General features: G+C 52.6%; 2 protein-coding genes across 4 annotated transcripts in view; one reads left to right on the top strand and one right to left on the bottom strand.

Annotated features, from left to right (window-relative positions):
- Window positions 1-15,753: 15,753 nt before the first annotated feature.
- ENTPD4 (ectonucleoside triphosphate diphosphohydrolase 4) lies at window positions 15,754-42,908 on the bottom strand. Of its 2 annotated transcripts, none has more exons than XM_084221738.1 (13): window positions 42,864-42,908; window positions 41,373-41,479; window positions 40,435-40,626; window positions 38,848-39,053; window positions 36,209-36,359; window positions 34,283-34,386; window positions 32,581-32,640; window positions 30,202-30,332; window positions 26,661-26,827; window positions 23,327-23,639; window positions 20,347-20,432; window positions 17,912-18,073; window positions 15,754-16,064 (listed from the first exon to the last, which is right to left on the bottom strand). In XM_084221738.1, exons 2-13 carry the CDS (start codon window positions 41,378-41,380, stop codon window positions 15,866-15,868), a joined length of 1,779 nt encoding a protein of 592 aa, XP_084077864.1. In that variant the 5' UTR covers window positions 41,381-41,479; window positions 42,864-42,908; the 3' UTR covers window positions 15,754-15,865. The 2 variants fall into 2 exon arrangements, 1 of the variants encoding a protein (XP_084077864.1); XR_014616748.1 differs by having other exon boundaries at window positions 15,931-16,064; window positions 23,346-23,639.
- Window positions 42,909-57,481: 14,573 nt separating this feature from the next.
- The window catches only part of SLC25A37 (solute carrier family 25 member 37), a 19,421-nt gene continuing 7,176 nt past the window's right edge, over window positions 57,482-69,726 (top strand). For both annotated transcript variants that reach the window (XR_014616773.1, XM_084221960.1), the window contains exons 1-2: window positions 57,482-57,709; window positions 68,076-68,304. Coding sequence is in view for 1 of the 2 variants with exons in the window: in XM_084221960.1 (XP_084078086.1) it covers window positions 57,509-57,709; window positions 68,076-68,304 (430 nt within the window). In the remaining variant the exon portion in view is untranslated. The remainder of the gene's footprint in view (window positions 57,710-68,075; window positions 68,305-69,726) is intronic.

The raw sequence follows: 69,726 nt of genomic DNA, 5'->3' as shown, positions 1-69,726 counted from the left end.
GAATGTTTGCCAGCCAAGGAGGGGAAAGTGCAGCAGGCAGAGAGCAAAGAGGGACGGGAAAATCCCTGTGGGAATTCCCTGATTGAGGCCCTTTTCATCCCTGTTTGATTAAACCTGAAAATCCTGGAATGGTTTGGGTTGGAAGAGACCTGAAATTGATCCCATCCCAGTGGGAAATTGATCCCATCCCAGTGGGAAATTGATCCCATCCCAGGGCAGGGACAGCTCCCACTGTCCCAGGGGGTTCCAGCCTGGCCTTGGGCACTGCCAGGGCTCCAGGGGCAGCCCCAGCTCCCTGGGAATTCCATCCCAGCCAGGAATTCCTTCCCCATCTCCCATCCAGCCCTGCCCTCGTGCTGTGGGAGCCATTCCCTGTCCCTCCAGGCCCAGCCAATTCCCAGTGTCCAGGGCTGCTCCTGCAGCATCCACAGAGGGATGGGGAAGTAAAATCAAAGAATCCTGGAATGTTTTGGGCTGGAAGGGACCCTAAAGCCCATCCCATCCCACCCCTGCCAGGGCAGGGAACCTTCCACCATCCCAGGGGCTCCAGCCTGGCCTTGGGCACTGCCAGGGCTCCAGGGCAGCCTCAGCTCCCTGGGAATTCCATCCCAACCCCTCCCCACCCTCCCAGCCAGGAATTCCTGAATTTCCCCCCTTTCCCCAGCACTGCAGTTCATGCACTGGGAATTCCTGGCTCCTATTTCCAGGAATTTCCTGGAGCAGTCAGGACAGGGCTGGCCCTGGGAGTGTCAGGATCCACTGGGAGCAGAGCAGGACATCAGGGAGCTGCAGGTGGAACAGCTGGATTCCAGCTGTGCCACGGACAGAAGATGCTCCACACATCCCTCCCTTGCCAGGAGAGCTTTTGGTGCCTCCTGGGATGCACTGAGGGGCTAAAATGGAAATCAGATGGGAATTGGAGGAGATCTGGGAAGAGGATTTGGGATCTGCCCCTTCAGGAAAAGGGGGCTGGCCACGGATCTGGGTGATGTTCCCTGGAAAAATTCCCCTGTCCTTGCAAATTTTAGGGCGTTTATCTTTATAAACATCAATATATCCTCATAAATATCCTCATAAATACATATATCCTTATAAATACATCTTTATATAAATAAATATGGAGACAAATATCTCTTTATAGCAATAAATTTCTCCTGACAGAGATGAGGAAAACTTTTCCTGCTACATTCCCAGATTTCTAAACCAGGCTCTCTGTCATGCTCTAAGCTCTCCTGGTCTTTTGGTCTCTTTATTTTTATTTTTTTTTTTAATCTCCACAGAGCAGAAACCACTTCAATTCAACAGCAAAAATTCATCTGAAGGGAAAAACTGACCCCAGAGAAGGATCTGAAGGAGCAGAGCTCAGCCCAGATTTCCAGGATTTCCCGGTGGATCTGGAATCCTCCAAGGAGGAGGGGATCACTCCTCACCCCCTGGGTGATGCTGTTTTAATTAATCCCCCTAATCCAGCAGGGGACAGCCAGGCTCCAAACCAGGCTCTTGTTATTGCTGGGAAATCCCCCTTGGAATAACAAATTTCCATCCTGGATTAGGAGTGGAACTTTTCCTCCTCCCAGGGAGGAGAACTGGGGTTGGGAAGGGGAAATGTGGGGCAGAAAGTGGCAAAAAGGGGCTCTGAGTGTCTGGAAAGGTGTCAAAAGAAGGGGCTCTGAGTGTCAGAAAAGGGCCCTGGAAGTGTCAGAAAAAGGGTTCAAAGAGGGTCTAAAAATGGCCCTGAAGTGTCCAAAAAAAGGGCTTGGAAGGGGCCAAAAAAGGGCCTGGAAAGTGCCAGAAAGAGCCCTGGGGGTGTCCAAAAAGGACCCTGAGGGTGGCAAAAAAAGGGCCATGAAGGAGTGCAAAAAAGGGTCCTGAAAGTGGCAAAAAAGGGCTCTGGAAGTGTCCAAAAAGGGCTCTGAGAGTGCCCAGAATGGGCCCTGAAAGGTGTCAAGAAAGGGCTCAGGAAGTGCCAAAAAAGGGCCCAGAGAGGGTCTAAAAATGGTCCTGAAGTGTCAAAAAAAGGGCTCTGAAGGGGCCAAAAAAGGGCCTGGAAAGTGCCAGAAAGAGCCCTGAGGGTGTCCAAAAAGGACCCTGAGGGTGGCAAAAAAAGGGCCCTGGAAGTGTCAAAGAAAGGGCTCTGAAAGTGGCAAAAAAGGCTCAGAAAGCATCAAAAAAGGGCTCTGAGTGTCAATAAAGGGCCCTGGAAGTGTCAGAAAAGGGCCCTGAGAGCGTCCAAAGGGCTCTGAAGGTGTCCAAAACAGGGCTCTGTCTGTCTGTCCGTCTGTCTGTCTGTCGGACACTGACCCCCAGGAGAACTCTGCATTTGACCTGAGGCCGTGGGGAAGCTTCCAGAATGGAATGACAGAACTGGGATTGTGGGTGTGGAGTTGGGATAGAAGTGTGTGACATCACAGGGTGGGAAATCTAGAGTTTAAGGTTTTAGAATATAGCAAAATATTCTATTTATCTATATAAATACTAAATACAAATGTGACTATAAATATGACTAAAAATATAAATATTACTATGACTATAAATATAAACATATAGATTAAAATATAGATTAAAATATAGATTAAAATATAAATATAAATATAAATATAAATATAAATATAAATATAAATATAAATATAAATATAAATATAAATATAAATATAAATATAAATATAAATATAAATATTTTAGGGCAGAGGCTGGTCCTTTTTCACCTTCTTCACGAGTTTAAGTGGTATTGTCTAAATGGATAAAAAAGTCCACACTGCACACAAGTTAAAAGTAAAAATAACTTCGATGTCATTTTTAATTAGAGAATTTATGCTTAATGAGCCTTGGAGAGAGACAGGGCTCCATTTTTTAGTTTGTGGAGTGCTGTAAAACTCACATGTAACGTAAATAAGAACTAAATAAACACCTAAGTGAGTATAATATAAATAAGAAGTAATAAAAATCTAAGTAAATATCAATAAGGACTAATAAACATCCAAGTAAATATAAATAAGGACTAATAAACATCTAAGTAAATATAAATAAGGACTAATAAACATCTAATTCCAGATAAGAAATAATGTCTCATGCATTTAATCCCAACCCTGGCAAAATCTGGGATCATCCCAGTGCCCAAACTGGGAGCTCTGGTTTGAAACCTCACCAGGAATGGCCTGGAAGTGCTCAGGAGGGGAAGGAATAAAAGGGGAAAATGAATATAAATTCTATTCATTCATGAATAGAAATGAATTCATTAATGTATAGAAGTTATATTAATTATTCTATTAATTAATATAATTAAATTAACAGAAAGGAAAGCAGAATGGAGCACGGGGACAGCAAAGAGCCGAATTATGGGTGTAAAACCCGGAGCTCATTCCCCGCTCCATTCTGGGGTCCCAGCAGAGGGAATTCCCAGGGAATTCCCAGCGGAGCTCCCGGATTTCCAGGAAATCCCCCAGGAGCTCCATCCCAGCACCTCGGGCTTTGCTGACGCTTCCCTGGAGATTTTCCCCCCAACATTCTCATTTCTGCCCCCCAAGGCTCCGCTGGCCCGGAGTGCAGGGGGATTCTGAGCCCCAGCACCGCCGGATTTCGGGATTATTTACGGATTAAATTTCCTTTAACAACGCGGTTTTGGGGAGGGTTCCCAACATCCTCCCGCCCTCGGGGCCGGGATGATCGGAATTCCCTCCCGGAGCATCCAGCCCCGCTCCCAGGTGAGCGCTCGGATATTCCAGCAATTCACGCTTTCATTTCATTTAATTTCATTTTTTCTGCTCCCCACTCCCCAGCCGAGGAAATTCCACCACCGTGGGTGGCTCCGTGCGGTGAAAACTGGGAAGGAGGAGCCCTAAATCCGCGATTTTCAGGCTTTGTCCAGGAAAAACTGGGAGCACTGTGCCGTCACCTTTGTGAGCTGATTGCGGAGATGATGAATTACTTGATGAATTATTTTCCTGCTGCACTCCCAGATATCCAAACTTGGACCTTCCTCTCTAATATTCTGAATTATTTGGGCTTAGATCTTTTATCCGCAGCTGTTTAATTAACAGCAAAAACTCATCGGGAGGGAAATATTAATTACAATTATTGGTGAGCTCAGCCCGGCTCGGGTTGAACATCCCACGTTTCTCCGGGGCAGTTTTCCAGCTGGATATCCCCAAGTAATCCTAAAAATCTCCAGGATAAAAACACTTTTCAAGGAGCTGCTGGTAGGCTCAGAGAATCCCCAGCATTGACAACAGGAAAAAAAAATAAATCCCTAATTAAGGACATATTTTGCACCTTCTGCCAAACATCTGCCCCTGAGTTTTCCCTCTGAAAAAACGGGAATTATCCAGAGAGGAGAACTCCAAATCCCCCCCGGTTTGCCCAGCGCTGATGGCACCAGCCGGGGTTTTCTGCTCGAAATTCGGGATATTTGACCAAAATCCCAGCTCAGGCATTGCCCGAGCTTGCAACTCCTCTTTTATTCCAGCCGGGAATGGCTGGGAGCAAAAAAGGGATAAAATCTCCAGCCCGGCCAGGACTTCTTTAAAGTGACAGCGAAACTCTTCGGCACCGCAGCCCGGCCAAACCCGGGCTCAAGGATCCCCCCAAAACTCCGAATTAGGAGAATTCCCTCAGAATTAGGAGAAATATCAAATTTTTTTCCCCCCTCAAGTCTTTTACCACGGTGGGAGAGGGAGAAAAACACATTCAGAGAGAAGAAGGGAAATGAAACTTTCAGCGGGGAAGAAGGAAAAGTTTAGAAATGCTGAAATTAATGAATTTTTTGGGGCAATAAAAGCCCAAACCCGGCTCGCAGCCCCGGATTTACCTCAATCGGCGGCGCCTGTGCTGGGGGGCGGCTCAGCCCAGCTTCATCCAGGTTTTCCTCCCGCTGTAAAAATCCTGCTGCAGGCAGGGAAATGTGCGGCGAGGAGCTGCTGCTTCCTGCCAAATTTCACTGGATTCGCTCGGCAAACCCCTCCCCGAGCCGTGAGCTCAGCGCTCCTCCCGCGCGGGGGGAGCGGCCGCGCCGCCCCAAAAATAAATAAATAAATCAAAAAGGATGAGGAGCAGGGATTTGGAATCCCGGGAACAAATCCTGGAAGTGATCCCGGCCCCCGGGGTGGAATTTGAATCGTTGAGGACTCGGAGATGATTCGGTCCCTGCGATTCCAGGGGCAGAATCCTGGAATTCCCAGCGCTGGCATCTCCAGGGATTCACCCACCCTTAACCTTCCAGCATCCCCTTTTCCAGCTGCTCCCTGGACTGAGGGATATTTGGAATGAGACATCTCTGGGATGTGGGATCTCTGGGATGTGGGACCTTTGGAATTTGTGATTCTGGGATGTGAGATTTTTGGAATGAGGGATCTCTGGGATTTGGGATCTCTGAGGTGATTCAGTCCCTGTGATTCCAGGGGGTTCTGGCGCAGAATCCTGGAATTCCCAGCGCTGGCATCTCCAGGGATTCACCCACCCTTAACCCTGCAGCATCCCCTTTTCCAGCTGCTCCACATTCCCTGGAATTCCTGCATTCCCTCACCTTCAGCCCTTTTCCAGCTGCTCCCTGGATTGAGGGATCTTTGGAATGAGTGATCTCTGGGATTTGGGATCTCTGGGATGAGGCATCCTTGGGATTTGTGATCTCTGGGATGTGGCATCTTTGGAATGAGGGAATTCTGGACCATGGGATCTCTGAGGTGATTCAATTCCTGCGATTCCAGGGAGTTCTGGGGCAGAATCCTGGAATTCCCAGCACTGGCATCTCCCAGGGTTCACCCACCCTTAACCCTTTTCCAGCTGTTCCACATTCCCTGGAATTCCTGGATTCCCTCACCCTTAACCCTTTCCCAGCTGCTCCACATTCCCTGGAATTCCCAGCCTTCTCATCTCCCTGGATTCCCCCCTCTTCATCAGCATCCACCTTTTCCAGCTGCTGGATGTTCCTTCAGCTCGCTCCTACAGCAGCTCAAGGCAAAGCAGGGAATTTTTGTGATTAACCCAGCTCGTCCTGCAGTTACTCCTGGGAGGCCCAAGGATTAAAAACAATTTCTCATGGAAAAATAACCAATCCCAGATTGGAGAATTCCCAGGTGGGAATTCCTCTTTTCCCAAAATCAGAGCTGGATCAGTCCCACGTCATTCTGAACCTCTGTCAGTGGATTCTGGTTTTAAAGTCATTCAGGGCTTTAATTTATCCCCAAAATTCTCTTTATTCCCTTTGCTTCAGGTGTGAAATAACAGAAAGCTGAGTGGGTTTTAAATCTCGGGAAAGAGCCTGGAATTCTGTCTCCTGACCCAACTGGGGCAGCAGTGTCAGCATTTCCCAAATTCCAAAACGTTCCCGGGTATTTTCTCCCCAGCTTGGCCCGGGGGGTTCCGATCTCTCTTGTGTGGGATCGTCACACAAACCAGCAGGAACCGCTGGACACGGAACGGGAACATTCCCAAAGGAAACTCCGGGAGGAACAGCCCCTGATCCAGGGCAGGCCTGTTCAGAGGGATCGCCAGCAGGCCCAGGGAGGGATCCGGGGGTGGGATCTGGGAATGGGATCTGGGGATGGGATCTGGGGATGGGATCCGGGGATGGGATCCAGGGGTGGGATCCGGGAATGGGATCTGGGAATGGGATCCGGGGATGGGACAGGGATGGGATTCAGGGATGGGATTCAGGAGTGGAATCTGGGGGTGGGATCCGGGGATGGGATCCGGGAATGGGATTCAGGGGTGGAATCTGGGGATGGGATTCAGGGATGGGATCGGGGGGTGGGATCCAGGGATGGATCCAGGGATGGGATCCAGGGATGGATTCAGGAATGGGATTCAGGGATGGGATCCAGGGATGGGATCCAGGGATGGGATCCGGGAATGGGATCTGGGGATGGGATCCAGGAATGAGATCTAGGGGTGGGAGTCAGGGTTGGGATCCAGGGATGGGATCCGGGGATGGGATCCAGGAATGGGATCCAGGGATGGGATCCGGGGATGGGATCCAGGGATGGGATCCGGGGATGGGATCCAGGAATGGGATCCGGGGATGGGATTCAAGGATGGATTCAGGGATGGGATCCAGGGATGGGATCCAGGGATGGGATCCAGGGATGGGATTCAGGGATGGGATCCAGGGATGGGATCCTAGCACAGGGTTGCTGTCCATGGGTTTTCCTCTGGGATCCTCCTGCACAACAATTCCAATTCTAATTCTGTTCATCAGGATTCCAAATTCCAGCTTTAATCCCAATTCCAGAGGCATTTCCATCCGGGCAGCACAGGAACATTCCCTTCTGGAGACTTCTCCCTTTTTCCAGCTTTTCCATCCCTCCCAAACTGGATTTATCCATGCCAGGTAATTCCAGCCTCAGGGCCCAGCTCCATCTTCTGGGAAAGCTGAGTTTGTTCCCATTCCAGCTGCTCCAGAAGCAAATCCCATGGGAATTGGGAAGGGAAATTGCACTGGAATGGACACCAGCATGAAAGGAAATCAATGGGATTTGGGGAAAAATTCCTCCCTGGGAGGGTGAGGAGGGGCTGGGATGGAATTCCCAGAGGAGCTGGGGCAGCTCCATCCCTGGAGGTGTCCAAGTCACTTCCAGAGAGAAGGGATCCCTGGGATGTGGGATCTGTGGGATTTGGGATCTGTGGGATCTTTGGGATCCCTGGGATATGGGATCTTTGGGATGAGGGATCTTTGGAAAGAGGGATCTCTGGGCTATGGGATCTCTGGGATGTGGGATCTGTGGGATTTGGGATCTTTGGAATGAGGGATGTCTTGGATGTGGGATCCCTGGGCTGTGGGATCTGTGGGATTTGGGATCTTTGGAATGAGTAAACTCTGGGCTATGGGATCCCTGGGATTTGTGATTCTGGGTTGTGAGATCCCTGGGATGTGGGATCTTTGGAATGAGGGATCCCTGGGCTATGGGATCCCTGGGATTTGGGATCTCTGGGATTTGGGATCCTTGGAATGTGGGATCCCTGGGATTTAGGATCTCTGGGATTTGGGATCCTTGGAATGTGGGATCCCTGGGATTTGGGATCTCTGGGATTTGGGATCTTTGGAATGAGGGATCTCTGGGATGTGGGACCTCTGGGATTTGTCATTCTGGGTTGTGGGATCCCTGGGATGTGGGATCTTTGGAATGAAGAATCTCTGGGATTTGGGATCCCTGGGCTATGGGATCCCTGGGATTTGGGATCCCTGGGATTTGGGATCCCTGGGATTTGGAGCACCCTGGGATAGGGGAAGAGGCTGTGACTGGATGAGCTCTCAGGTCCTTTCCCTGCAGCAGGAATTCTCAGGGAAGAGGACAAACCCTGGGAATTGGATCTGACCCTCAGCAGAGCCGCCTCCCCCAGCCTGGGGACATCTCCTGTCCCGGGAGAAGCTGCAGGAGCAATTCCAGCCTGGAACGAGGGATGTGGACACAGGAAGGTGTCAGAGCCTGCCCGGCCCAGCACGGCTCAGGCCGGGATTGTTTATCCATGAAAAATCCCAGCCGGTGGAAGGGAGAGCTTGGGATGAGACATCCAGCAGGAATCCAGCAGAGCTCCTGGAGGCTCCCTGGATTCAGGGAATTTGCTGCCCCCTCTGTGCTGCAGCAGGGGAAGAGGGAGGGAAAAGCACCCGGGGGGAAAAAGGGACTTGAAAACAGCCTGGAATCACACAGGGAAAACAGGCTGCTCCAGTGGAGCTGGAAACTGGCAAGGCTCTTCCTGGATCCCGATTTTCAGGACTTTGCTCGTGGGTTTTCCACCCCAAACCCCGCACAAATCCCAGTTCCAGCCGAATCCCTTCCCCGGCCTCACTCCCAGCCCCCATTCCCGGTCCCATCCCTCCCTCCGGGGTTTTTCCCTGCCCTGGGGACACGCCTGGCTTTGACCGAGCAGTTCCAGTCACGCTCCCTGCTCCAGGACGGGAACGGGCCGGGAACGGGCCGCTGGCTGCTCTAATTCCCCTCATTTGCTCTAATTTCCCCCATTTGCTGTAATTTCCCCCATTTGCAGTTCCTTGGGAAGCCTCATTGCCTCCCCATCCGGCTCCGCGGGGCAACTCGACCTCTCCAGCTCCGGGAGCAGCTCCCTAAAAGCTTTTCCCGGCAGAGATGATCCTGGAGATCCCAAAATCCTGCAGGAATTTTGGGGCCACGTGGCCGTTTTCATACCCAAGGGGAAGTTCCTGCAATGGGGGATTGAAGAGCCAGATCCCAACGGCTCAGAAACCCCAAAATTCTGGAGACATGAATCAATATCTCCCCCCAAAAAATCTCTTTCTGTTATTGAAGCTCCCTAAAAGATTTTCCCTGCAGAGATGATCCTGGAGATCCCAAAAACCTGCAGGAATTTTAGGGCCACGTGGCCGTTTTCACACCCAAGGGATCAAGTGGGAAATTCCTGCAATGGAACTGCAAATAACAAACCCTAGACTGGAGAATTCCCAGGTTCTTTTCCCAAAAATCAGAGCTGGATCAATCCCACATCGTTCTGAACCTTGGCCAGGGCTTTTAAAGCCATCCAGGGCCTTAATTTATCCCCTCCAGGGGAAGGGTTGAAGAGCCAGATCCCAATGGCTCAGAAACCCCAAAATTCTGGATAAATGAATCAATATCTCCCCCCAAAAATCTCTGTCTGTATTTGAAGCTCCCTAAAAGCTTTTCCCTGCAGAGATGATCCTGGAGATCCCAAAACCTGCAGGAATTTTGGGGCCACGTGGCCGTTTTCACACCCAAGGGGAAGTTCCTGCAATGGGGGATTGGAGAGCCAGATCCCAACGGCTCAGAAACCCCAAAAATTCTGGAGAAATGAATCAATATCTCCCCCCAAAAAGCTATTTTCCATTTTTAATCCCTGTGGGAATTTCTCCAGCTTGGAATCATGGAATGGTTTGGGTGGCAAAGGACAGGAAATCGTCTCATTCCACCCTTCCACTACCCCAGGTCATTCCAAGCTGGCCTGGGACTGATCCAGCCCCCCATTATCCAAACCCCTGGGAGGTTTCAAAGCCAAGGTGAGAAAACCCCAAATTCCAGGGAAATCCTCCCAGCAGGAGCATTTCCCTGCAGGCTCTGGGGCTTGGGGATGGCTCCAGGAAGCAAATCTTCCTTTATTTCCCTCTTTTTTCTCTTTTTTAAAATATAATTCCTTTATTTCCTTTAAATAATTCCTTTATTTCCACCCTTTTCCTATCAGTGCTGGGGTCTGCCATGGAATGGGAGCTCCTGGATCTCCTGGAAGAAGGAAAATCCCAGCACAAGGCGCTGAACCTTTTGGCCTGTCTGGGATTCTCGGGGATGAGCAGGGAGGGAAGGAATCCGGAAGGGGAATTCCCCCCAGGAAGCTCCAGACAAAACGCAGGAGGCACAAAGGATCCCCCACATCCAGATTCCCACCTGCAGCTCCCCGGGAGATGAGGATGGAACTGCGAAAATGAAATTTTTCCCCAAAAAAGTCAGGAAGAGAGGGAATTTCTAGCGAGGAAAAGGAGGAGAAGCGCAGCTGGAGGCGGGGGCAGCCCAGGAAAATCTGGGAATGAGGAACGGGCGGCTGTGCCCATTCCTGAGGGATCCCAGCCCCGGGAGATTCCCGGCCCTTCCCAGCAGAGGGCGAAGGGCCCGGCCCAGAGCCCAGAGCTCCGGAGGGAGCCGGGAACGGGAGCAGGGAGTGGGATCCAGGAGTGGGATCCGGGAATGGGATCGAGGAGCGGGATCCATGAGCAAGATCTAGGAGTGGGATCTGGGAATGGGATCCAGGGACAGGATCCAGGGATCAGATCTGGGGGTGGGAGCCTGGGATCAGATCCAGGGATGGAATCCAGGGATCAGATCCAGAGATGGGATCCAGGGATGGAATCCAGGGATCAGATCCAGGGACAGGATCTATGAGTGAGATCTGGGAGTGGGATCTGGGAATGGGATCCAGGAATGGGATCCAGGGACGGGATCCAGGGATCAGATCTGGGGGTGGGAGCCTGGGATCAGATCCAGGGACAGGATCCAGGGATGGAATCCAGGGATGGAATCCAGGGATGGAATGCAGGGATGGAATGCAGGGGTCAGATCCAGGGATGGAATGCAGGGGTCAGATCCAGGGATGGAATCCAGGGATCAGATCCAGGGATGGAATCCAGGGATGGAATGCAGGGATGGAATGCAGGGGTCAGATCCAGGGATGGAATGCAGGGGTCAGATCCAGGGAAGTCACCTCAGGACCCCCCCAGTCCCTCAGGCCTTGGGAAAGGAGGAGGCAGGAACCGAACGGGGAAGGGGAGGATGCTCAGGAACACTCCCAGGAAATCCCAAATCCAGGAAATCCCAAATCCCAAATCCCTCCTCAGCCTTTAGGGCAAACCTGGGAGCGCTGATTCCCTGTGCCAGGCAGGGAACGGTCCCGACAGGGACACAGGGAAGGGATGGGGACACAGGGAGGGGACACAGGGACAGGACACAGGGACAGAGGGAAGGGACAGGGATGCAGGGAGGGGACAGAGACACGGGGAAGGGACAGAGGGAAGGGACACCTGGGGACACAGGGAAGGGATCCAGGGAAGGGACACAGGGTAAGGACACAGGGATGCAGGGAAGGGACAGGGACACGGGGAAAGAACACAGAGATGCAGGGAAGGGACAGGGACACGGGGAAGGGACAGAGGGACAGGGACATCAAGACCCGGGGACACAGGGAAGGGATCCAGGGAAGGGACAGGGACACGGGGAAAGGACACGGGGATGCAGGGAAGGGACAGGGACACGGGGAGGGAACACGGGGAAGGGACAGGGACACGGGGACAGGGACATGGGGAAAGGACACAGAGACGCAGGGAAGGGACAGGGACATGGGGACATGGGACAGGGACACAGGGAAAGGACACGGGGATGCAGGGAAGGGACAGGGACACGGGGACAGGGACATGGGGAAGGGACATGGGAACAGGGACACAGGGAAGGGACAGGGACATGGGGAGGGGACACGGGGGCAGGGACACGGGGACAGGACAGGGACACGGGATAGGGACACGGGGACAGGGACACGGAACAGGGACACGGGGACAGGACAGGGACACGGGGAGTCCTGCAGGCCCTTCCCGGCTCTCAGGAGCTTCACGCGTTATTTGGTGCCAACAATGGGGCTTGGGGACAACAATGGGGACTTTGGGAACAACAATGGGGCTTGGGGACAATAGCGGGACCGTGGGGACAACAATGGCCCTCGGGAGGGACGAGGTGCCCCGGCCGGTGTCCCGCTGTCCCTCCGGGTCCCCAGGGGAGGAGCTCCGGGATCCCGCCCCGCCCCGCAGGAGGGAAATGGATTTTATGGGAATCCCAGCGCGGTTTGGGAATTCCAGGCTGAGATCCCAAAGGAATCCCCCAGGGCTGGCAGGGAAAATCCCTTTGGGGGTTCTGCTTCTCCTGGAGGCACGGAAAGATCTGGGGTTAATCTGGGGTTTATTTGGGGTTTATTTGGGGTTAATCTGAGGTTTATTTGGGGTTAATCTGGGGTTAATCTGGGGTTTATTTGGGGCTAATTTGGGGTTTATTTGGGGTTTATCTGGGGTTGATTTCCCCCCCCAGGAGGCAGCACCAAGTTTTGCCTCCTCTGGCTGAGCCCACCCTGCAAATCCTTGGGATCCCTGGGATTTGGGATCCCTGGGATTTGGGATCCCTGGGATTTGGGATCTCCTGGATTTGGGATCTCCAGGATTTGGGATCCCTGGGATTTGGGATCCCTGGTATTTGGGATCTCTGGGATTTGGGATCTCCAGGATTTAGGATCTCCTGGATTTAGGGTCTCTGGGATCTCTGAAATGTGGGATCCTGGATTTTAGGATCTCTGAAATGTGGGATCTCTAGAATGTGGAATCTGTGGGATCTGGGATCCCTGGGATGTGGGATCTCCAGGATGGGGGATCCATGGGATTTGGGATGTGTGGGATTTGGGATCTCTGAAATGTGGGATCTCCAGGATGTGGGATCTCTGGGATCTCTAGGATGGGGATTTTGGATTGCAGGGATTTGGGATCCCTGGGATGGGGCATCCATGGGATTTAGGATCTCTATAATGTGGGATCTCCAGGATGTGGGATCTCTGGGATCTGGGATCTCTGGGATCTCTAGGATGGGAAATCTCTGGGATTTTGGATCTCAGGGATTTGGGATCCCTGGGATGTGGGATCTGTGGAATGTAGGATCTGTGGGATTTGGGATCTCCAAGATTTGGGATCTCTAGAATGTGGAATCTGTGGGATCTGGGATTTCTGGGATTTGGGATCCCTGGGATGTGGGATCCCCAGGATTTAGAATCTCTGGGATTTGGGATCTCTAGAATGTGGGATCTCTGGGACCTCTGGGATTTGGGATCTCTGGGATCTCAGGGATTTGGGATCTCTGGGATTTGGGATCTCTGGGATGTGGGTGGGATGGAGGAGGGAGACAGACAAAGCAAAAGGAGCCTCCAGAATCCCAAATCTCGGCTCCATCCCAGCAGAATTCCAAGAGGGACGAGCTGGAGCAACCTGGCTCAGCAGGGATGGCCTGGCCACGGATGGGATCCAATCGGGATTTTAAATCTGGATTTTAAATCTGGATTTTGGGTCCCCTTCCCACCCAAACCAGCCTGGAATTCTCTGATCCTCCCTCCACTGAAAGGAAATTTTAATTAATAAAAAATTGCCCCTTCAACTTTTTAAAAGCTCTTTTATTTTTTTCCTTGATTGTATTTTCTTCCTATTTTTTCATGATTTTAATTTTTCCTGTTTTTTCCCCCGATTTTATTTTTTCCCAATTTTTTGTCCTGATTTTAATTTTTTTCCTGATTTTTCCCCCTGATTTTATTTTTTCCCAATTTTTTATCCTGATTTTAATTTTTTCCTGATTTTTTCCCCAATTTTATTTTTTCCATTTTTGTCCTAATTTTAATTTTTCCTGATTTTTTCCCTGATTTTTTTCCATTTTGTCCTGATTTTAATTTCTTCCTGATTTTTTCCCTGATTTTACTTTTTCCCAATTTTTTGTCCTAATTTTAATTTTTTCCTGATCTTTTCCCAATTTTTTGTCCTGATTTTAATTTTTCCTGATTTTTTTCCATTTTTTGTCCTGATTTTAATTTTTTTCCCTTGATTTTACCTTTTTCCCAATTTTTTCTCTGATTTTATTTTCCCTGACTTTATTTTTCCTAATTTTCCCCAATTTTTTTTCTTTTTTCCCCAATTTTATTTTTTCCAATTTTTTCCCTGATTTCTTTTTTTTTCTGAATTCAGCAGCTCCGGCCTAAATTCTGCATCCAAAGGTGAAAAACCATCAAAACCAGACCACAAAACAATTTCAATTATCCAGATTTTTAGATTAATTATGATTAAAAATGTCTCCAGCTCTCCAATAATAATAAAAACCAATTTTCCTACATTTTCCCCACCTTTTGGAAGTTTTCCAGCTGGAGAATCAACAAATAAAATCAACAAATAAAATCAACAAATCAAATCAACAAATCAAATTAACAAATCAAATTAACAAATAAAACACCCACAGCCCCAAAGGTTCATAAAAATCCCATTTTTAATCATGGAACAAATCGACTTTCAAGTAAAATCAACAGTTTTAAATAAAATATAAATTACCAGAGGACTTGGAAAGACCCTGTGCACGTTCTCTCCTCTGCTTTTCCAGTTCTTTTGACATTCCTGGAGTTTCTGGGAGGTCTCTCCACGATGATGGAACAGAAATTTGGGATCAGAAGCAGCGACTGGGAGGGTGAAAAAGGAGGAAATCCTTTTCCCTTTTCCAAGGAAAAAGAAGAGGGAGCAGAAGTGATGGAAGCAGTTTTTTATGGAAGCACAGCCTTGGATGTGAGGGATTTTCCTTCTCCATCCCAGAAGGGAAAATTCACAGAAAATGTCCTAAAAGGGATTTTTTGGGGGTTTTTTTGTTTATATTTTTCTTGGTTTTGGAATTTCCCATTCTTTGAGACTCCAAAGGGAGAGCAGGGATGACAATGCTGGAATCTCAACTCCTCCTCTCCTGCACAACATTCCCTGCAAAGTCTTCTTTTTTGTTGTTTTTTTAATATTTTTCTTGTTTTTGGAATTTCCCATTCTTTGAAACTCCAAAGGGAGAGCAGGGATGACAATGCTGGAATCCAGCAAGGAAAATCCAAGCTCATTCTGGGATTTCAGCCTCTCCCAAAGGTGGGAACTCAACTCCTCCTCTGCTGCACACCCCAAGTGCAACATTCCCAGCAAAGTCTTCTTTATTTGTTGTTTTTTTAATATTTTTCTTGTTTTTGGAATTTCCCATTCTTTAAACTCCAAAGGAGAGCAGGGATGACAATGCTGGAATCTCAACTCCTCCTCTCCTGCACAACATTCCCTGCAAAGTCTTCTTTTTTTGTTGTTTTTCTTACTTGTTTTTGGAATTTCCCATTCTTTAAACTCCAAAGGAGAGCAGGGATGGCAAAGCTGGAACCCAGCAAGCAAAATCCAAGCTCATTCTGGGATCTCAGCCTCTCCCAAAGGTGGGAACTCAACTCTTCTCCTGCACACCCCCAAGTGCAACATTCCCAGCGAAGTCTTCTTTATTTGTTGTTTTTTTAACTTGTTTTTGGAATTTCCCATTCTTTAAACTCCAAAGGAGAGCAGGAATGGCAAAGCTGGAATCCAGCAAGGAAAATCCAAGCTCATTCTGGGATCTCAACTCTTCTGCACACCCCCAAGTGCAACATTCCCAGCAAAGTCTTTTTGATTTTTCTTTTTTTTGGCATTTTTCCCTCACCCCACCCCATTCCCCTGGAACTCCCAAGCCTGCCTGGAATTCCCAAACTCAAAAGGGAGCAAAAAAAGGAGGAACCCTGAGGCAAAAATGGCTTTTTTCTGCGTGTGTGTGGGGATGATCCCTCAGCCTGGAGCCTATCCCGGGATTTTCTGCGCGGGCAGCCCCTCCTGGAGCCGCAGCAGCCGGCGGTGGATGCGGCGCAGGCGGAGCAGGTAGAGCAGGATGGAGAGCAGCACCACCAGGAAGCAGGCCAGGAACAGGTAGTGGTTGTAGACAAAGGAGAAGCTCCTCCAGTGAGAGTGAATCCCACGGAAATTCTCCTGCTGGATGTCCCTGGAAAGGAGCAGAGGGACAACGGGCACGGCTTGGAGGCAAAAATTCCACTGCCAGCTTGGTGGGAATCAGGGCTTGTTGGGTGGAATAAGATCTAAAAACCACAAGTTGAGGCTCTAAAAAGCACAAATTCCCATCCCCTAAATCCTCTCCCAAAGGCTTTTCCCAGATTTTTGAGAGGAAAAGTGCAGAGGGACAATGGGCACGGCTCGGAGGCAAAGTTCTGCTTCCAGCTTGGTGGGAATCAGAGCTCATTGGGTGGAATAAGGTCTAAAAAGCTCAAGCTGAGGCTCTAAAAAGCACAAATTCCCATCCTCAAAATCCTCTCCTAAAGGCTTTTCCCAGATTTTTGAGAGGATGTCCCTGGAAAAGAGCTGGGGGACAGCAGCCACGTGTTGGAGGCAAAATTCTGCTTCCAACCGGGCTCAGGGCAGGAATCTGAGCTCGTTTTGGGGAACAGGATCTATAAAGCTCAAGTTGAGGTTCTAAAAAGCACAAATTCCCATCCCCCAAATCCCCTCCCAAAGGCTTTTCCCAGATTTTTGAGAGGATGTCCCTGGAAAAGAGCAGAGGGACAACGGGCACGGCTTGGAGGCAAAGTTCTGCTTCCAGCTTGGTGGGAATCAGAGCTCGTTTGGTGGAATAAGGTCTAAAAAGCTCAAGTTGAGGCTCTAAAAAGCACAAATTCCCATCCCAAAATTCCCCTCCCAAAGGCTTTTCCCACATTTTTGAGAGGAAAAGAGCAGAGGGACAATGGCCATGTCTTAGAGGCAAAGCTCCACTGCCAGCTTGGTGGGAAGCAGGGCTTGTTGGTGGAATAAGCTCTAAAAAAACCACAAGCTGAGGCTCTAAAAGCACAAATTCCCATCCTCAAAATCCTCTCCCAAAGGCTTTTCCCAGATTTTTGAGAGGATGTCCCTGGAAAAGAGCAGGGGGACCATGGCCATGTCTTAGAGGCAAAGTTCTGCTTCCAGCTTGGTGGGAATCAGAGCTCATTGGGTGGAATAAGGTCTAAAAAGCACAAGTTGAGGCTAAAAAGGACAAATTCCCATCCCAAAATTCCCCTCCCAAAGGCTTTTCCCAGATTTTTGAGAGGATGTCCCTGGAAAAGAGCAGGGGGACCATGGCCATGTCTTAGAGGCAAAGTTCTGCTTCCAGCTTGGCGGGAATCAGAGCTCATTGGGTGGAATAAGCTCTAAAAAGCACAAGTTGAGGCTAAAAAGGACAAATTCCCATCCCAAAATTCCCCTCCCAAAGGCTTTTCCCACATTTTTGAGAGGAAAAGAGCAGAAGGACCATGGCCACGTCTTAGAGGCAAAGCTCCACTGCCAGCTTGGTGGGAATCAGAGCTCGTTTGGTGGAATAAGCTCTAAAAAAAGCTCAAGCTGAGGCTCTAAAAACCACAAGCTGAAGCTCTAAAAAGCATAAATTCCCATCCTCTCCCAAAGGCTTTTCCCAGATTTTTGAGAGGATGTCCCTGCAAAAGAGCAGGGAGACAACAGCCACGCTTTGGAGGCAAAATTTCACTTCCAACCTGGCTCAGGGCAGGAATCCGAGCCCGTTTTGGGGAACAGGATCTAAAAAGCTCAAGCTGAGGCTCTAAAAAGCACAAATTCCCATCCCCCAAATCCTCTCCCAAAGGCTTTTCCCAGATTTTTGAGAGGATGTCCCCAGAAAAAAGCACAGGGATAACAGCCACGCTTTGGAGGCAAAATTCCACCTCCAACTGTGCTCAGGGCGGGAATCCGAGCCCGTTTTGGGGCCGAGGCTCTGAAAACCCCAATTTGAGGGATGTGCACCCCTTCCCACCCCAGACTCCCCTCCCAGAGCCCCCCTGGCTCGGGTACCTGAGGGGCAGGAAGCGGGTGCGGTAGAGGATGGCCCCCAGCGTCCACTGCACCTCCTTGTCGTAGACCTGCAGCGCCGTCTTCAGGCTCCCGTAGCTCTCCGGGAAGGAAAAGCCCCGGTGGAAAACCTCGAACATCCAGGCGGACTTAAAGCACTGGAACCTGGGGAGAGAGTGGGGTCAGCCAGGAAATGGGATCAGGGACAGTGGGGTCAGCCAGGAACAGTGGGATCAGCCAGGAAATGGGATCAGGGACAGTGGGGTCAGCCAGGACATGGGATCAGCCAGGAAATGTGGGGTCAGCCAGGAAATGTGGGGTCAGCCAGGAAATGGGATCAGGGACAGGGGGGTCAGCCAGGAAATGGGATCAGGGACAGGGGGGTCAGCCAGGAACAGTGGGATCAGCCAGGAAATGGGGTCAGCCAGGAGAAATGGGATCAGGGACAGTGGGGTCAGCCAGGAAATGGGATCAGGGACAGTCAGGAAACGTGGGATGAGTCAAGGACAGTGGGATCAGCCAGGAACAGTGGGATCAGCCAGGAGAACTGGGATCAGGGACAGTGGGATCAGCCAGGAAATGGGATTAGGGACAGTGGGGTCAGCCAGGAAATGGGATCAGGGACTATGGGATCAGCCAGGAGAAATGGGATCAGCCAGGAAATGTGGGGTTAGCCAGGAGAAATGGGATCAGCAAGGAGAAATGGGATCAGGGACAGGGGGGTCAGCCAGGAAATGGGATTAGGGACAGTGGGATCAGACAGGAAATGTGGGGTCAGCCAGGAGAAATGGGATCAGCCAGGAGAAATGGGATCAGGGACAGTGGGGTCAGCCAGGAAATGTGGGGTCAGGGACAGTGGGATCAAGCAGGAAATGTGGGATCAGCCAGGAGAAATGGGATTAGGGACAGTGGGATCAAGCAGGAAATGTGGGATCAGGCAGGAAACGTGGGATCAGCCAGGAAATGGGATCAGGGACAGGGGGGGTCAGCCAGGAAATGTGGGGTCATCCAGGAGAAATGGGATCAGCCAGGAAATGTGAGGTTAGCCAGGAGAAATGGGATCAGCCAGGAAATGTGGGGTTAGCCAGGAGAAATGGGATCAGGGACAGGGGGGTCAGCCAGGAGAAATGGGATCAGGGAAAGTGGGGTCAGCCAGGAGAAATGGGATTAGGGACAGTGGGATCAACCGGGAAATGTGGGATCAGCCAGGAAATGGGGGGTCAGCCAGGAGAAATGGGATCAGGGATAACAGGATCAGGCAGGAAAAGTGGGATCAGTCAGGAGAAATGGGATCAGGGACAGTGGGGTCAGCCAGGGAAATGGGATCAGGGACAGTGGGGTCAGCCAGGAAACGTGGGATCAGTCAAGGACAGTGGGATCAGGCAGGAACAGTGGGATCAGTCAGAACACTGGGATCAGTCAGGGAGAGCGGGTTAAGCTCAGCTCAGCATTCCAGCGACCGTGGGACACAATTAAATCTGGATTTCTCAGCCTTTTCCAAGGGATTTTTTCACAATTTTTGGGTCTTTCCCAAGTTTTTTTCCCACTTCCAGTGATCCCATGAAATGGAAAGGCCTTGGGAATTCTGGGTGGGATCAGTCAGGAACACTGGGATCACTTAAGGACACTGGCATCAGTCAGAGACATTGGGATCAGCCAATAGTGGGACCAGGAACATTGGGATCAGTCAGGGAGAATGGGATAAGCTCAGCTCAGATAAGCCCAGCATTACAACAACTATGGGGCAGAATTAAACATGGAATTCTCAGCTTTTCCACATTTTTTTCCCACTTCCAGTGACCCCCTGAAGGCCCTGGCAGTTCTGGGTGGGATCAGTCAGGAACACTGGGATCAGTCAGGGAGAGCGGGTTAAGCTCAGCTCAGCATTCCAGCACCCAGGGTGCACAACTAAATCTGGAATTCTCAGCTTTTCCAAGGGATTTTTTCACAATTTTTTGGTCATTTCCAATTTTTTTTCCCACTTCCAGTGATCCCATGAAATGGAAAGGCCATGGAATTCTGGGTGGGATCAGTCAGGAACACTGGGATCAGTCAGGGAGAATGGGATAAGCTCAGCTGAGATAAGCTCAGCATTACAACAACTATGGGGCAGAATTAAACATGGAATTCTCAGCTTTTCCACGTTTTTTTTTCCACTTCCAGTGATCCCATGAAGGCCCTGGTAGCTCTGGGTGAGATCAGTCAGGGAGAATGGGATAAGCTCAGCTCAGATAGGCTCAGCATTATAACTATGGGACACAATTAAATCTGGAATTCTCAGCTTTTCCAAGGGATTTTTTCACAATTTTCGGGTCTTTCCAAGTTTTTTCCCACTTCCAGCGATGCACCAAACGGACAGGCCCTGGCAGGAGGAAGTTCTGGACAAATCCCAAGCCTAAGCCAAGCCTAAGCCAAGCCTAAGCCCCAGCCCCGCTCACTTGAGCCGGTGCAGATCGGCGTGGGGCGCGTAGAGGCCGCGCTCGAAGCGCTCCCGCAGCACCGCCCACCTGGTGGCACAGTAATCCTGCAAAAACAGGGAAAAGGGAATGAGCAGCACTGCTCCTGCCTGGAGAGGGAAAATCCCACCAGGGGAAAAACATCTGGAACGTCAGAAAGCAAAAATAACAGCAGCTTGTACTGCCAGGAAGGGAAATCCCAGATTGTGTGGGAGGGTTTTGATCCAGACTTGGAATTTGGGGTGGAATCAAAGCTCAACTCTTGGAATCTGGGGTGGGATTAACGTTAAACTCTCTGGGAATATTCAGGATCCCAAATTTCATGGGAATATTTTGATTCACACTTGGAATTTGGGATGGAATCAAAGCTCAACTCTTGGAGTCTGGGGTGGAATTAACGTTAAACTCCTGGAATTTGGGGTGGAATTAACGTTAAACTCTCTGGGAATATCCAGCAAGGAAAACCCCAAATTTCATGGGAATATTTTAATCCACATTTGGAATTTGGGGTGGAATCAAAGTTAAACTCCTGGAATTTGGGGTGGAATTAATGTTAAACTCTTTGGGAATATCCAATACGGAAAGTCCCAAATTTAATGGGAATATTTTAATCCACAGTTGGAATTTGGGGTGGAATTAATGTTCATCTCTCTGGGAATATCCAGGAAGGAAAATCCCAAATTTTGTGGGAGTATTTTGATCCACACTTGGAATTTGGGGTGGAATCAAACTTCAACTCTTGGAATCTGGGGGGGAATTAATGTTAAACTCTTTGGGAATATCCAGTAAGGAAAACCCCAAATTTCATGGGAATATTTTAATCCACATTTGGAATTTGGGGTGGAATCAAAGTTAAACTCCTGGAATTTGGGGTGGAATTAATGTTAAACTCTTTGGGAATATCCAATAAGGAAAGTCCCAAATTTAATGGGAATATTTTAATCCACAGTTGGAATTTGGGGTGGAATTAATGTTCATCTCTCTGGGAATATCCAGGAAAGAAAATCCCAAATTTTGTGGGAGTATTTTGATTCACACTTGGAATTTGGGGTGGAATCAAACTTCAACTCTTGGAATCTGGGGTGGAATTAATGTTAAACTCTTTGGGAATATCCAATAAGGAAAATCCCAAATTTAATGGGAATATTTTAATCCACACTTGGAATTTGGGGTGGAATTAATGTTAAACTCTTTGGGAATATACAACAAGGGAAGTCCCAAATTTAATGGGAATATTTTAATCCACATTTGGAATTTGGGGTGGAATTAATTTTCATCTCTCTGGGAATATCCAGGAAGGAAAATCCCAACTTTTGTGGGAAAATTTTGATCCACACTTGGAATTTGGGGTGGGATTAATGTTAAACTCTTGGAATCTAGGGTGGAATTAATGTTAAACTCTTTGGGAATATCCAATAAGGAAAATCCCAAATTTAATGGGAATATTTTAATCCGCATTTGGCATCTGGGGTGGAATTAATGTCAAACACTCTGGGAATATCCAGGATACCACATTTCATGGGAATATTTTGATCCACATTTGGAATTTGGGGTGGAAATAACGTTCAACTCTTGGAATTTGGGGTCGAATTAATATTAAACTCTTGGGGAATATCCAAGATCCCAAATTTCATGGGAATATTTCGGCCCACATTTGGAATTTGGGGTGGAATTAATGTTCAACTCTGGGAAATCCAGTAAGGAAAATCCCAACTTTTGTGGGAATATTTTGATCCACAGTTGGAATTTGGGGTGGAATTAATATTAAACTCTTTGGGAATATCCAGGATCCCAAATTTTGTGGGAATATTTTGATCCACACAAAGAGATTTGCTGCAGAGATTTGTGGATGTTCTAAATCAGGAATGGATCCCTTTTTTCACCCGTGCAGCTTTAGGGAATTTATGAATTTGGGATTTCTTAAGGCAAAGTTTTGCTGCAGAACTTTGGGAATAAAATCCTTGTGGAGAGATGTTCTAAATTACGAATGGGTCCCTTTTCTTTCACCTGTGCAGCTCCAGTGAATTTATGAATGTGGGATCTCTTCAGGCAACGTTTTGCCGCAGGACTTTGGGAACAAAACCCTTGAGGATGCCCTAAATTAGGAATGGATCCCTTTTTTCACCTGTGAAACTTTAGTGAAATTATGGATGTGGGATCTCTTCAGGCAATGCTTTGCTTCATGACTTTGGGAACCAAATCCCTGTGGATGTTCTAAATCAGGAATGGATCCCTTTTCTTTCACCTATGAAACTTCAGTGAAATTATGATTTTAGGATCTCTTCAGGCAACGTTTTCCTGCACGACTTTGGGAACAAAATCCTTGAGGATGTTCTAAATTAGGAACTGATCCTTTTTTTCACCTGTGAAACTTTAGTGAAATTATGATTTTAGGATCTCTTCAGGCAACGTTTTGCTGCAGGACTTTGGGAACAAAATCCTTGTGGATGTTATAGATTAGAAATTGATCTTTTTTATAGATTAGAAATTGAAACTTTAGTGAAATTGTGAATTTAGGATCTCTTCAGGCAACATTTTCCTGCAGGACTTTGGGAACCAAACCTCTGAGGATGTTCGAAATTAGGAATGGATCCCTTTTCTTCCACCTGTGAAACTTCAGTGAAATTATGATTTTAGGATCTCTTCATGCAACGTTTTGCTGCAGGACTTTGTGAACAAAATCCTTGAGGATGTTCTAAATTAGGAATGGATCCCTTTTTTCACCAGTGCAGCTTTAGTGAAATTGTGAATTTAGGATCTCTTCAGGCAATGTTTTCCTGCGGCATTTTGGGAACAAAATCCTTGTGGATGTTATAGATTAGAAATTGATCTTTTCTCTTTCACCTGTGAAACTTTAGTGAAATTATGGATGTGGGATCTCTTCAGGCAACGTTTTCCTGCGGGACTTTGGGAACAAACCCCTGTGGGAGCCGTTGTGAGCCAGCCCCGCTCCCGTTCCCACCTGTGCGGCTTTGGCGAACCTGGCGGCGCTGTAGTCGCCGCCCATGCGCAGCACGTCCTCGGTGCAGTAGTAGAACTCGGAGAAGCCGTAGAACTCGCTGCCCTGCAGGCGCAGGGGCGGCTGCCAGACGCCGTTCAGGGAGCCGCGGCTGCCCTCGGTGCGGTTCAGCAGCGGCCGCAGCCGCTCCCGGCACAGCTGGAAGTCGCCGGTGCCGCGCAGGTGCAGCCGCAGCCCCCGGTGCCGCAGCTCGTCCGGCGCGTCCCGCGGCAGGCACGGGTCCGGGAGCGGCGCCTGCGGGCTGAGCCCGGCCTGCCTGCGAGAGATCAGCGAGGCCCGGCTCAGCTAGGCCCGGCTCAGCAAGGCCAGGCTCAGCAAGGCCCAGCTCAGCAAGGCCCAGCTCAGCCCAGCCTGCCTGCGAGAGATCAGCTAGGCCAGGCTCAGCAAGGCCAGGCTCAGCAAGGCCTGCTCAGCCCAGCCTGCCTGCGAGAGATCAGCTAGGCCCGGCTCAGCAAGGCCAGGCTCAGCAAGGCCCAGCTCAGCCCGGCCTGCCTGCAAGAGATCAGCAAGGCCCGGCTCAGCTAGGCCTGGCTCAGCAAGGCCCGGATCAGCAAGGCCCGGCTCAGCCCAGCCTGCCTGCGAGAGATCAGCTAGGCCCGGCTCAGCAAGGCCAGGCTCAGCAAGGCCCAGCTCAGCCCGGCCTGCCTGCGAGAGATCAGCAAGGCCCGGCTCAGCTAGGCCTGGCTCAGCAAGGCCCGGATCAGCAAGGCCCGGCTCAGCCCGGCCTGCCTGCGAGAGATCAGCAAGGCCCGGCTCAGCTAGGCCCGGCTCAGCAAGGCCCAGCTCAGCAAGGCCTGCCTGTGAGAGATCAGCTAGGCCCAGCTCAGCTAGGCCCGGCTCAGCAAGGCCCAGCTCAGCAAGGCTCGGCTCAGCCCAGCTGGCCTGGGAGAGATCAGCAAAGCCCGGCTTAGCAAGGCCCGGCTCAGCAAGGCCTGGCTCAGCACGGCCCGGCTCAGCATGGCCCGCCTGGGAGAGATCAACAAGGCCCAGCTCAGCAAGGCCCGGCTCAGCAAGGCCTGGCTCAGCAAGGCCCGGCTCAGCAAGGCCTGCCTGCGAGATCAGCAAGGCCCGGCTCAGCAAGGCCCGGCTCAGCCCAGCCTGCCTGGGGAGACCGACCAGCTAGGCCCAGCTCAGCAAGGCCCAGCTCAGCCTGCCCAGCAGCCTGGGGAGCAGAGTGAGCTCAGCAAGGCCCAGCTTAAATTCCCCGTTTTTCAGCTGACCCCATTACTCCAGTTCCAGAGCAGGAATCCCTCTGCACCTCCCAGATTTTCCCTTCCCACACCAGACATGCCGTGATCTCTCCACACAACATCCAGGATCATTCCCACCTTTCCAGGGCCACCTCCTACCATCCCAGGCTGCTCCAAGCTGGTCCTGGACACCTTCAGGGATGGAGCAGCCACAGCTTCTCTGGCAATTCCATCCCATCCCATCCCATCCCATCCCATCCCATCCCATCCCATCCCATCCCATCCCATCCCATCCCATCCCATCCCATCCCATCCCATCCCTTTCACCACCCTCACACTGGGAATCCCTTCCATAAACCCAACCTAAACCTCATTTTAACCCCAGTTCCAGAGCAGGAATCCCTCTCCACCCCCAGATTTCCCTCCCCACACAGCTCCCGGGCTCATTCCCACCTTTCCAGGACCTCCATCCCAGGCTGCTCCAAGCTGACCCTGGACACTTCCAGGGATGAAGCAGCCACAGCTTCTCTGGGAATGCCATCCCATCCCCTTCACCACCCTCATACTGGGAATTCCTTCCATAAACCCAACCTAAACTTCAGTCTGACCCCAGGTCCTGAGCAGGAATCCCTCTCCACCTCCCAGATTTTCCCTTCCCACACTGGAAGTGCCATGATCTGTCCACACAACACTCAGGATCATTCCCACCTTTCCAGGACATCCACCCCAGGCTTCTCCAAGCTGACCCTGGACACTTCCAGGGATGGAGGAGTCTCAGCTCCTCTGGCAATTCCATCCCATCCCCTTCACCACCCTCATATTGGGAATTCCTTCCATAAACCAAACCTGAACTTCAATTTAACCCCAGTTCCTGAGCAGGAATCCCTCTCCACCTCCCAGATTTTCCCTTCCCACACTGGAAGTGCCATGATCGCTCCCCACAACATCCAGGATCATTCCCACCCTTCCAGGGCTGCCTCCCTGGCTGCTCCAAGCTGACCCTGGACACTTCCAGGGATGGAGCAGCCACAGCTTCTCTGGGAATCCCATCCCATCCCATCCCATCCCATCCCATCCCATCCCATCCCATCCCATCCCATCCCATCCCATCCCATCCCATCCCATCACCACCCTCACACTGGGAATCCCTTCCACAAACCCAACCTAAACCTCATTTTAACCCCAGTTCCAGAGCAGGAATCCCTCTCCACCCCCAGATTTCCCTCCCCACACAGCTCCCGGGCTCATTCCCACCTTTCCAGGACCTCCACCCCAGGCTGCTCCAAGCTGACCCTGGACACTTCCAGGGATGGAGCAGCCACAGCTTCTCTGGGAATGCCATCCCATTCCATCCCATCCCCTTCACCACCCTCATACTGGGAATTCCTTCCATAAACCCAACCTAAACTTCAGTCTGACCCCAGGTCCCGAGCAGGAATCCCTCTCCACCTCCCAGATTTTCCCTTCCCACACTGGAAGTGCCATGATCTGTCCACACAACACTCAGGATCATTCCCACCTTTCCAGGACATCCACCCCAGGCTTCTCCAAGCTGACCCTGGACACTTCCAGGCATGGAGCAGTCTCAGCTCCTCTGGCAATTCCATCCCATCCCCTTCACCACCCTCATATTGGGAATTCCTTCCATAAACCCAACCTGAACTTCAATTTAACCCCAGTTCCTGAGCAGGAATCCCTCTCCACCTCCCAGATTTTCTCTTCCCACACTGGAAGTGCCATGATCGCTCCCCACAACATCCAGGATCATTCCCACCCTTCCAGGGCTGCCTCCCTGGCTGCTCCAAGCTGACCCTGGACACTTCCAGGGATGGAGCAGCCACAGCTTCTCTGGGAATCCCATCCCATCCCATCCCATCCCATCCCATCCCATCCCATCCCATCCCATCCCATCCCATCCCATCCCATCCCATCCCATCCCTTCACCACCCTCACACTGGGAATTCCTTCCACAAACCCAACCTAAACTTCACTCTGACCCCAGGTCCTGAGCAGGAATCCCTCTCTCCACCCCAGATTCCCTCCCCACCCATCTCCCAGGCTCATCCCACCTTTCCAGGAGCTGGTACCTGTTCCTGACGGGGTCGCTGCCCAGCAGGCTCTCCTCGTAGCGCCGGCGCGCGGCGTTGCCGCCGAAGCCCAGGAAGGTGGCCACGTACAGGCGGTACACGTGCTCCGTCTGGTGAGCGTCACAGCCCAGGTTCACCTCGGCCAGCAGCCCCTTGGCCACCTCCTCCTGCAGCGGCAAGTCAGGGGTCAGGGGATGCTCCTGATCCCAAAAGGAATGCTTTGGGGTGTCCTGGACACCTCCTCTTGCAGCAGCAAACTCAGGGGTCAGGGGATGGTCCTGATTTAAAAATGAATGCTTTAGGGTGTCCTGGACACCTCCTCCTGCAGCGGCAAACTCAGGGGTCAGGGGATGCTCCTGATCCCAAAAGGAATGTTTGGGGTGTCTGGGACACCTCCTCCTGCAGCAGCAAGTCAGGGGTCAGGGGATGCTCCTGATCCCAAAAGGAATTTTATGGAATGTCTGGGACACCTCCTCTTGCAGCAGCAAAGTCAGGGGTCACAGCCATGGTCCTGATCCCAAAAGGAATGCTTTGGGGTGTTTGGGACACCTCCTCCTGCAGCAGCAAACTCAGGGGTCAGGGGATGGTCCTGATCCCAAAAGGAATGCTTTGGGGTGTCTTGGACACCTCCTCCTGCAGCAGCAAACTCAGGGGTCAGGGGATGGTCCTGATCCCAACAGGAATGCTTTGGGGTGTCCTGGACACCTCCTCTTGCAGCAGCAAAGTCAGGGGTCAGGGGATGGTCCTGATCCCAACAGGAATGTTTTGGGGTGTCCTGGACACCTCCTCCTGCTGCAGCAAAGTCAAGGATCATTGGGATGGTCCTGATTTAAAAATGAATGCTTTGGGGTGTCTTGGATATCTCCTCTGGCAGCAGCAAAATCAGGGATCACTGCCATGGTCCTGATCCCAAAATGAATTTTTTGGGATATTTTAGCCACCTCCTCCTGCAGCAGCAAAATCAGGGGTCAGGGGATGGTCCTGATCCCAAAAGGAATTTTATGGAATGTCTGGGACACCTCCTCCTGCAGCAGCAAAGTCAGGGGTCAGGGGATGGTCCTGATTTAAAAATGAATGCTTTGGGGTGTCTGGGACACCTCCTCCTGCAGCAGCAAAGTCAGCGTCACTGCCATGGTCCTGATCCCAAAAGGAATGCTTTGGGGTGTTTGGGACACCTCCTCCTGCTGCAGCAAAATCAGGGTCACTGCCATGGTCCTGATTTAAAAATTAATTTTTTGGGATGTCTTGGACACCTCCTCCTGCAGCAGCAAAATCTGGGATCATTGGGATGGTCCTGACCCCAAAAGGAATGTTTTGGGGTGTCCTGGACACCTCCTCCTGCAGCAGCAAAGTCAGGGGTCACAGCCATGGTCCTGACCCCAAAATGAATGTTTTGGGGTGTCCTGGACACCTCCTCCTGCAGCAGCAAAGTCAGGGATCATTGGGATGGTTCTGATTTAAAAACGAATTTTTTGGGATGTCTTGGACACCTCCTCCTGCAGCAGCAAACTCAGGGGTCACTGCCATGGTCCTGATTTAAAAATTAATTTTTTGGGATGTTTTGGACACCTCCTCCAGCAGCAGCAAAATCAGGGGTCACTGGGATGGTTCTGATTTAAAAATGAATTTTTTGGGATATTTTGGACACCCTTTAATTTCACCCATCTCTTTAATGCTTTCCTGTCTGTGCTTGCTGCATCCTGATCCTGCAAAATCAGGGATCACTGGGATGGTCCTGATCCCAAAATGAATTTTTTGGGATGTCTTGGACACCTCCAACTTCACCCATCTCCTCCCCACCCTGGAACTGTTCTGCTTGGGAAAGACCTTGAAGATCACAAAGATCCAACAGTCCTGAAGAGCCACCTCTGTGGTGTTTTTGGTATTCCCAGGATTTTTGGATGTTCCCACAGCACCATGGAAGTGTTCTAGCTGGAAAAGCTCTTGAAGATCACCAATCCAGGAATCCTGAAGAGCCACACCCATGGGTTTGGATATTCCCAGGAATGAGAGCTCCACCCTGCCCTGGGCAGCTTCCCCAGCGCTTCCCAGCCCTTCAGAATCCAAATATTCCAGGAGCTTTCCTCAGGGATCATCACCTCCCACATGGTTTGGAAAATCCAAGATTATTTCATAGGGAGAGCAGAATTGGGGGATTTTCCTTGGGAATCATCATCTCTCCCATATTTTTGTTCAAAAGACCAGGATTATTTCATAGGGAGAGCAAAAACAAAAAGGGATTTTCCTTGGGAATGAACATCTCTTCCATTTTATTTGGAAAATCCAAGATTATTTTATCTGGAGAGCAGAACTGAGGAGTTTTCCTTGGCAATCATCATCTCTCCCATTTTATTTGGAAAATCCAAGATTATTTCAGAGGGAGAGCAAAATTGAGGGATTTTCCTTGGGAATCATCATCTCTCCCATATTTTTGTTCAAAAGACCAGGATTATTTCACAGGGAGAGCAAAAAGAAAAAGGAATTTTCCTTGGGAATCATCATCTCCCCCATTTTATTTGGAAAATCCATGATTATTTCATAGGAAGAGCAGAACTGAGGAGTTTTCCTTGGGAATCATCATCTCTCCCATTTTATTTGGAAAATCCAAGATTATTTTATCTGGAGAGCAGAACTGAGGAGTTTTCCTTGGGAATGATCACAGGGACAGCAAAATCTTGGGAATTTCAGATCCCTGGCCCTGCAAAGCCCAGGAATTGCTTCTGTGGAGCCTGGAATTTTCATCTCCCATGGAAAAATGTGGATTGTGGCTGCTGAATTCAGTGCTGCACTTTCCCCCCAGATTCCATTTCCAAAATTCCCATTTTATATCCATTTATGCTCAGATAAAACCCCCCCACAGGCAGGAATTTTCATTCCTGTTTTCCCAGCTGATATTTGACTGGATCTGCTCTGGAGCTGAATGTTCAGATTTTAATAATTCCAAACCATTTCTTACACCCTCTGTTAATTAAAAGAGAGGAATTAATTAATTATGGAAACATCATTCCACAGGATTTAAAAACTCAATTTATCCATCATTAGAACAGAGCCAAACATGGGGATTTCATGCTGGTTTTCCTTTAGACAATTCTCAATTAATTTCATGGGAAGTTCAGCTTGAAAAACTCAGGAATTGCTCCAGAACTCAGTGGAATTGCAGCAATTTATGTTCAGTTTGGGACAAAGCAACTCTGTGACATTTAAAACTGCCAATTCTATTTCTCCCAAAAATTACAGGGAAAAGTCATTTTTATGGAAGGTTTTTTATAGGAACCACCAGGAATTTGTGGGTTTTAAGCCCCAAGATGCAAACTTTGGAACGTAAGGGATTTTAAATTGTCCAGAAAGATTAAAAATTAAGGATTAATGCAAGATTTGAGCGATGGGAATGAAAAAATGAAAAAAAACAAATTCTTTTGGGAATGAGATGGGATGGAGGATTCCAAAGGGTGGGAAAGAAAGGAGAAGGTGTTGAAATGAGCCCTGAGGGAAGGGGAATTGCTGGGGGATGGCAGGAGAGGGGAGGTGAGGCGAGGCTTACACTCGGGGGCACCTCGAAGGCGATCTGCGTGGAGACCCCGCCCATGTCCAGGATCCCCACGGTTCTCTTGCGGAAAACGGGATCGTGGTGCTCGCTGCCCGGGACCTGCACCTCCACCACGGCCTCCTCCTCTGGGAAACACAGAAACATCCATGGGAAAATGGGAAAAATCCATGGGAAAATGGGAAAAATCCCTGTGCTCGCTGCCCGGGACCTGCACCTCCACCACGGCCTCCTCCTCTGGGAAAACAGGGGAAAAATCACTGGGATACAGGGAAAAATCCATGGGAAAAATCCCTGTGCTCACATCCCAGGACCTGCACCTCCACCACGGCCTCGTCCTCTGGGAAAACATGGGAAAAATCCATGGGAAAATGGGAAAAATCCATGGGAAAAATCCCTGTGCTCGCTGCCCAGGACCGGCACCTCCACCACGGCCTCCTCCTCTGGGAAAACAGGGGAAACATCCATGGGAAAATGGGAAAAATCCATGGGAAAAATCCCTGTGCTCACTGCCCAGGACCTGCACCTCCACCACGGCCTCCTCCTCTGGGAAAACATGGGAAAAATCCATGGGATACAGGGAAAAATCCATGGGAAAATGGGAAAAAATCCCTGCACACACTGCCTGGGACCTGCACCTCCACCACGGCCTGATCCTCTGGGAAAACACAAAAAAATCAATGGGATACAGGGAAAAATCCATGGGAAAAATCCCTGTGCTCACTGCCCGGGACCTGCACCTCCACCACAGCCTCATCCTCTGGGAAACACAGAAACATCCATGGGAAAATGGGAAAAATCAGTGGGAAATAGGGAAAAACCCCTGTGCTCACTGCCCAGGACCTGCACCTCCACCACAGCCTCGTCCTCTGGGAAAACACGGGAAAAATCCATGGGAAAATGGGAAAAATCCATGGGAAAAATCCCTGTGCTCGCTGCCCGGGACCTGCACCTCTACCACAGCCTCATCCTCTGGGAAAACATGGGAAAAATCAGTGGGAAAATGGGAAAAATCAATGGGAAATAGGAAAAAACCCCTGTGCTGCCCGGGACCTGCACCTCTACCATGGCCTCATCCTCTGGGAAAACACAAAAAAATCAATGGGATACAGGGAAAAATCCATGGGAAAAATCCCTGTGCTCACTGCCCGGGACCTGCACCTCCACCACGGTCTCCTCCTCTGGGAAACACAGAAACATCCATGGGAAAATGGGAAACATCCATGGAAAAATGGGAAAAATCAGTGGGAAATAGGGAAAAACCCCTGTGCTCACTGCCCAGGACCTGCACCTCCACCACAGCCTCGTCCTCTGGGAAAACACGGGAAAAATCACTGGGAAAATGGGAAAAATCAAAGGGAAATAGGGAAAAATTCCTGTGCTCACTGCCCAGGACCTGCACCTCCACTATGGCCTCATCCTCTGGGAAAACACGGGAAAAATCACTGGGAAATAGGGAAAAATCCATGGGAAATGGGGAAAAATCAGTGGGGAACTGGGAAAAATCACTGCACTTGATTCCTGGGATCTGCACCTTCACCACTGCCTTGTCCTCTGGGTAAAACACGGGAAAAATCGGTGGGAAACTGGGAAAAATCGGTGGGAAACTGGGAAAAATCCATGGGAAACTGGGAAAAATCCGTGGGAAACTGGGAAAAATCCATGGGAAACTGGGAAAAATCCATGGGAAACTGGGAAAACTCCTGGGGATCCAGCCAGGGAGGGCCCAGAGGAGCTGCTGCTCGTGGCTGTTAAAGGTTCAGGTGGGAGTGGAGCCAACCCAACCCCTGCAGCAGCTGCCAACATCTGGCTGGAACTGCATCCCAACATCTGGAACTGCATCCCAACATCTGGGAGGGCAACACCCACAGCTGGAACTGCATCCTAACATCTGGAAGTGAAACTCCCATGGCTGGAACTGCATCCTAACATCTGGAAGTGCAACTCCCATGGCTGGAACTGCATCCTAACATCTGGAAGTGCAATTCCCACAGCTGGGACTGCATCCCAACATCTGGAAGTGCAACTCCCACAGCTGGGACTGCATCCCAACATCTGGAAGTGCAATTCTCACAGCTGGGACTGCATCCCAACATCTGGAAATGCAACTCCCACGGCTGGAACTGCATCCCAACATCTGGAACTGCATCCCAACATCTGGAAGTGAAACTCCCACAGCTGGAACTGCATCCCAACATCTGGCTGGAACTGCATCCCAACATCTGGAACTGCATCCCAACATCTGGAAATGCAACTCCTATGGCTGGAACTGCCTCCCAACATCTGGCTGGAATTGCATCCCAACATCTGGAACTGCCTCCCAACATCTGGCTGGCCAATCACCCCTGGAGCCCCCAGCCCCCCTCCCATCCTCACCATCATCCGTGTGCTCAAATCTTCCGAGGACAAAGTTGATCCCAATCCAAGCATAGACTCCTGCAGGTGGGAAAGAACCAGATCTGGAATTCCAGGAATGTCAGGAATAGCTGGATTGTGGACTTGAAAGCAGATGGAAACATTTTAATTTCTTTCTTTTTCTGTGGGAGTTCAGCTCTGTTATTGCTCGTTTTTGTTTTATAAAATTGTGGAAGTTAAACATTCCTGGGAAATCATTAATTCCATCAGGAATTCCTGATGATTTTCTCCTCTCCCAGGTCAGTGCCATGACAAAATTCCTGGCTGAATGAATTAAAGACACTCTGATGTGTAAAATTCAAGGAAGAATTGAAGGAAATGAAATTTTAAAGGAATTTTAAGGCTTTGCTTTCCAAATCATCTGATCCTGCAAAGTTCCTTCCATCAGGAATGTTGCGATTTATCCTTCCCCTCCCTCGAGAGGAAATGGATTCAGTGCCATTAAATTTTCAGGGATAATCAGCAAAGATTTGGCCAATCAGGATTTGAAAAAGCAACAAAACCACCCCAAATCTTCCCTTGGAATTCCTAAATATTTTCCAGCAACAAAAAAATACCCCAAAGCATCCCTTGGAAATCCCAAATATTTTCCAGATTCAGTTCCATTAAAGGAAATCCCAAATATTTTTCAGATCCAATTCCAGATAATTTTTCAGGGATAATCAGCGAAGATTTGGCCCATCAAGAGGCCAGGGGAAAAAAGGAATATTCCAGAGGAACAAAGGAATATTCCAGAGGAACAAAGGAATATTCCTGGGGAACAAAGGAATATTCCTCTCCTGAGGAATGAAGGCTCTCAAGGAAAGCAGGATTTGAAAAACCAATTAAAAATACCCCAAATCTTCCCTTGGAATTCCTAAATATTTTCTAGATTAAATTCCATTAAATTTTCAGGGATAATCAGCAAACATTTGGCCCATCAGGAGCTCCAGATCTCACACTCCAGATCTCCTGAGGAACAAAGGCTCTCAAGTAAAGCAGGATTTGAAAAACCAGTAAAAATACCCCAAAGCATCCATTGGAAATCCCAAATATTTTCCAGGTTCAATTCCATTAGAGGAAATCCCAAATATTTTCCAGATTGAATTCCAGTAAATTTTCAGGGATAATCAGCAAACATTTGGCCAATGGAGATTTGAAAAAGCAACCAAAACACTCCAAGTATTCCCTTGGAAATCCCAAATATTTTCCAGATTCAATTCCAATAAATTTTCAGGGATAATCAGCAAAGATTTGGCCAATCAGGAACTTCCATCATCCTCAGACTCCAGAGGAACAAAGGAATATTCCAGAGGAACAAAGGAATATTCCAGAGGAACAAAGGCTCTCAAGGAAAGCAGGATTTGAAAAAGCAATAAAAACACCCCAAATCTGTCCTTGGGAATCCCAAATATCTTCCAGATTCAATTCCAGTAAATTTTCAGGGATCATCAGCAAAGATTTGGCCCATCAGGAGCTCCAGAGGAACAAAGGAATATTCAAGAGGAACAAAGGAATATTCCAGAGGAACAAAGGAATATTCCAGAGGAACAAAGGAATATTCCCCTCCTGAGGAACGAAGGCTCTCAAGAAAAGCAGGATTTGAAAAACCAATAAAAAATATCCCAAATTTCCCCTTGGAAATGCCAAATATTTCCCAGCCACCTTGCCAAGGCCCACCTACCTTCCTGCTTCCCAGAAATCACCTCAGCGTGGGAGTCAGAGAAGAGGAAATCGAAGTGCACGGGGATGTCGGTGAGCAGATCCTCCAGGATGGCTTTCTGCTGGCTGCAAAATTCCACAAAAACGGTTAAAACCAATCCCAAAGGAACCTGGAGCTGTTCCATGCTGGAAATTTCCTTTATTCAGCCCCTCTGCAGTGCAGGAAGCAGAGTTAGGAGAGGAAATCCTGGAGGAATTCCCACGTGGAGCTGGCTTTTCCAGTGCCTGGATTGATTCTCATCACCACCTTTTCCTGTTCCTGTCCCATGGATCCTCTCCCTCCTGCCCCATTCCAGTCTTAAAAATTCCCTACAAACCAATCCCAAAAAACCTTGGAGTTGTTCCACACCCACAACATGGAAATTTCCTTTATCCAGCCACTTTGGAGTGCAGGAAGCACAGCCAGGAGAGGAAATAAGGCAGAAATTCCATGTTTCTCCCAGCACCTTGTTTGACTTTCATCACAATGAGTTTCCTGTTTCTGTCCAATGAAAAATCCTCTCCCTCCTGCCCCATTCCAGACTTAAAAATTCCCTGCAAACCAATCCCAAAGGAACCTGGAGCGGTTCCACCTGGAAATTTCCTTTATTCAGCCCCTCTGGAGCGCAGGAAGCAGAGTCAGGAGAGGAAATCCTGGAGGAATTCCCACGTGGAGCTGGCTTTTCCCAGCACATGGATTGATTCCCATCCTGTCCCATGGATCCTCTCCCTCTTGCCCTGTTTGTGACTTAAACTCCTGCAAACCAATCCCAAAAACCTGGAGCTGTTCCCCCCTCACTCCAGGGACGTGTCCCTCACCCAGCCCCTCTGGAGGGCAGGAGCACAGTCAGGAGAGGAAATCAGGGAGGAATTCCCACATGGAGCTGGCTTTTCCCAGCACATGGATTGATTCCCATCCTGTCCCATGGATCCTCTCCCTCCTGCCCCATTTGTGACTTAAACTCCTGCAAACCAATCCCAAAAAACCCTCGAGCTCTTCCACACTCACAACATGGAAATTTCCATTATCCAGCCCCTCTGCAGTGCAGGAAGCACAGTCAGGAGAGGAAATAAGGCAGAAATTCCATGTTTCTCCCAGTACCCTGGCTTGACTTTCATCACAATGAGTTTCCTGCTGCTGTCCTGTGGAAAATCCTCTCCCTCCTGCCCCATTCCAGCCTCAAGCCTCCTGCAAACCAATCCCAAAAACCTGGAGTTGTTCCCCCCTCACTCCAGGGACATGTCCCTCACCCAGCCCCTCTGGAGTGCAGGAAGCACAGTCAGGACAGGAAATCATGGAGAAATTCCATGTTTCTCCCAGTACCCTGGCTTGATTTTCATCACAACGAGTTTCCTGCTGCTGTCCCATGGAAAATCCTCTCCCTCCTGCCCCATTTGTGACTCAACCTGGAAATTTCCTTTATCCAGCCCCTCTGGAGTGCAGGAAGCAGAGTTAGGAGAGGAAATCATGAAAGAATTTCCACATGGAGCTGACTTTTCCCAGCACATGGATTGATTCCCATCCTGTCCCATGGATCCTCTCCCTCCTGCCCCATTCCAGCCTCAAACCTCCTGCAAACCAATCCCAAAAACCCTGGAGGTGTTCCCCCCTCACTCCAGGGACATATCCTTCACCCGGCCCCTCTGGAGTGCAGGAAGCACAGTCAGGAGAGGAAATCAGGGAGGAATTCCATGTTTCTCCCAGTACCTCGTTTGACTTTCATCACAACGACTTTTCTGCTGCTGGAAAATCTCTCCCTCCTTCCCCATTCCAGCCTCAAACCTCCTGCAAACCACTCCCAAACCCCTGGAGCTGTTCCCCCCTCACTGCAGTGACACATCCCTCACCCAGCCCCTCCGGAGGCACAGCTGGGACACAGCTGGAGCCCCCGCCCCGCGCAGGCCTCACCTCTCGGGCAGGATCCTCATGCCGGCCGTGCACAGGATGTACAGCGGCGTCTCCTTGTGCTTGGAGCGCGGCACGTGCGCGGCGGCGAAGCTCAGCAGGGGCGAGATGTAATCGCTGACCTTGTCAGGAGAGCCGGCAAACTCCGAGATCCCTGCAAACACAGCGGGGGCTGCAGTCACCCGCGGGCTCCTGGGCTTTGTGTGAGTGCAAACCCGGCTGGCTCAGACTCCAGCCCACACGGACTCGCACAGACAAAGTAAAAGACGAGAAGCGCTCTGCTCCACGTGGGAACGAGTGTCCTGTTCATTGGCTGGGGACAGGACACTGCTGCTGTTGTGGAGAAGATTTGGTAGAGCATGACATACTTAATCTCAGGGTCGTGGGTTCGAGCTGCACGTTGGGCGCCACCTGCAATAATCCGTGGTTTTCCTGGGCTTTATGTGAGTCCAAACCCGGCTGGCTCAGACTCCAGCCCACACGGACTCACATAGACAAAGTAAAAGACGAGAAGCGCTCTTCTCCACGTGGGGACGAGTGTCCTGTTCATTGGCTGGGGACAGGACACTGCTGGTGGTGTGGAGAAGAGTCGGTAGAGCACTGAGACTCTTAATCTCAGGGTCGTGGGTTCGAGCCCCACGTGGGGCGCCACCTGCAATAATCCGTGGTTTTCCTGGGCTTTATATGAATCCAAATCCAGCTGGCTCAGACTCCAACCCACATGGACTCGTATAGACAAAGTAAAAGACAAGAAGCGCTCTGCTCCATGTGGGGACGAGCGTCCTGTTCATTAGCTGGGGACAGGACACTGCTGGTGTTGTGGAGAAGAGTCAATAGAGCATGAGACTCTTAATCTCAGGGTCGTGGGTTCAAGCCCCACGTTGGGCGCCACCTGCAATAATCCGTGGTTTTCCTGGGCTTTATGTGAGTGCAAACCCGGCCGGCTCAGATTCCAGCCCACACGGACTCACATAGACAAAGTAAAAGACGAGAAGTGCTCTTCTCCACGTGGGGACGAGTGTCCTGTTCATTGGCTGGGGACAGGACACTGCTGGTGGTGTGGAGAAGAGTCGGTAGAGCAATGAGACTCTTAATCTCAGGGTTGTGGGTTCAAGCCCCACGTTGGGCGCCACCTGCAATAATCCGTGGTTTTCCTGGGCTTTATGTGAGTCCAAACCCGGCTGGCTCCGACTCTGGCCCACACGGACTCGCACAGACAAAGTAAAAGACCAGAAGCGCTCTTCTCCACGTGGGGACGAGTGTCCTGTTCATTGGCTGGGGACAGGACACTGCTGGTGACAGCGACCACCCAGGTAGAAAAGGGCGTGGCACCCTCGCAATGGAGTTTGATACCCAAGGGGATGGGGCAGGGACAGGTACCCATGGGACAGACCACCAGGTGTGTATAACAGGGGGGTGTGTGAGGGAGAGACCATGCGATGGGGGAGGGGGAAAACCCATCCACATGACCTGATGTACCCCATGTGCAATAACAAATAAATAACTATTTAGTGCAATACAGCAGGGAGCGGCTGCGGCGGGGCACCGGGAATGCCGGGCACAGGGGGGATTGGGGGGCTGGTAGAGGGGGAGGGATGAGTCTGACTGCACACTCTCAGAAGGCTGGTCCAGTGTTTTATATGATATGATCATATATTATATTGTCCTAGAAGATATAGCATATCATATTATATTATCATATATTATATTAGATTGTCATAAATTATATTATATTATATTATATTATATTATATTATATTATATTATATTATATTATATTATATATTATATTATATTATATTATATTATATTATATTATATTATATTATATTATATTATATTATATTATATTATATTGTCATATGTTGTCATATATTGTACTATATTATATAATATTATATTACATTATATTACATTATATTGTCATATATTATACTGTCATATGTTGTGTTATGTTGTGTTGTGTTATGTTATATGTTATGTTATACAAGTTCCCACAACCAATCCCAAAAAACCCTGGAGTTGTTCCACACTCATAACATGGAAATTTCCTTTATCCAGCCCCTCTGGAGTGCAGAAGCCCATTCAGGAGAGGAAATCCCGGAGGAATTCCACGTTCCTGCCAGTACCTGGTTTGATTTTCATCACCACGGGTTTCCTGGAGCTGTCCCTCATCTGCTGGATGTCCAGCAGCTCTTGAACACAGCACCTGCCTTATCCACGGACAAACCTCTCCCTCCTGCCTATTTCAAACTTTAAGCTCCACAAAACTCCCTGCAAACCAATCCCAAAAACCCCTGGAGTTGTTCCACACTCACAACATGGAAATTTCCTTTATCCAGCCCCTTTGGAGTGCAGGAAGCAGAGTCAGGAGAGGAAATCACGGAGGAATCCCCATGTGGAGCTGACTTTTCCCAGTACCTGCATGGATTTTCATCACCACGGGGTTCCTGCTTCTGTGCCATGGAAAATCCTCTCCCTCCTGCCCCATTCCAGACTTAAACTTCTGCAAACCAACCCCAAAAACCCCTCAAGTTGTTCCACACCCACAACATGGAAATTTCCTTTATGCAGGTACTTTGGAGTGCAGAAGCACAGTCAGGAGAGGAAATCAGGGAGAAATTCCAAGTTCCTGCCAGTACCTGGTTTGATTTTCATCACCACGGGTTTCCTGGAGCTGTCCCTCATCTGCTGGATGTCCAGCAGGTCCTTGGGGTTGCCGTTGTGCCGGGGCCAGCAGTACACGAACACCCTGGAGCCGCTGCTGCCGCAGTCCACCACGATGCCGTAGCTCAGGTTGGGGTTCCCCGTGTCCGTGGCCTCCGTGTCCGTCACCCTGGCCAGGTACCTGGGCACAATGGGAATGGCTGCAGCTCCCCAGGGGTCAGGACCCAGGACATCCCTCTGGCTGCCCTGGAGAATTCCAGACCCTGGCAGGGGCTCAGAGACCTTGGCACGGAGTCACAAACACCTGTGCCTTTGATTTTAGCCATGGAAACAATTCCCAACTTTGTGTGAGGAGTCACAAGCCACAAGGGTTTGAGTAGAATGACAGTGAATTTGTCACAGGGTGAAAAAGTAGAATTTTGGGGATTTAGAATGGGGGTTCCCTCCATTCCCATGGAATTCTCTCCCTCTCACCTGTGGAATTTCCACAGTGCTTGATGAGGACCAGCAGCAGGGAACAGAGCAGCATTTCCCCCATTCCCATGGAATTCCCTCCCCTCTCACCTGTGGAATTTCTCCTCCTCGGAGCAGAGCAGCATTTCCCCTTTCCCCTTTCCCCATGGAATTCCCTCCCCTCTCACCTGTGGAATTTCCCCTCCCGGGCGCGGTGCTTCCCGCACACCAGCAGCAGGGAGCAGAGCAGTGTTTCCCCTTTCCCCATTCCCTGTTTCCATGGATTCTCCCCCTCTCACCCGTGGAATTTCCCCTCCCAGACCAGCAGCAGGGAGCAGAGCAGCGTTTCCCCATGGATTCCCTCCATTCCCAAGGAATTCCCTCCCTCTCACCTGTGGAATTTCGCCTCCCGGGTGCGGTGCTTCCCGCGCACCAGCAGCAGGGAGCAGAGCAGCGTTTCCCCTTTCCCCATTCCCTGTTTCCCATGGATTCTCCCACTCTCACCTGTGGAATTTCGCCTCCCGGGAGCAGAGCAGCGTTTCCCCTTTCCCCATTCCCTGTTTCCCAAGGAATTTCCTCCCCCTCACCTGTGGGATTTCCCCTCCCGGGCGCGGTGCTTGCCGCGCACTAGCAGCAGGGAGCAGAGCAGCGTTTCCCCATGGATTCCCTCCATTCCCATGGAATTCCCTCCCTCTCACCTGTGGAATTTCGCCTCCCTGGAGCAGAGCAGCGTTTCCCCTTTCCCCATTCCCCATTCCCATGGAATTCCCTCCCCTCTCACCTGTGGAATTTCGCCTCCCGGGTGCGGTGCTTGCCGCGCACCAGCAGCAGGGAGCAGAGCAGCGTTTCCCCTTTCCCCATTCCCTGTTTCCCATGGATTCTCCCACTCTCACCTGTGGAATTTCGCCTCCCTGGAGCAGAGCAGCGTTTCCCCTTTCCCCATTCCCTGTTTCCATGGAATTCCCTCCCCTCTCACCTGTGGAATTTCCCCTCCCGGGCGCGGTGCTTGCCGCGCACCAGCAGCAGGGAGCAGAGCAGCATTTCCCCCATTCCCCATTCCCTGTTTCCCCATGGATTCCCTCCATTCCCATGGATTCTCCCCCTCTCACCTGTGGAATTTCGCCTCCCGGGCGCGGTGCTTGCCGCGCACCAGCAGCAGGGAGCAGAGCAGCAGCGCCGCCGCGGCCGCGGCCGCCCCCAGCAGCAGCAGCTGCCGCAGGGACGCGTTCAGGATGCGGGGACAGCCCACGGGAGAGAGGCTGAAGTGCCACGAGGCCGGGAGCAGGCAGGAGATGCTGATCCTGGAATCCCAAGGGAGAAACCAGCGGGTTGAGGGACGGATTTGGCGCTAAACAAAGGGAAAATTCCTCCCTGGAGGGAGGGGAGGGGCTGGGATGGAATTTCCACTCCTGCCCCATCCCTGGGAGTGGGGCTGAGGAGGATGGAAGGACCCCGTGGGATTTGCTGGGTTTGGGGCTGGAGCTCCTTTTTATCTCCTGGCTTTCTTTCAAAATCTCAGGAAAATTAGAGCCAGGAAGGAGGGAAAAGCCTGGCTTGGGATTCAGGGAATGGAAATCTGGGGATGATCCTGGAGAAATCTGGGAGGACCTCAGGGCAGCTCTCCAGGGCCTGAAGGGGCTCCAGGAGAGCTGGAGAGGGACCTGGGATAAAGGATGGAGGGATGGGACAGAGGGAATGGCTCCCACTGCCACAGGGCAGGGATGGATGTGATATTGGGAAGGAATTCCCAGCTGGGAGGGTGGGGAGGGGCTGGGATGGAATTCCCAGGGAGCTGTGGCTGCCCCTGGATCCCTGGCAGTGCCCAAGGCCAGGCTGGAGCCCCTGGGACAGTGGGAGCTGTCCCTGCCATGGCAGGGGTGGGATGATCCTTAAAGCCCCTTCCAACCCAACCCAGCCCACTCACAGATTTCGCTGTGGATTGAGAGGGCTCAGGACATCATTCCCATGCTGGAATTCCCAATCAGGTTCCCTGTCCTTCCCTCCAAAGCCTTTGCAGTTTATCCCACAGCTCCCCTGGGATCCTTACCTGCCCATTTTGGGATCAGGGCAGCAGCAGGAGCTGTGGAGCCTCAGCCGGTGACCTCGGAGGGACCGGGAACATCCGAGCTCCCCTGGGCCATCCCTGCTCTGCTCCTGAGGGAAAACCGAGGCACTGATCCCCTGCACAGCCCTGGGGGATCCCTGGGAAACGCTGGGATGGGATCCTTCCCTTCCCTTCCCTTCCCTTCCCTTCCCTTCCCTTCCCTTCCCTTCCCTTCCCTTCCCTTCCCTTCCCTTCCCTTCCCTTCCCTTCCCTTCCCTTCCCTTCCCTCTGGGATGTGGGGCCATCCCGGGTCAGGAATGCAGGAATCCGAGGCAAACAGGGCTCCAGAGGGGATGGAAGCAGGGAATCCCCTCGGGCAGGTGCCGTGCTGGGAGCTCGATGGGATTCCAGGTCCTGTTTAAGGTCCTTCCCTCAGAGCACCCCGGGGTTCTGGGACCCTGCCGGGATCCAGCGCCAGCAGAACCCCAAAGAGCCGAGGAAATGCTGGAATTCCAGCCCAGGGACACAGCCGGGGCTGCGCCTCCCTGCCCGGCCCGAGGGGACAGGGAACAGCGGGATGGGATGGAGGGATCGGGATGGGGAACAGCGGGATGGGATGGAGGGAACGGGATGGGGAATGGGATGGGATGGAGGGATCGGGACGGGAACGGGATGGGGGCAAGGACGGGGACGGGACGGGGACGGGACGTGCAGCGGAACGAGCTGGTCCAGCCCCCACGGCCGCCACCACCCCGCAGGGCCCGGCTCGGCTCCCCCCGAACCCCGCGGCCATCCCGGTCACGATCCCATTGCCGGTCCCGATCCCACAGCCGGTCCGACTCCGTATCCCGATCCCGGTCCCATTCCCATTCCTGATCCCGGTCCCATTCCGGGTCCTGTTCCCGATCTCGGTCCCATTCCCGGTCCCAGTCCCGGTCCCGATCCCATTCCTGATCCGATTCCGTATCCCGATCCCATTCCCCATCCCACTCCTATTCCCATTCCCGGTCCAGTCCCAGTCCCGATCCTATTCCCGGTCCTGGTCCTGTTCCCGATCCCGGTCCCATTCCCGGTGCCGATCTGGGTCCCGTTCCCCATTTCCATTCCCGGTCCTGATCCCATTCCCGTTCCCGTTCCCGTTCGCGGTCGCGGTCCCGATCCAATTCCTGTTCCCATTCCCATTTCCATTCCCGGTCCCGATCCCATTCCTGTTCCCATTCCCGGTCCCGGTCCCGATCCCATTCCTGTTCCGGTTCCCGTTCCCATTTCCATTCCCGTTCGCGGTCCCGTTCCCGATCCCATTCCTGTTCCCATTCCCGGTCCCGGTCCCGATCCCATTCCCATTCCCATTTCCGTTCCCGTTCGCGGTCCCGGTCCCGGTCCTGTTCCCGATCCTATTCCCGTTCCCATTCCCGTTCGCGGTCCCGATCCCGGTTCCCGTTCCCGGTCCCGGTGCCCCCTCCCCTCCCCCCTCTCTCCCTCCCCCAACTTCACCTCCCGGGCCGCCCCATGGCAACCGGCCCCACGCCACTTCCGGGTGCGCCGCCGGACGTGACGCGAAGCGCGCTGACGTCACGGCGGGGACGAGAAGGGATTCCCCGGGGGCGTGGCTTGGGGGCGTGGCCATGGGGGAGGGGGCGTGGCCAGGGACGCCGGGAGCGCTGCCGGTAAAAGCGGCCAAAAATGGCTATAAAAACACCGTTAACGGCAAAAACGGGAATTTGTGGCGATAAATGTGCCAAAATTGAGACCTAGATAAAATTGATAGCCATAACTGCGTCAATATCTTGAAATATATGAAATCTATAGCTAAAAATGTGTCAATATTTTGAAATATATTAAATTTATAGCTGCAAATGTGTTACTGTTTTGAAATAAATAAAATTTATACTTATAAATGCGTCACTATTTTGAAATATATTAAATTTATAGTGACAAAAGTGTCAATGTTTCGAAATAAACTTAAACGTGTGTCAATATTTTGGAATAAATTCTATTTATAGCTATCACTATTGCAAATATTTTGAATTATATTACTATATGTATTAAATGGTTGTAGCAGCTGTAATAAATATATCAATATTTAAGATCTAAAGAATAAATACATTACTTTGATTAAAATAAAAACAAGGAAGGGGAGGAAATTCCATGGGGAAAAGGGGAATTCTGCTGCGTTTTACCACTGAGCGGCAGCACCGCCTGCTCCCGCTCCAGGAGAAATGGAAAAGTTTCTCCTGGCCTGGATGAGGTGGAAATAACGGGAATAAAGTCGGGGATTTGCAGGGAAATCCGGGCTGGGGGTGGGATCCATCCCGGGAGGGGATTTGGGGTGGGAAATCATCCCAGGGGAGGGGAGGGAATGAGGGAGGGGAAAAGGAATAGGGAGAGGGGAAGGGAAAAGGGAATGGAATGAGGGAAAGTGAAAGAATAAGGAGAAAGGAAAGTTGAAAAGAGAAAGGGGAATGGAGTAAGGAAAAGAAAAGGGAAGGGGAAAGGGAAAGGAGAAAGGAAAAAGGGAAAGAATAAGGAGAAAGGAAAGTTGAAAAGAGAAAGGAAAGGGGGATGGAATAAGGAAGGAGAAAGGGAGGGGGAAAGGAAAAAGGGAAGGAAAAAAAGGAAAAAGAGAAGGAAAAAATTAGGAAAAGGGAATAAGGAAAGGAGAAAGGAAAGGGGAATGGAGTAAGGAAAGGGAAAGGGAAAGGAAAAAGAGAAGGGAAAAAAATGGAGCAGAATAAGGAAAGGAAAAAGGGAAGGGGAAAGGAAAGGTGAAAGGAAAGGAATAAAGAAAGGATAAAGAAAAGGAATAAGGAAAGGAGAAAGGAAAGTTGAGAAGGGAAAGGGGAAAGGAATAAGGAAAAGGAAGAGGAAAGGAAAAAGAGAAGGGAAAGGGAAAGGGGAAAGAAATAAGGAAAGGAAAAAGGAAAGTTGAAAAGAGAAGGGAAAGGGGAATGGAATAAGGAAAGGAAAAGGGAAAAGAGAAGGAAAAAGGAAAAGGGAGTGGGATAAGGACAGGGAAAAGGAAAAGAAAAGGAATAAGGGAAAAGGGAAGGGATGGAAAGGATCAGGGCGAAGTTTCTCAGCGCCCGGCGGTGCTGCCGAGCGCGGCAGGAGGAGCTCGCTGAGCGCCCAACCCCGCCGGGAGCGATCCGGGACAGCCCGGGGAGCGATCCGGGACAGCCGGGGCCGGTCCGGGACAGCCCGGGGAGCGATCCGGGACAGCCCGGGGAGCGATCCGGGACAGCCCGGGGAGCGATCCGGGACAGCCCGGGGCCGGTCCGGGACAGCCGGGGCTGATCCGGGACAGCGCGGGGAGCGATCCGGGACAGCCCGGGGAGCGATCCGGGACAGCCCGGGGCCGGTCCGGGACAGCCCGGGAGCGATCCGAGACAGCCCGGGAGCGATCCGGGACAGCCGGGGCTGATCCGGGACAGCCCGGGGCCGATCCGGGCCAGCCCGGGGCCGATCCGGGACAGCCCGGGGCCGATCCGGGACAGCCCGGGAGCGATCCAGGGCAGCCCGGGGCCGATCCGGGGCAGCCTGGGGCCGATCCGGGCCAGCCGGGCCCGGTCCGGCGCGGTGAGGGAGCAGCCTGCGGGGTTCTCCCGGGAGGAATCCCCCGGACACGGCCGGGTCGCTGCCGCGCCCCTCTCGGGTCCCGGTCCCGGCGGGGCTCCGGGGGTGGGAGCGGCCGGGGCTGCGGGAGGAGGGGATGCGGCTGGAAGGGTCTCCTGTAGGAAACAGGTGAGAAAGCGCTGAAAATACTCAACAAATGGTCGAGCACGCACCGCCGGTTTGGTCATTGTATTGTGAAAGGGGTAAAGGGGAGCTGTGAGAAACGCGGCACTCGAGGCTCCGCAGCACAGCTCAGCGCTCACCGGCTGTGCCGCGGTGCTGAGGGTCCCAGGACAGGTGAGAGATGAGAACTGACTCCAAGCTCTTAGGTTGGTTTATTATATCATGATACTGTATATTATATTTATAATATTATGATACTACCTTATATTAAAAGAAATTATATACTAAAACTATACTCAAGAAAAAGGAGACATCAGAAGGCTGGACAGGAGTGACAATAAAAACCTCGTGACTGGTCAGAGTCTGACACAGCTGGACTGGGGTTGGTCATTAATTAAAAACAATTCACATGGAGCCAATCAAAGATGCACCTGTTGGTAAATGAGCTCCAAACCCCATCCCAAGCAATCAGAGAATCACAGAATTTTAGGTTGGAAGAGACCTTTAAGATCATCGAGTCCAACCCATGTTCTCACACCTCAACTGGAATTATTGCTTACATTTCCTTTCTGAGGCCTCTCAGCTCCTCAGGAGGAGGATCCTGGCAGGGATTTTTCCTGAAATGTCCCAGTGACCCCTCAGTAAAGTGCAGCCCCCAGGTGAGAGGGGACAGCCTGGCCAGAGCTGGCACGGCCAATGAGGCCTTGAACCTTCGTGCAGAGGGAGGATCCGGACAGAAACCAGTCCAAGGGGGCAAAAACCGGGATGGGAAGGGGCTCCTGACCCCGGGATGGGAAGGGGCTCCTGACCCCGGGATGGGAAGGGGCTCCTGACCCCGGGGTGAGAAGGGGCTCCTGACCCCGGGATGGGAAGGGGCTCCTGAGCCCAGGGTCAGAAGGGGCTCCTGACCCCGGGATGGGAAGGGGCTCCTGACCCCGGGATGGGAAGGGGCTCCTGACCCCAGAATCAGAAGGGGCTCCTGACCCCGGGATGGGAAGGGGCTCCTGACCCCAGAATCAGAAGGGGCTCCTGGCCCCGGGATGGGAAGGGGCTCCTGACCCCGGGATCAGAAGCGGCTCCTGACCCCGGGATCAGAAGCGGCTCCTGACCCCGGGATCAGAAGGGGCTCCTGGCCCCAGGATGGGAAGGGGCTCCTGGCCCCAGGATGGGAAGGGGCTCCTGGCCCCGGGATCAGAAGGGGCTCCTGACCCCAGGATGGGAAGGGGCTCCTGACCCCGGGATGGGAAGGGGCTCCTGGCCCCAGATCGGAAGGGGCTCCTGAGCCCGGGATGGGAAGGGGCTCCTGGCCCCAGGATGGGAAGGGGCTCCTGACCCTGGGATGGGAAGGGGCTCCTGGCCCTGGGATGGGAAGGGGCTCCTGGCCCCGGGATCAGAAGGGGCTCCTGACCCTGGGATGGGAAGGGGCTCCTGGCCCTGGGATGGGAAGGGGCTCCTGGCCCCGGGATGGGAAGGGGCTCCTGGCCCCGGGATCAGAAGGGGCTCCTGACCCCGGGATGGGAAGGGGCTCCTGACCCCGGGATGGGAAGGGGCTCCTGACCCCGGGATGGGAAGGGGCTCCTGACCCCGGGATCAGAAGGGGCTCCTGACCCCGGGATGGGAAGGGGCTCCTGGCCCCGGGATCAGAAGGGGCTCCTGGCCCCGGGATCAGAAGGGGCTCCTGACCCCGGGATGAGAAGGGGCTCCTGACCCCGGGATGAGAAGGGGCTCCTGACCCCGGGATGAGAAGGGGCTCCTGACCCCGGGATGGGAAGGGGCTCCTGGCCCCGGGATCAGAAGGGGCTCCTGGCCCTGGGATGGGAAGGGGCTCCTGACCCTGGGATGAGAAGGGGCTCCTGGCCCTGGGATCAGAAGGGGCTCCTGGCCCCGGGCTGTGCCGCTCCATCGCTGCTGCACAGGAGCCCCAGCGCGGCCGCAGCCTGGAGGGAACGCTCCTGCCAGCCCGGCCCTGCTCTGGGCCCTTCTGGAATCACTGCTGGAATCGCTGCAGCACCAGAGCCTGCTCTGATTGCACCAGCCCGGGGGGAACCCCGACCTGCCCCAGCCCAGCGAGCCCGGACAGAGCTGGCACGGCCAAGCACGGCCCTGATTAACCTGTAGGGGACACTGAGGTGGCTCAGGCCCCGTGGAGGATGTAAGCCTGAGATACAGAAATGCTGAGTCAGAATAGCCAAGCCTGGAGTCTTCACTTGGCTCCTCTGGCCTAGCTTATCTCTCTGTGACCCTACAGGCTAGTTTCCCTAACCCTTACAATTGGTCAGTTTTCAATCCCTCCTTATTGGGATAATATCCCAATATTCCAGGATGGAACGGGTCTGGGCTCGTCCCGCTCTCGCTGCTCGGCCAGAGGCAGCAGCTGTGGTGTTTCAGCACAGAGATCCCTCTGGCTGGCTGGTGCTGCAGCTGGACACTGAGAACAAGTCCAGGCTGGTAAGAACTCAGGTTTACCTCTGGTGAGAGTCCTTAGGCTAGGTGAAGAAGAAAGGAGAGGATTCTACCGCAGGGTTTAATCCAGAGCTTTATTCCAGATCTCTGAATCTTGGTACAGCTACAGTAGAATCCCAGCTGCATGGTGCCAGGTCCTTTCAAGCTCAGGTCCATGGTCCCAGGTCCTTTTAAGCCCAGGTCCATGGTCCCAGGTCCTTTTAAGCCCAGGTCCATGGTCTCTAGGTCCTTTTAAGCCCAGGTCCATGGTCCCAGGTCCTTTTAAGCCCAGGTCCATGGTCCCAGGTCCTTTTAAGCCCAGGTCCATGGTCCCAGGCCCTTTTAAGCCCAGGTCCATGGTCCCAGGTCCTTTTAAGCTCAGGGGGAGGGGGAAGGGAGAGGATAGGTGAGCTACCAACCAGGTGGGAGAGGGCGAGTCTCAGGGGACAATGACACTGGGACAGGCCAATGGCCCAGGGCTGAGAGGCATCTTTGGAGCTTCTGCCAATCACACGACGCCCTTGCTGGGATGTTAAGCTTGATGGACATCACTTAGGAAGAGGCAAGGGGAGGGGAACAGAGAAGGTATTGCTACCTGGGAAGGGACTGGGAAGTCTAAAACAGGAAATAGCAGCACACTACAACACCTCCTAACCCTATAGAAGCAGCCTCCCTGGCCCATTCTGGCAGAAGAGCTGCCGTAGGAACCCTTCGTGAACTCCCTGCAAATAAACCATGGTGGAATCTCCGAGGCTGCCTTCTCCTCTCTCTCCATCTGCATGGATGCCACTGAGGCCAGCATCTTAGTGAGCAAAGAGCTGAAATTATAAAAGAGCTGAAAATCACTGAGAGCTGAAATCACTGAGAGCTCAAAATCACTGAGAGCTGAAAATCACTGAGAGCTGAAATCACTGAGAGCTGAAAATCACTGAGAGCTGAAATCACTGAGAGCTGAAATCACTGAGAGCTGAAATTATAAAAGAGCTGAAAATCACTGAGAGCTGAAATTATAAAAGAGCTGAAAATCACTGAGAGCTGAAAATCACTGAGAGCTGAAAATCACTGAGAGCTGAAATCACTGAGAGCTGAAATCACTGAGAGCTGAAAATCACTGAGAGCTGAAAATCACTGAGAGCTGAAATTATAAAAGAGCTGAAAATCACTGAGAGCTGAAATTATAAAAGAGCTGAAAATCACTGAGAGCTGAAAATCACTGAGAGCTGGAAATCACTGAGAGCTGAAATCACTGAGAGCTGAAAATCACTGAGAGCTGAAAATCACTGAGAGCTGGAAATCACTGAGAGCTGAAATCACTGAGCTCGCTGAGGTGCTGGGCTAAGACAGCTCTTAGGGTTGGACACTGGGCCTGCTGCAGGCTGAGCTGCCCGGCCCGAGGCTGCTGGCCTGAGGAGCCCTGGACCCGTCTCGCTGTCCAGCTAGTGGTGGCACACATTAACCCTTCATGCAAATGAAAACCCATCCAAAGGGACAAAAACCAGGATAGAAAGGGGCTCCTGGCCCAGGGAGTGGTGCTGCTCCACCTGCCCCGGCGCTGCAGCGTCCTGCATGGGAACGCTCCTGCTCCCTGCTTGGGGCCTTTCTTTTTCCTCTCAGAAATGCTGAAATCACTTCAGTACCGGGAGCTGCTCTCGTTTTTGTCATCTCCCAGTGGGATTTTCCTGCATTTATTCCTTTACATGTTCCCGTTCCAAAGCTCCCGAAGCTGTGCTGCCTTTGGGGTGAATAAAGGGTTTTTTTTTTTTCTCTGCTTGTGCTGTGGCAGAAGGCTCAGAATGCACCGGGCTCCTCATCCCAGCATTTTCTCTTCATTCTTTAAAATTCCATTTTAAACAGGTTTAATTGCCCTGCAGTGCTGAAACCCACCAGAATTAACCAGTTGGACCGAGGCCATGTGAGGGGTCAGGCAGAGCAGGATCCTGCAATGCTTTGGGTTGGGAGGACCTAAATCCCATCCAGTCCCAACCCCGGCACCTCCCCCTGTCCCAGGTGCTCCCAGCCCTGTCCAGCCTGGCCTTGGGCACTGCCAGGGCTCCAGGGGCAGCCCCAGCTCCTCTGGGAATTCCACCCAAGCCCCTCAACCCTGCCAGCCAGGAATTCCCAATTCCCAATATCCCACCCATCCCTGCCCTCCGGCAGTGGGAGCCTTTCCCTGGCTCCTGGCACTCAAGCTCTCCTGCCCACCAAATTCCCACTGTCCTGGGCTGCTCCTGCAGGGGGATGGGAAAACAAAATCCTGGAATAAATCCCACCCCTCCATCCTTTGTCCCAAATCCCTCTGCAGCTCTCCTGGAGCCCTTTTAAACTCTGGGGAACTGCCCTGAAACCTTTCCTTTCCTTTTCTTTTCCCTTTCCTTTTCCCTTCCCTTTCCTTTTCCCTTCCCTTTCCTTTTCCTTTCCTTCCCTCTTTCCTTTCCCTTTTCCTTTTCCCTTTCATTTCCTTCCTCCTTTCCTTTCCTTTCCTTTCCTTTCCTTTCCTTTCCTTTCCTTTCCTTTCCTTTCCTTTCCTTTCCTTTCCTTTCCTTTCCTTTCCTTTCCTTTCCTTTCCTTTCCTTTCCTTTCCTTTCCTTTCCTTTCCTTTCCTTTCCTTTCCTTTCCTTTCCTTTCCTTTCCTTTCCTTTCCTTTCCTTTCCTTTCCCTTCCCTTCCCTTCCCTTCCCTTCCCTTTTCCCTTCCCTTTTCCCTTTCCCCTTCCCTTTCCTTTTCCCTTCCCTTTCCCCTTCCCCCCCAGCCAGGTTTTTCCCTCCTTTCTGGCTCTAATTTTGCTGATTTCTGGAAATAAAGCCAGGACAACCCCAGGAGCTCCAGCCTCTGCCCGGCGCTACCGATCCCTCCCCGGATCACCTCCAGCTGCGCCCTCCCATTGTTCCCCCGGGGCTCCAAACCAGAAAGGCGAGTTGGGGAAAAAAAAAAAAAACCCACAAAAAAACAACCAAACCCCAAACCAAAACAACAACTTTGGTGAAGGAAATAATCCCAACGCAGCTTTAATCACACACGGCGGGCTCTGCCTCTCCCTGCGGCCGCTCGGGAGGGGGAATTAGGTCAGGTTATGTGAGCGCTGCAAGGAAATTCGGAAATTCCGGGAGTCACACCTGAAACTCGGCGGGGCTGGAGCTCCCTGCCCGCTCCAGCGCTGCCGTGTCCCATCCTGGGCTGGTTTGGGGCTGGAATAACCCCCGGAGAACAGCAGGGCTCGGCTCGTTCTGATTTCTTTGCTGGTGACGCTGCGGTGACGTTACGCAAAATCCCGGCGGTGAAACCGATCCCGGGTGACTCAGGCAAAAAAAAGGAGAAAGTTCAGGAATGTGGTTAAAGCCGGGAACGATCCTGCCCTGCCTGCGTGCTCCGATTGTTTCCTTCTGATGGGCTCCGGCTCTTTTTGGGGTGAAGAACCCCACAAATCCCTGTCCTGAGCTTGTAGCAAGGCAGGAATTCCTGTTCTCCGTGATTTTCCAGCTGATCCCAGCACCAGGACCCCAAGTGCAATAATCCCTGCCCTGAGCTTGTGGCAGGAATTTCAGTTTTCTGTGATTTTCCAGCTGATCCCAACATCAGGACCCTAAGTGCAATAATCCCTGCCCTGAGCTTGTGGCAGGGCAGGAATTCCTGTTTTCCATGATTTTCCAGCACTGATCCCAGCACCAGCAGCCCCATTCCCAGCATCCACACCTTTCCCTCAGAGCTGCACAAAGTCAGAGGGGCTGGAGCTCCCTGCCTGGCTCTGGTGGAACTCCAGCGCTGCCTCTTCCCATCCTGGGGTGGTTTGGGGCTGGAAAAACCCCCTGGAGAACATCAGGGCTCCATTCTCTCCAATTTTCTCTGCTGGTGACTCTCCCTGGCATCACCTCATGGATGGTGAGAAAGTTCAGGAATGTGGTTAAAGCCGGGAACGATCCTGCTCTGCCTGCGCGCTCCGATTGTTTCCTTCTGATGGGCTCCAGCTCTTTTTGGGGTGAAGAACCCCATAAATCCCTGCCCTGAGCTTGTGGCAGGAATTCCTGTTCTCTGTGATTTTCCAGCGCTGATCCCAGCACCAGCAGCCACATTCCCAGCATCCACACCTTTCCCTCAGAGCTGCCTGGCTCTGGTGGAACTCCAGTGCTGCCTCTTCCCGTCCTGGGGTGGTTTGGGGCTGGAAAAACCCCCTGGAGAACATCAGGGCTCAATTCTCTCCAATTTTTTTCTCTGGCATCACCTCATGGATGGTGAGAAAGTTCAGGAATTGGTTAAAGCTGGGGATGATCCTGCTCTGCCTCCATTCCAAACATCAAATTGTTTCCTTCTGATGGACTCCACCGCTTTTTGGGGGGCTAAAATGTGCATTAATCCCTGCCCTGAGCTGGCAGCACCGCAGGAATTCCAGTTTTCCGTGATTTTCCAGCACTGATCCCAACACCAGGACCCCAAGTGCAATAATCCCTGCCCTGAGCTTGTGGCAGGGCAGGAATTCCTGTTCTCCATGATTTTCCAGCTGATCCCAGCACCAGGACCCCAAGTGCAACAATCCCTGCCCTGAGTTTGTGGCAGGAATTCCAGTTGTCCGTGATTTTGGGGCTGCTGCTCCCAAAGTGGGTCAGGCCACCCCGAAGACAAAACAGAATTGTTTGTTTATATTCCTGGAGTTGGCAAATATAAAGATAAAAAATAACTGGGGCACGTCAGGTTTCTGAGCAGATGAATTTCCCTGGGCTCTTCATTCCCAGGAGAATCCAGGCTGGAGCCTTTTGCAGGGATCTCCTGAGTCTGGCACTGCCTTGGAGCTCAGTGGGGCTGGGATAGAGCTCCAGACTTGGGGTTAAATTTGTATTTTGGGGCTGGGATAGAGCTGCAGACTCAGGGTTAAATTTGTATTTTGGGGCTGGAAAGGAGCTCCAAACTCAGGGTTAAATTTGTATTTTGGGGCTGGGATAGACCTCCAAACTCGGGGTTAAATTTGTATTTTGGGGCTGGGATAGAGCTCCAAACTTGGAGTTAAATTTGTATTTTGGGGCTGGGATAGAGCTCCAGACTCAGGGTTAAATTTGTATTTTGGGGCTGGAAAGGAGCTCCAAACTTGGAGTTAAATTTGTATTTTGGGGCTGGAAAGGAGCTCCAGACTCAGGGTTAAATTTGTATTTTGGGGCTGGAAAGAGCTCCAGATTTGGGGTTAAATTTGTATTTTGGGGCTGGAAAGAGCTCCAGACTTGGGGTTAAATTTGTATTTTGGGGCTGGGATAGAGCTCCAGACTCGGGGTTAAATTTGTATTTTGGGTGTTTTTAAGGGAGGATGGGATGTGCTGGGAAGGGGCTGATCTGTGTCCTGTGGGATGGGGAATTGATTCCCACGTGGAATCTGTCTTTCCTATGAGGATCTGGCACCCAAATTTGCCAAAAAAAAGCAGTGAGGCCATAAAATTCCAGCTGGTTGTGCTGCAAATAAGATTAAAATCAAAGCACCCGTTTATATTTGCTCTGACCCCTCTTCTAAAGCCTTTATAAAATGCCATCAACCAGGGCCTTTTCCTTTCCACATTAAAAATCATGGAATGGTTTGGGTTGGGAGAGACCTTAAAATCCTCCATGGGCAGGGTTCCACCACCCCAGGGTGCTCCAAGCCGGCCTTGGACACTTCCAGGGATGGAGCAGCCACAATTCCTCTGGGAATTCCATCCCAGGGAAGAAAACCGCTAATATCTGATGCTGAACACGCCAGTTTTTAATTTTTAAATTAAAAATTAAAAATTTTAAAACAAAATAACTTAGAATTTGGAGCTTTGGCAGCTGCCAGGGCAGTGCCGTGCTGCTGGTGGGGAGGATAAACCCCCTGAGCCAGGTGCTGCTCAGCTGTTAGAGAAGCTGGAGATTTGCAAAGTGACAAAAACGTAAACACAAACCCCTGGGTGCAGGAGATAAACCCCAATTTGGGTGCCCACCTCGCAGCTGGGCACTGCTGCCTTATCAGCCCGGCTGCAGCTTCTGGCTCTGGCTGAGGGCTCAGATAAGGAGCTCCAGGTGCTCCTTATCAGCTGGGAGGTGCTGCAGGGGCTGTGGGTGCTGCCCCAGCCAGCAGAGCCTCCCTCCCATCCCCTGGGCTCTCCTTCCTCCTGGAATTCCTGGGTTCTCCTCCCTCCCATCCCCTGGGTTCTTCTTCCTCCTGGAATTCCTGGGTTCTCCTTCCTCCCATCCCCTGGGTTCTCCTTCCTCCCATCCCCTGGGTTCTCCTTCCTCCTGGAATTCCTGGGTTCTCCTTCCTCCTGGAGTTCCTGGGTTCTCCTTCCTCCCATCCCCTGGGCTCTCCTTCCTCCTGGAATTCCTGGGTTCTCCTTCCTCCTGGAATTCCTGGGCTCTGCTCCTGCTGTTCCTGCTGGGGAGCTGCTGCCCCAGCCTCGGGGCTGTGCCTGGCTCTCCTGGGTTTATCTGGGAGCGAGGGTGAACTTTGGGGATTCTGCTGTGGTGTGGATCAGGAAGTTGTGGATTCATGGGATGGTTTGGGTTGGAGGGAGCTCAGAGCCCGTCCAGTGCCACCCCTGCCCTGGCAGGGACAGCTCCCACTGGCCCAGAGCTGCTCTGGGGACAATTTGGGGCCGATTTGAGGTCCCCAGGGCTCCAGGGGCATCCCCAGCTGCTCTGGGAATTCCCTCCCAGCCCCTCCCCACCCTCCCAGGCAGGAATTCCCAATTCCCAATATCCCCCCAGGTGCTGCTCCCTGGCAGTGGGAGCCATTCCCTGGCTCCTGTCCCTCCAGGCTCTCCTGCCCAGCCAATTCCCAGTGCCCAGGACTGCTCCTGCAGAGGGATGGGAAAACAGAATCCTGGAATGGTTTGGATGGGAAGGGACCTTAACTCCCATCCAGTGCCACCCCCGGGACACCTCCCACTGTCCCAGGTCACCCCCAGCCCGTCCAAGCGGCCCTGGACGCCCCCAGGCTGAGGCTGTCCCAGCCCAGATCTGGTTTGAGCTCTGCCCTTCCCTCTTTCCCTGCTCCCACGGAATTTGGGGCTCAGGGAGCAGCTGGGGACCCCCAAGGAGCTCCAGGATGGGGTGCAGGGAGCAGAGGGTGGGAAGGGAGGAGCCCAGGTCCCAGAGGAAGCTTTTCCAGGGGAGCTGAGCTCCTCGTGTCCAGGGATGGCAGAAATCCATCCCACAGCCACAGGCTGCTCCTTTTCCTGCTGCTGGCCAGCACCTGTGGGAATCTTGGGAATCTTCCATCAAACTTTAAACATTTTCCAGAAATTTATTCCCCACACCTGCCTGCCCCATTTCCCTGGCTGAAATCATGGATAATCCCATCCCATCCCCAGGAGCACAGGGGAAACCCCTCAGGCTGAGCCTCTGCTGTGGCACCCGAGCTTTGGAGCAGAAGGATTCTTCATGGCACTGCTCCAGGGTTAAAATATAACCTGGAAGCAGAATTCCAGCCTGATCCAGGTCATTATCAGGGAGCTACACCTGAAAGAGGAGAAAGGGCTCATTAAGGTGCCTCTAATTCCCCTCCCTGCCCTGCCAGAGGGAAGGAGAGGAAAGTTCTTGCTCAAGGAGAGGAAAACCTCGATAAAGGCTGTGGAGCAATGCTGGGCAATGTGTCCCTGCCAGCTGGATTTCCTCGGGTCACAGCTAGGGAGGTTCCCCTGCCTGCTTTGGCCTGGGGATTGTGGATCTCTGCTGGAATTACAGCTGTGGATGTGCTCTCAGCTTCAAATGTCATTTCATGTGGAGAACACGGTGCCAGCCCCTGCCAGCAGCACAGCTTCGGTCTCTCTCCAGGGAAATAAAAGTGTGACAATCCCGTGGCTTCTCCCAGAGGGCAAGGAGGGGAGATGGGAGCAACTCCTGGTTCAATTTTGTGTTCTTGAAGGGTTTGGTGCCCTCAGCTTTGCACAGGGCTCAGGGGTGGCTGGGACACTCCAGGCAGCAGCTGGCTGTCACCTCCCGCTCTCCCACACCCTGTCAAGGTGTTTTTGCCAAGTGCAGGAAATGCTGCCAGCTCCCCAGAATCAATCAGGAGCGAGCCCCATGCGTGACAATGTCATTTATTGTTATTTTCTGCAGCAGCTCTGTGTTCCCACGGGGAACAGAGAATTCCCAGCACAAAAAAGGCAAGGAGGAAGGAGAACAGCTCGTGCTACCCCTCTCCAGGTACCCACACCTGGGTTTTCTCACCCCCTGTGTGCTCATTTCCAATCCCAACACTTCATTTTCCTGCTTTTTCCAGGCTCTCAGGGTGGTTTTCCTCCTTCCCAAGGCCCACACAGCAATAAATTGCCCTGCAGTATCACGGCAATGGTTAACCTTGATTTGAGTTCGTGCAACACCTCCTTCCCTGCAAGGTCGAATTCCAAATAATCCTTTGGAGAGGAATGAAATAAAAAGTCAGGGCTGCTCCCTGGGCCACGGAGACTTTGCCTCCTCCTCCTGGAGAGCACCAAATTCACCTGGCTTGAGTTGGTTTGGGGGTGGAACAAGGAAATCGTGGGAACTGTGAAGGAAGAGAAGCGATTTTGGGGAGCAGGGAGGCGAGGGGAGCTCGCTGCTCCCCCACACAAGGAGTGGGACCCGCAGGAGGGATGGGGGTGCTGGGGATCCCCTCTTCCCCAAGGACAGCAAGGGCAGGACGGCTCCCTCAGCCCTTCCAGGAGGTTTTGTCCCCGCAGCGAGGCACAGCCCAGGCAGGGAGCGGCTGCGGCACCGCAGGAGGGGACAGGGGACTGCGGGCACAGAGGCACCGCCAGCAAACCCCAAAGGAGCCCCAAGTGAGCCCCAAATGAGCCCCAAATGAACCCCAAATGAACCCCAAATGAGCCCCAAATGCTCCCCTGGAGCAGCAGCACAGGAGCTGAGCACAGCCCCTCTGGGTTTTGGGACAGTTTGGGGACAGTTTGGGGGCTGCTTTGGGGACAATTTGGGGACATACTGGAACTGCTTTGGGGACAATTTGGGGCTGTTCTGGGGACAGTTTGGGGGCTGTTTTGGGACAATTTGGGGCTGTTTTGGGACAATTTGGGGCTGTTCTGGGGACAGTTTGGGGACAATCTGGAACTGCTTTGGGCACAATTTGGGGACAATCTGGAACTGCTTTGGGCACAATTTGGGGCTGCTTTGGGGACAGTTTGGGGACAGTTTGGGGGCTGCTTTGGGCACAATTTGGGCACAATCTGAGGCTGCTTTGGGCACAATGTGGGGCTGCTTTGGGCACAATGTGGGGCTGCTTTGGACACAATTTGGGGCTGCTTTGGGGACAGTTTGGGGACAATTTGGGGCTGCTTTGGGCACAATCTGGGGCTGCTTTGGGGTCCCTGCAGGGAACACAGCCCCTCTGACTCTCTGTCTCCAGGTCCGACTGCACCTTGCCGTGCCCCACCGGGCTCACTGCAGGGGGACGCCTGGCACCAGGGTGCCCGTCCCGGCACGAGGGCTCAGGCCGAGCTTTGAGGGCGCTCCCGCTGTCCCGGGACGCGCAGAGGCGACACCCCGGGAGTCCCCGCCGCGCCGCCATCCCGCCACAACTAAAAACCCCTCCGACAACAGGAGGGCTGCATCTCGCTTTCCTCTCGGCCAGCCTTCCCCGTGGCAGGGTTAGCACAGCCTCCCCCCCGAGGCAGACACAAACCGCCGCCTTTGGCTCGCTGTGGCGCGGCGCCCGCCGCTCCAGGTGACAGTTACAGCTCCGCCGCCGCGTCCCCCTCACGGCGCCGCCACACAGCGCGCCCGCCCTCACGGCCGCGCCCCGCCCCTCCGCCACTACAGCCAATCACATCCCTCCGCCTCTCCGCTCTCATCTTCTATTGGCTATTACTCCTGCCAATCATTTTCCCGCCCAGCGATGTCACGAATGCGCGCAGCGCTGATTGGCGCAGTGGGGATGGGCGTGGCGAGTTCGGCTTTAAAGGCGGTTGTGCGGCGCGCGGTGCCAGCGCCCCCCCCGGTACCGGCGTCCCGGCCCGGCCCGAGTCCCGGCGCCGGCGGATGGAGCTGAGCTGTGCCATGGCGGGCAGCAACGCCGCCCCGCCGGGCCCCGGGCCCCCCGCCGCCGCCGGCGCCGGGCTGATGGACAGCGAGGACTACGAGAGCCTGCCCAGCGGCGTCGCGCTCGGCACGCACATGGTGGCCGGGGCCGTGGCGGGGATCATGGAGCACACCGTCATGTACCCCGTGGACTCGGTCAAGGTGCGCGGGGAACGCGGCGAGCGCCGGGGGAGCCGGGCACGGGGGGGCCGGGATGGGCCGGGGGCGCTCGGGAGGGGCGGCCGGGGGATGCTGCGGGGAGCGGGACAGCGGCGAGGGGAGCCGGGTGCTCGGGGACAGGGAGAGGGGAGAGGAGAGAGGAGAGAGGTGTGCGAGCGTTATGGGGGTGCAGGAACTGCTGGGGTACCGGGAGAGGGGAGAGGGAGAGGTGTGCGAGCGTTATTGGGGTGCAGGAACTCCTGGGGTACCGGGAGAGGGAGAGTTGTGCGAGCGGGAGAGGGGAGAGGGAGAGGGAGAGGTGGGTGAGCGTTATGGGGGTGCAGGAACTGCTGGGGTGCCGGGAGAGGAGAGAGGGAGAGGTGGGTGAGCGTTATGGGGCTACAGGAACTCCTGGGGTGCCGGGAGAGGTGGGTGAGCGTTATTGGGGTGCCGGGAGAGGGAGCGTGAGAGGTGTGCGAGCGTTATGGGGGTGCAGAAACTCCTGGGGTGCAGGGAGAGGGGAGGGTGCGGGCGTTATTGGGGTGCAGGGAGAGGTGGGTGAGCGTTATTGGGGTGCGGGGAGAGGGAGCGTGAGAGATGTGTAAGCGTTATTGGGGTGCAGCAACTCCTGGGGTGCTGGGAGAGGGGAGAGGTGTGTAAGCATTATTGGGGTGCAGGGAGAGGGAGAGGTGTGTGAGCGTTATTGGGGTTCAGGAACTCCTGGGGTGCTGGGACAGGGGAGAAGGAGAGGTGTGTAAGCGTTATTGGGGTGCGGGGAGAAGGAGCGTGAGAGGTGTGCAAGCGGTTATTGGGGTGCAAGAAGCGCTGGGGTGCAGAGAGAGGGGAATCTGAGAGGTTTGTGAGGGGTTTTGGGGTGCAAGGTTTCTTTGGGGTGCGAGAGGGGAGTGTGTAAGTGGTTATTGGGGTGCAAGGGGGGAGTGTGAGAGGTGTGCAAGAGGTTTTGGGGTGCAGGAAAAGGGGAGGTGCAAGGGGTGTGCAAGGAGCAGTTGGGGTGCAAAGGGGCAGGCAGTGTGTAAGGAGTCGTTGGGGTGCTGGGGGTTCAGGGGGTTCGGGGGGTTGTTGGGGGTTTAAGGGACGTGTAAGAGTTTTTGGGGTGCAAGGTGGGAGATGTTAAAAAAATTGAGGTGGAAGGGGGGAGAGCGTGGAGGGGATGTTGGGGTGCAGGGGGTGTGTGAGGAACCTTGGGATGCAGACGGGCGAAGTGTCCGTGGAATGTTGGGGTGCACGTGGGGGAAGGTGTCTATGGAATGTTGGGGTGCAGATGGGCAGAGTGTCCATGTAATGTTGGGGTGCAGATGGGCAGAGTGTCCCTGCAATGTTGGGGTGCAGATGAAGGGCAGTGTCCCTGCAGTGTTGGGGTGCAGATGAAGGGCAGTGTCCCTGCAGTGTTGGGGTGCAGATGAAGGGCAGTGTCCCTGCAGTGTTGGGGTGCAGATGAAGGGCAGTGTCCCTGCAATGTTGGGGTGCACATGAAGGGCAGTGTCCCTGCAGTGTTGGGGTGCCCGAGGTTCCCAGGACACGGAAGGTGCCAGGCAGTCCCCGAGGGGTCACCCCCAAATCCCCGCTGGCTCTGGGGCTGTCCCGGGGAGCTCTGCTCAGCGCTGGTGCGAAGGGGACAGCCCGGTGCTGCTCCCCGGACGGGGAGATGCCGGCCCGGTGCCACCCGTGCCCTGCCGGCACCCCTGGATCGGGATCGGGATCTCCCCGGGCAGCTTTTCCCTCCCGGGACACACCGGGATGGGCGAGGGGCTTTGGTGGGGTCACGGTGCTGAACAGGAGCTGCCCGGTGGATTTTGGAGCTGCTGATGCTGGAGCACACTCAGGAAAGGCTTCCCAGCGTCTCCAGAGTGTGGGAATCATCCCCAAGGATAATTCCTGGCTCTGCCCTGCCGGTTTGTTGCTGTGGGGCCTTCAAAAGAAAAAGGAAAGCTGGGAAAAGCCGAAGTGCCTCTATGAGTGGCGGGGATGATTCACGAGATGTTGCAATCCCTTCTCCTTTCGTCCTGGGCTCTCTGAAAGAAAAGAAAGGGCAGGGGGGAGGAAACGCCTTGGCTGGTGCAGCTCCTGCCGGTGTTAGCAGCACTCAAATGAAACATTCCCGGTTCCCTTGCCCTGTTCGCCCTCGGGGTCCGTCCCTGCTGCGGCTGCCCCAGGCCGGGGATGTCCCCGTGGTGGCACCGACACAGGCGGGGGTTTGTGCCCGGTCACGGCCGGGGCAGCTCCCCGGTGTTGTCCCTGCGGGATTGTGCAGCCCTGGCCTCGGGAGGGCCGGGGCAGGGATGGAAGCGGTGCCCGGCTTCCCGGAGGGGGAGGCGCTCCGCGGGGAAAGCTCCCGGGCCGGGCGAGCCCCAGTCCGGGATAGATCGCGGATAAATCGCGGATAAATCGCTCCGGCAGTGCGGGAAACGCCGCTGGAGCCCGGCCAGGGTCCCTGTGTGTGCTGGGGCAGAGCGAGACCCCGCTGGGATCTGCTGGGCCCCCGCTGGGCCCCCGCTGGGATCCGCTGGGATCCGCTGGGACCCCGCTGGGATCCGCTGAGACCCCGCTGGGATCCGCTGGGATCCGCTGAGACCCCGCTGGGATCCGCTGGGATCCGCTCCCGCCCGGGCTCTCCGCTCCGCTCCCCCCGGCTGCTCCTCCCGGCTGCTCCGGGCAAAGGTGAGAGCTGGCTGGCCCCAAAAGGGAGGGTTTGGTTTTGGATTCGTTTCCTTGTGGTGTCTCAATCCCATGACAGCTCAGCTCTTTGGCCGTGTGGTGGCAGAGGGGCCAAAAGGAGCAGAACAGGAGCAGAAAAGGAGCCGGGCTTTTCCTCCCTGGGGCTCCCCGGGGCTCCGTTCCAGGCTTGGGCAGGTCGGGATTTTCTGCAGGTGCCGGAGGGGCACCTGGGCACCTCCTGCTCTCAGCTTCCTCCCGTCTGCCTCCCAGCGAGTCATTTCCTCCCAAAGAGAAACTGAAAATGTCGTAATTTGGGGAATTGTTTGCTGCAGGCACTTGCACAACCCCTGAGCTCGATGGGGTCACAGAATCCCAGAATGGTTTGGGTGGGAGGGGACCCTAAAATCCCCCGGGGCCGCCCCAGGGCAGGGACACCTCCCCCTGTGTGTGCCAGGGTGCTCCAACCTGCTACAACTCCTCTGGGAATTCCATCCCTCCTTCCTCCCTCACAGGGAAGAATTCCTTCCTATCCAATTTTCAACCTACACTCTTTTCCTCCCTGTTATTTTTCAGTGTTGAATAATAAATAATAATTTATTTTCTTTTTTACCCCTTAAGCTGCAGCCTCACCTGTACTTTCCCTCTGCCTCTCCCCTCAGCTCTGGCTGTTTGGACACCCTGGGCTGGGTTTTCTGAGGGTGTTTCTTACACTTCTCAGCCTTGTTTTTATTTGTGGCTGCTGCAAAAAGCCAGCTGTGCTGGGAGCCCTGATCCATGCCCAGGTGATCTGCAGGGATCAGCGTGGCAAGGACTCCTGAGGGCAGCAGAAAAGGAGTTTCTGGAGGGTTCCCCTGGAGCCTCCTCCTCCTGCCCTGCTCCATTTGGTGGTTTTTCTGCTGGAGCTGTGAAAACAAAGCATGGGCTCCCCTTGAGGATGTGAGGAGCAGTTTTACTCCCCTTGGGGATGTGAGGAGCAGTTTTGGTCCCTTTGGGGATGTGAGGAGCAGTTTTGGGTCCCCTTGGGGGTGTGAGGAGCAGTTTTGGGTCCCCTTGGGGGTGTGAGGAGCAGTTTTGCTCCCAATGAGGATGTGAGGAGCAGTTTTGGTCCCCTTGGGGATGTGAGGAGCAGTTTTGGTCCCCTTGGGGATGTGAGGAGCAGTTTTACTCCCCTTGAGGATGTGAGGAGCAGTTTTACTCCCTTGAGGATGTGAGGAGCAGTTTTACTCCCAATGAGGATGTGAGGAGCAGTTTTACTCCCCTTGGGGATTAATTAATTGCTGGGGGGAGAAGCTGGAGGTGTGCAGGGCTGGCACCTCCCTTCTGGCAGAGAGTGCCAATGGCTCCAGGGACCAAAAAAATCCTTTTCCATGAAAACCTGGCCAGCCTTTGGAGCTTCCCCGTGGTCCCAAAGCTCCTGGAGGCCCAGCAGGACTTTGGGGTTTGGTGGTGGGGGATTCTGCATCCCCCCATTTCCAGGAGGAGCAGTTCCTCATGTCCCAGCTGAGGGGGAGTTTTGGGATGTTGGGAATTCCTGGATACCCTGCTGGACTGACCTCTGCTCCCCTCCCGTGGATGTGCTGCTCATCTGGGGGCTCTTCCAGCTGAATCCTCCCAAAATTGGGGTTCAGAGCTTGAGCCAGGCTTGAGCCTTGTCCTGTTCCAGCTGAACTCCCCCAAAATTGGGGTTCAGAGCTTAAGCCTGGCTTGTGCCTTGTCCTGTTCCAGCTGAACTCCCCCAAAATTGGGGTTCAGAGCTCAAGCCTGGCTTGAGCCTTGTCCTGTTCCCGCTGAATCCCCCCAAAATTGGGGTTCAGACCTCGAGCCTGGCCAGTGCCTTGCCCAGCTGGCAGGATCTGCTGGATCCCTGCAGGAATGCTGCAGATTTCCTGCTCAAAGCGTTCTGTGTTCCCTTTGTGCACCCCTGTCAGGGCAAAGCAGGTTGTGCTCAGAGAAAATAAATCAAGAACCCCCAAACAAAAGGCAGAGGAGATCCGAGGGTGTTTGTAGGGTGTCACACCAGGGACCCTGTGTGCAAAACAGACCCAGGAAAAACAACCCTAGCTAAAAACCACGCAGAAAACAGCCCTGGAGGGGTGCTGGGGCTCTTCCCAAAGCTCAGCCAGCAGGACAGAGCCCTTCCCCAGGAGCAGGAGCTGCCCCAGCCCCAGCCTGGCCCTGCTGGGCTGTTTGTTCCTGCCCAGCTCGCTCCTGCACTGCTCCCTTATGCAATGGGGATTAATTGCTGGAGGTGGAGAAGAATTTCTTGGCTGCTTATCAGGGGTGAGGCTGCAGGAGCTGCTGGGTGGCTTCAGATAGGTGAGAGGAGCTGGGGGCACTGCCCAGCTCGGGGAAATCCTCTCCTGGAGCCCTGATAAATGTCAGCTCCCTCCCTCAGGGCTGCTCCCAGCGCCGGGGCTCTGGCTGGGCAGCAGCCACCCAGGAGATCCTGGGTTGGGTTATTCCTTGGGCTGTTTGTTCCCCAAAATCCTGATTTTGGTTCTTGCTTGGGCTGTTTGTTCCCCAAAATCCTGATTTTGGTTCTTGCTTGGGTTGTTTGTTCCCCAAAATCCTGATTTTGGTTCTTGCTTGGGCTTCTTGTTCCCCAAAATCCAGGTTTTGGTTCTTGCTTGGGCTGTTTGTTCTCCAAAATCCTGGGTTTGGTTCTTCCTTGGGCTGTTTGTTCCCCAAAATCTTGATTTTGGTTAATCCTTGGGCTGTTTTTCCTCTTAAATCCTGATTTTGGTTCTTCCTTGGGCTGTTTGTTCCCCAAAATCCTGAGTTTGGTTCTTGATGGGCTGTTTATTCTCAAAAATCCTGATTTTCGTTCTTTCTTGGGCTGTTTTTCCTCTTAAATCTGGATTTTGGTTAATCCTTGGGCAGTTTTTCCTCCTAAATCCTGATTTTGGTTCTTGCTTGGGCTGTTTGTTCTCCAAAATCTTGATTTTGGTTATTCCTTGGGCAGTTTTCCCTCCTAAATCTGGATTTGGGTTCTTGCTTGGGCTGTTTGTCCTCCTAAATCCAGGTTTTGATTATTCTTTGGGCAGTTTGTCCTGTTAAACCCAGGTTTTGGTTATTCCTTGTGCTTTTAGTTCTAGTCAATCCTGATTTTAGTTATTCCTTGAGCAGTTTGTCCTCCTAAATCCAGGCTTTGGTTATTCCTTGGGCTGTTTGTCCTGTTTTTGGTTATTGCATGGGCAGTTAATCCTGGTTTTATGGGCGCTTAGTCCTGGTTTTATCTGCTCCTTGGGCTGTTAGTCCTGTTCTACCCAGGCTTTGGTTATTCCTTGGGCACTTAGTCCTGGTTTTATCTGCTCCTTGTGCAGTTAGTCCAGTTCTGCCCACGAGTGATGGGTGGCTGATGCAAACTGCAGCCCGTGTGGGCTTCTCTGGGCTGTGGGGTGAGTTTGGAACCCCTTCAGAGCAGCTCAGATCCACAAAAATAAGAAGAAATCCAATTTATCCTGTGAGGGCTGTACCCACCTTACCCCTGTGCCATGAAAAGCTGCCCTGGTCCTGACCCAGCTGCAGCAGCAGGGTGGCTGTAAATTGATTTTTTTCTGGGGTGTGTGTGGCCCTGACAGCTGCAGGAGGTTCTGTTCCCTCATGGGAGCTGCTGGGGTGAAAGTGGAAAAAACTGGATCACCAATAATGGCTTTATTTTCTAAACCAGACTGGTCCTGCACATAAATGTCACCTGCTGCTGCCATAAACTGGGATAGACTGGGATAGACTGGGATTTTCCCCAGGGCATCCTGAAATCCTGACTGGCCTCCACAGGAGGGGGTGAAGGTGCAGAGACTGGATATAAAACCTGCTTTGAAATTCTGAGCTAATTCTGTGAATTTCTGCCCTCCCTGGGGGATTTTCCTGAGTTTTGGGGTTTGTTTGGAGCTCGCAGGGAATGTGGAACAGGGAGCTTTGTACCAGCTGATGCTGCACTCTGAAATTCCAGCCAAATTTTGAAGGTTTTTAAAGTGTATTTCCTCCAAATTTCATCATTTGGTTGGCTTGGACTTGAGTAAACCCGGCTTGGTTTTGTTGTTTTGGGTGAAATTCTTGAACCCAGCTCTGGTCTCTTCGCTGGAAATGTTTTGGGGGCTCCAAGGTTCAAACCTTAAAGGTTTTTTATGGAAGGCTGAGCTGCTGTGTGGCTTCCTGGCTAATTAATGAAGGGTTGATGAGCTGGAGGGGTTCCTGCTGGGGAGGGGATGCTGCAGGTCTGGAGCCTCTCCTTGGAAAAGCAGCAATTCCAGAGTTTGCTGAACCCCCCCTTGCCCAGGGCTGCTGCTTTGGGGCTGCTCCAAGGGCTGGTTCTGGTGGCACGGGCTGGAATTGCAGAATCTGGGAATTCCTGAGGTTGGGAAAGCTTTCCAGTGCCACCCCCAGCTGGGAAAGCTGGGAACAGGCAGGAATTCCCTGAAAAGGAGAAACTGCAGAGCCGCTGTCCCCCAGAGGCAGCAAAACCGAGCTGGGTTTGTCAAGTCAGGCCGACCAAAAGCTGGAATTTGTAGCAAATACACTTTAAAAACCCTCAAAATTTGGCTGGAATTTCAGGCCTTCCTTGGCCACCCCCAGGGCTGTGGCTCCATGGCCTGTCCCAGATTTTTAACCTTTTCCAAGGGAAGGATCTGTGCACGTTTTGCTGCTGGGGATTTCCTGGGATGGCCAGGGAGGTTTGGGGTTTGTCATTGTCATTGTCACCTCCAGGCCTTGGAGCCCTGGAAGGAGCTCCAAGGAGTTTTCCTGAGGGAAGGTTGTGAGATGGAGTGGTGACAGTGAGCTTGGGAGCAGCTTTGGGGTGCCAGGATCAGCTTTGGGGTGCCAGGAGCAGCTTTGGATGCCGGGAGCTCAGCTGGCTTTAAAATCTGTGTGAGAAAAAATTCCCAAAAGGGGCAGAAATGCAGCTGGAATTCCCTGCCAGGCCCTCAGGGAGAAAACCTCTGGGAGCTGAAGGGAAAGCTGGGACAAGGAACCTTCCAGAGCCTCTGGGGGACGCTGGCTCTGCATTTTCGCCTTTTCAGGGAATTTTTGTTGCAAATTTTCCCAGCTCGCCCTTCTAGGAACTGTCCCGAGCTGCTGGGCAGCTGCAGGAGGGACAAGCTGGGGCAGAGTCAGGGTGTTGAAAGGAGAAAATTACAACCTGCCCTGGATTTCTTCACCCAGCCTTTGGAGCAGCCTCATTCCTTGGGATTTTCATGGATAGAGCAGAGCAGAGGTTGCACTTCCCTCCAGGAGCAGCCTGGGTGTCGCAGTGGGAGGGTGGATAAATAAAAATGAGGATAAATGAAAAGGAGGATAAATGAAAAGGAGGATAAATGAAAAGGAGGATAAATAAAAAGGAGGATAAATAAAAAGGAGGATAAATAAGGGACATCCAGGGGCTGAAGTGACCCCTCAGTGATCTCGGGGTTCTGGTGGCTCTGAGCCCTGGGGTGGGGACCTGGGGGGTCCCAGCTGTGGGTTTCTCTGGGTCTGGAGTGAAGGCACTTGAGACTTTAGTTCATGTTTGCACTCAAATATTTATTCCTTTTTATCAGTAAATCAGTCTCACTGCTGGGAGTTGGGCAGCTTTTCATTAGAAGGCACAGAATGGCCAACAATCTCTTGGTACAAGGTGTTTTAAGACTAAATTGTCCAATTAAGAGCTGACACCTGGATTATTTTCCCTTTTAACCCAATAACTGATCCCACAGAGCTGCAATGGGGACTTTTCTGCCCAGTTACAAAATGCCCCCAAACCCATGGAGAAGGAGAAGGAAGAACCATGAATGTCACAGACATGTTTGATGAGAAATCCTTTTGCTAAGATCTTTTCTCTTGAGAAGCTGAGAGCCTTAGAAATGAACCATAAACAATGATTGTCTGCTGCTGTGCAAGGCAACAGGCAAATCTTTGATTGGGCTCGTGGTTGTTTTTAATTAACGGCCAATCACAGTCCAGCTGGCTCAGACTCTCATCAGTGACAAGATTTTATTATCATCCTTTTCCCTTTTCCCTTTTCCCTTTTCCCTTTTCCCTTTTCCCTTTTCCCTTTTCCCTTTTCCCTTTTCCCTTTTCCCTTTTCCCTTTTCCCTTTTCCCTTTTCCCTTTTCCCTTTTCCCTTCTCCCTTCTCCCTTCTCCCTTCTCCCTTCTCCCTTCTCCCTTCTCCCTTCTCCCTTCTCCCTTTTCCCTTCTCCCTTTTCCCTTCTCCCTTCTCCCTTTTCCCTTTTCCCTTTTCCCTTCTCCCTTCTCCCTTCTCCCTTCTCCCTTCTCCCTTCTCCCTTTTTCCTTTCCCTTTCCCTCTCCTTTCCTCTTTCTGCTTAAATCTTTTCTATTCTTTTAGTATAGTTTCAATATCTCATTTTCTTTTAATATAATATATATCATAAAATAATCAATCAGCCTTCTGAACCATGGGGTCAAGATTCTCATCCCTTCCCTCGTTCTGGGACCCCTGTGAACACCACCACACCTGAAGAAGAAACCCAGGACAAACCCTGTGCCCTCCATCCTGCTTCCATCCACACTAAAAACCCCAAACCCTCAATTTCTCACCGAGTGACACCCCACACTGCTCTCTGTGATCTGTGTGACACTTGTGGGGTTTCCAGTCTGTGGTGCACTCCAGGAAGCTTTGTGCCCGGCTGAGGGTCGGACTCAGAGCCCCGTGGGGGTCGGGATAGACAGAGGGCCATGGGGGTTGGGGTCAGCCTTAGAGCCCCGTGGGGTCAGGTCAGGGTCAGAGCCCCGTGGGGGTCGGGGCAGACAGAGGGCCATGGGGGTTGGGATCAGGGTCGGCCCCAGAGCCCCGTGGGGGTGAGGGTCAGCCCCAGAGCCCCATGGGGGTCGGGATAGACAGAGGGCCATGGGGGTTGGGGTCAGCCCTGGAGCCCCGTGGGGGTTGGGGCAGGCAGAGCCCCGTGGGGGTCAGGGCAGACAGAGGGCCATGGGGGTGAGGGTCAGCCTCAGAGCCCCGTGGGGGTCGGGGTCAGGGTCAGCCTCAGAGCCCCGTGGGGGTCAGGTCAAGGTCAGCCTCAGAGCCCCGTGGGGGTCAGGTCAGGGTCAGCCTCGGAGCCCCGTGGGGGTCGGGGTCGGCCCCAGAGCCCTGTGGGGGTCGGGGCAGACAGAGGGCCATGGGGGTTGGGGTCAGCCTGAGTCGGGGGTCGGGGCAGACAGAGGGCCATGGGGGTTGGGGTCAGCCTTAAGCCCCATGGGGGTCAGGGTCAGCCTGAGTCAGGGGTCAGGGCAGGCAGAGGGCCATGGGGGTCAGGTCAGCCTCAGAGCCCCATGGGGGTTGGGGCAGGCAGAGCCCTGTGGGGGTCAGGTCAGCCCTGGAGCCCTGTGGGGGTCGGGGCAGGCAGAGGGCCATGGGGGTCAGGGTTGGACTCAGAGCCCCGTGGGGGTCAGGTCGGGGCAGGCAGAGGGCCATGGGGGTCGGGGTCAGCCCTGGAGCCCCGTGGGGGTCGGGGCAGGCAGAGCCCCGTGGGGGTCAGGGCAGGCAGGGGGCCATGGGGCTCAGGGTCAGCCTGAGTCGGGGTTCGGGGTCGGGGCAGGCAGAGGGCCGTGGGGGTTTGGGGTCAGCCTTGGAGCCCCGTGGGGGTCGGGGTCGGGGCAGGCAGAGCTGACCGAGGGCCGTGGGGCTCAGGGCAGGCAGAGCTGAGCGAGGGCCGTGCAGAGCTGAGCGAGGGCCGTGCCGGGTGCTCTCTGTTGCAGACCCGCATGCAGAGCCTGCAGCCCGACCCCAAGGCGCAGTACAGGGGCGTGTACGAGGCCCTGAGGAAGATGGTGCTGACCGAGGGCTTCTGGAGGCCGCTGCGGGGCATCGACGTCACCATGCTGGGCGCCGGCCCGGCCCACGCGCTCTACTTCGCCTGCTACGAGAAAATGAAAAAGTCCCTCAGTGACATCTTGCAGCCTGGAGGGAACAGCCACCTGGCCAATGGTATTGCTGGGGTTGCCCTAAAAAAACAGTTATCAGTATTCCTTGCTGGCTTCTCACTCAGCCTAGTGTACCTCCCAATCTAAATTCTTATTTAATCTCAAATTTTCCAGCACAAATCATCAATTTGGTGGTGGTAACAGCCACTTGGCCAGTGGTATTGCTGGGGTTGCCCTAAAAAAAAGCAGTTATCAGTATTCCTTGCTTGCTTCTCACTCAGCCTAGTGCCCCTCCCCATCCAAATTCTGATTTAATCTCAAATTTTTCCACCACAAATCATCAATTCTTAGTTAATCTCAAATTTCCAGCACAAATCATCAAAATGCCATTGGTCACTTGGCCAGGGGTATTTTTGGGGTTTGCCCTGGAAAAAAACCAAACCCGTTTCTGGTTATCAGCCTATTCTTTGCTTGCTTCTCACTCAGCCTAGTGCCCTTCCATATCCAAATTCTTATTTAATCTCAAATTTTTCCAGCACAAATCATCAATTCTTGTTTAATCTCAAATTTTCCAGCACAAATAATCAAAATACCATTGGTCACTTGGCTAATGGTATTTCTGGGGGTTGCCCTAAAAAACCAAACCCGTTTCTGGTTATCAACCTATTCCTTGCTTGCTTCTCACTCAGCCTTGTGCCCCTCCCCATATCAATTCTTATTTAATCTCACATTTTTCTACCACAAATCATCAATTCTTGTTTAATCTCAAAATTTTCCACCACAAATCATCAATTCTTGTTTAATCTCAGATTTTTCCAGCACAAATCATCAATTCTTTAATCTCAAAATTTTCCACCACAAATCATCAATTCTTGTTTAATCTCAAAATTTTCCACCACAAATCATCAATTCTTGTTTAATCTCAGATTTTCCAGTACAAATCATCAATTCTTTAATCTCAAAATTTTCCACCACAAATCATCAATTCTTGTTCAATCTCAGATTTTCCACCCCAAATCATCAATTCTTGTTCAATCTCCAATGATTCCACCCCAAATGATCACTTCAGTGGCAGGAGGTGTTGAGGTGCAGCTGTGCTGTTGCTGTGCTGCCATGGCACCCCTGAATTGGGGGTGACCCTCGGGATCAGCCCCCCCTTTGCAGGTGTCCCCTGAGGCATCACCCCAGCCCAGGGAGGTTTGAATTGAGGCGTCCCTGGAGCGCTCTGCCGTCCTGGGGATCCATCCAGGGGATCCATCCAGGGGAGCCATCCAGGGGGATCTCATGCAGGGGGATCCATCCTTGGGAATCCATCCAGGGGAGCCATCCAGGGGATCCAGCCTTGGGAATCCATCCAGGGGAGCCATCCAGGGGAGCCATCCAGGGGGATCCATCCAGGGGGAATCCATCCAGGGGATCCCATCCTTGGGAATCCATCCAGGGGATCCATCCAGGGGGAATCCATCCAGGGGATCCATCCAGGGGA

This window comes from Fringilla coelebs (assembly GCF_963513975.1).
Source record: "Fringilla coelebs genome assembly, chromosome: 26".
Classification (NCBI taxonomy): Eukaryota; Metazoa; Chordata; class Aves; order Passeriformes; family Fringillidae; genus Fringilla; species Fringilla coelebs.
This window is presented reverse-complemented; position numbering and strand designations above follow the sequence as displayed.

What these genes read in the sequence shown, in the direction of transcription:
- ENTPD4 (XM_084221738.1), bottom strand. An exon ending in CGGGAGGCGAAATTCCACAG is followed by an intron (nt 39,054 to 40,434) that starts GTGAGAGGGGGA and finishes CATTGTGCCCAG; the next exon opens with GTACCTGGCCAGGGTGACGG. An exon ending in GCCGATCTGCACCGGCTCAA is followed by an intron (nt 18,074 to 20,346) that starts GTGAGCGGGGCT and finishes CTCTCTCCCCAG; the next exon opens with GTTCCAGTGCTTTAAGTCCG.